Source organism: Hevea brasiliensis, chromosome 6 (genome assembly GCF_030052815.1).
Source record: "Hevea brasiliensis isolate MT/VB/25A 57/8 chromosome 6, ASM3005281v1, whole genome shotgun sequence".
Classification (NCBI taxonomy): Eukaryota; Viridiplantae; Streptophyta; class Magnoliopsida; order Malpighiales; family Euphorbiaceae; genus Hevea; species Hevea brasiliensis.
Genome location: NC_079498.1, coordinates 3,977,178 through 4,030,842, shown reverse-complemented (window position 1 = coordinate 4,030,842; position 53,665 = coordinate 3,977,178). Strand labels below are relative to the sequence as shown.

The 53,665-nt window shown below is 28.9% G+C and overlaps 6 protein-coding genes across 10 annotated transcripts; 3 read left to right on the top strand and 3 right to left on the bottom strand.

Annotated features, from left to right (window-relative positions):
* Positions 1-815: 815 nt before the first annotated feature.
* On the top strand, positions 816-6,398 carry LOC110647532 (uncharacterized). Its single transcript, XM_021801422.2, has 8 exons — positions 816-1,384; positions 2,988-3,488; positions 3,805-3,967; positions 4,146-4,443; positions 4,731-4,803; positions 4,881-4,971; positions 5,303-5,382; positions 5,861-6,398. Exons 1-8 carry the CDS (start codon positions 1,304-1,306, stop codon positions 6,107-6,109), a joined length of 1,536 nt encoding a protein of 511 aa, XP_021657114.2. The 5' UTR covers positions 816-1,303; the 3' UTR covers positions 6,110-6,398.
* A 377-nt stretch (positions 6,399-6,775) lies between these two features.
* LOC110647534 (uncharacterized) lies at positions 6,776-10,091 on the top strand. 3 transcript variants are annotated; one of them, XM_021801423.2, is made up of 5 exons: positions 6,776-6,965; positions 7,192-7,426; positions 8,290-8,465; positions 8,680-8,971; positions 9,768-10,091. In XM_021801423.2, exons 1-5 carry the CDS (start codon positions 6,902-6,904, stop codon positions 9,832-9,834), a joined length of 834 nt encoding a protein of 277 aa, XP_021657115.2. In that variant the 5' UTR covers positions 6,776-6,901; the 3' UTR covers positions 9,835-10,091. The 3 variants fall into 3 exon arrangements, with proteins under 3 accessions (XP_021657115.2, XP_021657117.2, XP_021657116.2); XM_021801425.2 differs by having other exon boundaries at positions 6,794-6,984; positions 7,174-7,426; XM_021801424.2 differs by having other exon boundaries at positions 6,803-6,984.
* Positions 10,092-13,909: 3,818 nt separating this feature from the next.
* On the top strand, positions 13,910-20,623 carry LOC110647537 (4-hydroxy-3-methylbut-2-en-1-yl diphosphate synthase (ferredoxin), chloroplastic). The gene is made up of 20 exons (XM_021801430.2): positions 13,910-14,075; positions 14,219-14,452; positions 15,175-15,332; positions 15,639-15,745; positions 15,829-15,929; positions 16,012-16,088; positions 16,711-16,830; positions 16,936-17,166; positions 17,376-17,492; positions 17,584-17,658; positions 17,748-17,825; positions 17,944-18,003; positions 18,094-18,156; positions 18,318-18,462; positions 18,581-18,719; positions 19,379-19,456; positions 19,541-19,700; positions 19,797-19,895; positions 20,007-20,111; positions 20,279-20,623. The coding sequence occupies exons 2-20, from the start codon at positions 14,245-14,247 to the stop codon at positions 20,378-20,380; spliced, it is 2,223 nt and encodes a 740-aa protein (XP_021657122.2). The 5' UTR covers positions 13,910-14,075; positions 14,219-14,244; the 3' UTR covers positions 20,381-20,623.
* Positions 20,624-22,645: 2,022 nt separating this feature from the next.
* LOC110647531 (alpha carbonic anhydrase 8-like) lies at positions 22,646-23,662 on the bottom strand. The gene has a single exon (XM_021801421.2). It carries the CDS (start codon positions 23,418-23,420, stop codon positions 22,887-22,889), a length of 534 nt encoding a protein of 177 aa, XP_021657113.1. The 5' UTR covers positions 23,421-23,662; the 3' UTR covers positions 22,646-22,886.
* A 4,575-nt stretch (positions 23,663-28,237) lies between these two features.
* On the bottom strand, positions 28,238-32,565 carry LOC110647538 (protein disulfide isomerase-like 1-4). Its single transcript, XM_021801431.2, has 12 exons — positions 31,844-32,565; positions 31,550-31,679; positions 30,697-30,862; positions 30,490-30,608; positions 30,301-30,381; positions 29,984-30,070; positions 29,808-29,882; positions 29,544-29,612; positions 29,374-29,454; positions 29,151-29,285; positions 28,793-28,849; positions 28,238-28,692 (listed from the first exon to the last, which is right to left on the bottom strand). The coding sequence occupies exons 1-12, from the start codon at positions 32,413-32,415 to the stop codon at positions 28,525-28,527; spliced, it is 1,740 nt and encodes a 579-aa protein (XP_021657123.2). The 5' UTR covers positions 32,416-32,565; the 3' UTR covers positions 28,238-28,524.
* A 1,614-nt stretch (positions 32,566-34,179) lies between these two features.
* LOC110647530 (probable serine/threonine-protein kinase PBL28) lies at positions 34,180-41,024 on the bottom strand. 3 transcript variants are annotated; one of them, XM_058148253.1, is made up of 10 exons: positions 40,835-41,024; positions 39,392-39,533; positions 38,931-39,066; positions 37,599-37,954; positions 36,358-36,593; positions 36,066-36,192; positions 35,914-35,985; positions 35,647-35,824; positions 34,733-34,865; positions 34,180-34,545 (listed from the first exon to the last, which is right to left on the bottom strand). In XM_058148253.1, the coding sequence occupies exons 2-10, from the start codon at positions 39,474-39,476 to the stop codon at positions 34,306-34,308; spliced, it is 1,563 nt and encodes a 520-aa protein (XP_058004236.1). In that variant the 5' UTR covers positions 39,477-39,533; positions 40,835-41,024; the 3' UTR covers positions 34,180-34,305. The 3 variants fall into 3 exon arrangements, with proteins under 3 accessions (XP_058004236.1, XP_058004238.1, XP_058004237.1); XM_058148255.1 differs by lacking the exon at positions 40,835-41,024 and adding an exon at positions 40,402-40,688; XM_058148254.1 differs by lacking the exon at positions 40,835-41,024 and adding an exon at positions 39,859-40,387.
* Positions 41,025-53,665: the final 12,641 nt, after the last annotated feature.

Sequence of the window (53,665 nt, the reverse complement as noted above, 5' to 3'; positions counted from 1 at the left end):
TATTTATTAAATATATAAATTTCATATATTTATATTTTAAATTTATAATATATTGAATCTTGTAATTCTTATATAACATTAGTGTATTCTTATTAATCTTATTACTCTTAAATTATTCTACAATGTTAATATTATTTTCATTAAAGTGGTTTTCTAAATGAGGCAAATCTAAATTAATAAAAGAGAGCAATAATTTATATCAATAGAACTAATCTCATCCCCACGTTGCATGTGCAAAGCGAGAATCAGAGAATGTGTGGCTCAACACTGCCCATGCAAGCTTCTTTCTTGGGTCGGTGCGAGGGAAGAAAATCAAAAATAGATTGATAAATTAATTTATTTTTTATTAAAAAAATTTAGTAATACCTTTAATTTTAAAAATTAATTTAAATTACACATCAAAATTTTATATTTTTTTATTTAAATAAAAAATTGAAAAAAAAATTTTTTGGCTATAAAATTTTAGAACATAAGATAAATAAATAAAATTATGCATCTAAAATAATTACAAATATTTATATTTTGCATGAATTTTTAGGATTTTTTTAGAAGATTAATTTTTTATTTAAATAAAAGAATTTAATTTTTTACTTAAAAATTTTATTTTTAAAAAATAAAAATAAAATATAATTATATAAGAATTAAATTAAAATTTTTTTTGGTTCAGATAATTTTTTTTTTAAACCAAGTTATTATCTTTGAAATCAGAAATGAAAAAAAAAAAATAAATCTAAAGAAAACGATGTTTTGTATACCCATTTATTAATAAAAAATTAAAATTAAAATTAAAATTAAAATTTGTTGAAGGAAGACGAGTAAGGCAGAAGTTAAAGAAAAGAAAATGGAGCAAAAAAGTCCAAAGCTTTGGACTCCACATGGAAGAAGGCGAAAGACTAGTTATGAGAAATCGAATCATACTCAGGAAAAGTGGATTCAATAGTACGCACGCACTGGACTCTGGTTAGTGTTCGAAGGAGAGAAAGGAGTGGAAGCAGTAGGCCAGGCCTCCCCACCTAGCCACCTCCACTTCCTTTTGCCATAAATGAGAGAATTTAGAACCATCATCACCTCTCCTCTCATCTCCCATTATTATTCCTCTATTCCCACACTTCCCAAAAAAAACACAAAAGAAAACTTACCATCATAACTCTTTATTTCTCTGCCTTCCTTTCCCCTCTCTCTCTCTCTCTCTTCTGTTTTCTGCATTTTCTCTAAAAGGGTTGGACTTTTTTTTCTTTTTTTTTTTTAATCGTGTTTCGGTGGGATTTGGTGTTTTGGGTTTAGCTGTCTTTGTTATGCTAGAATGGGAACTTCGGAGAAGCCTGTGAATGCGGTGCATGATCTGGGATCAAGCCAAGAAACTGTTGTTAGTCCTGTACATAAGGTATTCTTCTTTTTTTTCCTTGTTCTGCTCTTATGTTTCTGATATTATATTGAAGGTTTTTCACTGGGAATTCTGTAAGAATCTCTCACTATATATAAGCAAATTGCAATCGTTCTGAGATATGGATTAAGTCTTTCATGGGTAAACTTCAAACTCTGGTTCTCCATATTGAAAATTTAGCTTCCATATTTTCCCCCTCCAAGTAGTGGACCTTGATTCAGTATCTTCTATTTTCTGTTATCTTTTTATCAATTTTCAATCGTACGTTTCTGAGAAAACTATTCAAGCCATCATGTGTCCTATTGGATTCGTCGGATTAGTACATCTTGTTTTAGCTTATGCTTGTTAACTAAATTTGCTGATGAGGTTTAGAGAATCTTTTTTTTTTTTTCTGTTTTCTTCAAGGGCAATCAAAATTAGACCTTGATATGAGATATGTTCACATTAGACCTTAATATGAGATATGTTAAGTACCCAGTATATATCTTTACATACATGACTTTGTAACTTGGAACCGTGAGTCTCTGCTCTGAATTTACCAATCTATCTAAGCCACGATCCTAGTGCTGAACTTAACACAAGTCGCAAACCCCGAACTTCCATTCCCTGGTTTTATTGTCTCATAGCTTCACTAAATTGTAACATCTATATGTGAGCCAATGAATTCCCAATTTTGTGCTACCGGCAGAAAAAGCACAAATTTTGTGCAACAAGAATTAGTTAGATTTTTTTCACAAGTATGTATATTAGGAGTAATTCAATGTTTAGGCATCTGCAAGCCACATCCGTTGATTAGAAGGAGCATTCTAAAACCCTTTGGGAGGGTTTAATCAATCTTTTTGAGTCCTTAACAGCTTCAAATGAATCTATGACCAAGTTTGAGGATTTTTGGTAAATCTGTCATTTAATGATTTAAAATTCAATAAAAAAAAAGGAATTAAACGATTCACATAACCTTATTTTAATTTATGATAAAAAGGGTTTTTTTTTTCTTTTTTCTTTTTTTTTTGGGTGTGTGTGTGTGCGCGAGGAATATTGTTTGCTGGAAACATGAGCTCTCCTTTGAATTTATTCTTAGTTGAAAAATCATGTCGTTATTGTTTTCCAACTTCACTTTAATCTCTGTACTCCCTTTTGCAAAATTTTCTTTGCTGAAACTCCTTTATCATGTATATTAGTTATTAAAAGCATACTTCTATTATTTGTAGACACATGACTTGTTATTCAACGTGGAGTGTATGTCATTTTCTTAATCTTTTTTGGAGTCTCTTTGTGAAACTAATTCTAATAAAATCAATTTGATTCTGTGGCATATTGGATTAGTGGTACAGATCTTGAGAAAAAACATCAATCTGTGTGATTGCTACTAAGGCCTTCAGCCTTCTTTGGCCATTTTGACTGGCTTTTCTCACCTGTATTCAGATATTGTGTGTGCATGCTCATGTGCATATGTTATTTAAAAGACTACATTTAACTGCAATACTTAGAAGATCTTAGGCTTTTTGGCTGGCCTGATTTGCTGATTACAAGAAGAAAAAAGAAGTGCAGTTTCTACGACTTTTTGCATATTCTGCAACTCAATATTCTGTACTTTCTTTTCCAGGGTGAAGGATTGATGGGAATAGTTGAAGAAGGTAATCATTCCCATCAGTGGAAGCGGAAAAATCTCTTTTTAGAGATACCCTCAAGAACATTGGAAGACTCCTTACAGGATTCTGTTGTAATAAAGATTCCCCCATCACCTAGTCCTACCCCTAGGAAAGTAAATTTCCTCTTGACGCCTAATTCTAGTGATGCAAGAGCCTGTGGATCCCCAGGCCCCTCCTCATCTAGAGGAAAATCATCCTTAAGAAGTCTCTTACCTAAACTAAGCTTCAAGTCTCGAATTTCAACATTAGATGTTGAGAAGGCAGCCAGTCTACTACCTCCAGATTCTTTGTGTACCATGCCAAAGGAGAAACCATCAATCTCGAGGTCATTATCACTTACAAAGATTTTCACCCCTCGGATGAAGAGAACATCATCACTGCCAGTAACTCCAATTGCAAATTCTAACCCAGAATCTACACGTGGAGGAAGCACTGGTGGTGCACTCAATTCAAGTGTAAGTTATTATTGACCACATGAATAATCTGGTATAGTTGACTAGTTCAATGACCATTCAAAATCAGACTATGCAAAACATTAAAAATATAGCTTGGTAGATTGATAATGTTAATTCCTCAGTCATTTATGCCTAGGAGTGAGTGAGTTAATTTACTACTATTTTCTGAAGATAGCACATTTACTGACTGGTCCGTCAACTCTGTTCCTGTATCCATCTGAAGTTTTACTTATTTAAGCATCTGTTCTGCAATTTGATTCCCTGCAAAGTTCTAAATTCACCTTCTAGGTTTTCAAGTTGATAGTTTCTTTTTCAGGGAAAAGGAGCACAGCGACAGATATCTCGCTCACTTTCAGTCCCTGTCAACAATAAAGAAAGAAGTATACGAAGGATGGATTCCTTTTTTCGTGTCATTCCTTCGACTCCTCGAGTGAAGGAAGGAGATGCAATAACAAATGCTTCTCCAGGGAATGATACAGGTACTTTTGTTTATTTGGCCGTTGATAATATTGTCAAAACTCTCGACTTTCATTGTTTCTCGCAGTTCCCAAATTCCTATGTTCCTTAGCAAACTTGAGAGAAATTAGTTTTTCCCTTCCATTTTTACGGAACTGGTTACTTGCTGCAACCAACAAATGTCTTAAAGTCTTGTTTCAGAAACTGATGACACTGATGGTGAAGATATACCTGAAGAAGAGGCAGTTTGTAGAATTTGTCTGGTTGAACTGTGTGAAGGAGGTGAGACCCTTAAGATGGAATGTAGCTGCAAAGGTGAACTTGCTCTGGCCCATCAAGAATGTGCTGTAAAATGGTTTAGCATCAAAGGTAACAAGACATGTGATGTGTGCAAGCAAGAGGTTCAGAATCTGCCTGTTACTCTGTTACGAATCCAGAGTATACGTGCTCGAACTTCTGGAGCAAGTAGAGTTCATCAAGCAGATGCTAATGGATACAGGCAAGTAAAAATTTGGCACTGCTTTATGCCTAAGAAATGAAGTTGCCAATTTGATGGCTAGGAATTAGAAGGGAGAAGAGAGAGAAGAGATGGGGGGAGGAATGGATATCTGTGTTCTGTACCTTCCACTCCTCTTCCTACTTGTTTTAAGCTTTCAGTTTTCTACTGTGAGGATGTCATAACCATTTCTACTTACTAATTTTATGGTAAACTCAAAGTATGGTCGCAGACTAAAGTTAATATTTTAACCTAGTTTGCTTGAGACTTACCAGTTCTTATGTAATCAGGATTTGGCAGGAAGTTCCTGTGCTTGTCATCATTAGCATGCTTGCCTACTTTTGTTTTCTTGAGCAGCTGCTGGTAAGATAAGCAGTTCCAAATCCAGTTTCATGAAATCGCCATTTTACTTCTTTCCTAATATATCTTTCTTATTGCAGGTTGGAAATATGGGTACTAGTGCAATTGCTATATCCCTTCCATTTTCTTGTGTACTGGGTCTACTTTCATCCATGATTTCATCAACCATGGGTAAGGCAGTTGTTCTCTCAAAAGAAAATTATAAGATGAGTTGAGTTCCGTGTGAGGATAGTATGCATGGAAACCACCGACAACAAATTACAATGCAAGGAGTGGACAACAGGAGTGTAAAATTACAAGTTTGGATTTGCTAGGTTGGATATTTGTTTAACTATAAGCTTTGTAGATCAGCATTTACAGTAGAGATCAACTCTTGCCCACATTAGTTTTGACAGATGTACTTACTCATGAAACAAAAGTTTTGGTTGACAATAAATATTGATCGAATTGCTTGGTTATGAAGAAAATTTATGCTCCTCACTACTTGAGCTTTTCTATGCAGTGAAGAGAAGATTTGTTTGGGTTTATGCATCAATTCAATTTGCTTTGGTGGTTCTCTTTGCACATATTTTTTACTCATTGGTAAGTAGATCTGTACTTAACATTGGCTTAGAAAGAAACAATTAAAAGATACAGAACTTAAACAGCATCTAGGAAAAGGTGCATCAATGACTTATTATGGTACTATACCTCCAAAGCACCATGCAATTGGTGCCAGTTCTTTTGAGCCTTGGTAAGGATCATGGTTCATGGAACAAGCATATATAATATACACCCAGTGCAGTGCTCCTTCACTCACAAAAATATGAGTCCTCCATGAAATAAGGAGACTGGACTCTACATAAATGTGAGTGGGGGTGCATGTGAAACGAGTGCACTAAATAATCATATGTTGAAATTAAATACTTGGTCACTATTAGCAGGAATTAGGATTTTCTTCTGTCTTGAGCTCTGACCTTGTTTGAATTCAAGTTGAAATGGTCCTTGAATTCCTTTTCCTTTAAATGATTTCTAATTAAGGAAACTACTTCCCATCCTGAAATTCCTTTTTGCTCTGCAGGTCAACTTGCAAGCAGTTATATGCATCCTTCTAGCAACATTTGCTGGATTTGGAGTAGCAATGAGTGGGAGTTCTATACTGGTTGAGATCTTGAGATGGAGGAGAAGATGGAATGCTCAATCAGATCAATTGTACGGTTCCTATGTGATGACGGGACCAGGCCAATTCCCAAGAACCGTAAATTCTTCCGAAAGAGGTTCTCATCATCGCCGCAGAAATGAAGCAGAGAACACAGAAACTTTCAGTTGAAGTTAAAAATCAATTTATAGTTTAGTTTAGCTAAATGGAAAGTATTGTGGCTAAATTGTGCCTTCTTCATCTAGGTGATGCACAATTGGCTTTGTAATATACTCAAAAGTAGGATAATTTTTTGTTCAACCAAATTATGCTAGAATATCAAAAACCCACAGGTCTTATCTTTGAAACAAACTTATGATCATAAGACTTATGATCGTAAGCTGAGTATTGTATGTTTCAGATGTTACTTCTCTGGATTGGAAATAGGATAAACAAGTGAATACAACTTCATATTTTCTTCTGTGACTTGCCTGTTCTGTTTCTCTATTTTTGTTTTTTTTAATCAGAGTTCTATTTCTGTTGCTTTGTTGCTAGATTTGATGAATTTCTTCTAAATATTTTACATGATAACTGAGTAAATTTTTTTAATTTTGTTTTGCACTTTGATCAATTACTTTGTAATTTTTAAATCCTCATATTATTAAAATGATAGAGACTAAATAGTATAAATAATTAAAATTATAAGGACTGAATAGCATAAATATTAGTTGACTAAGGTGATTTTTTTTTTATCAGCAAGATTAAAGAGTTTAATTTTACAGAATAAAGGATGTGTAATTGAGTTTTAAGAAAATAAATGCTACATAGTTAATTTTGATAAATTATAAGGACTTGACAGTAAGTTGCACTAAATCCTCCCAGCTCCCATTGTCTAGGGCATTTGTTGTACAAACTGGTCAGTGGACGCTACGTCCCCTTATAACGAGAAGAAGAGCAGAAGCTGAAACGAGACAGAGTAGTAGCATGAATATTCCTGCAAGAATTGCAGAAAAACTTCCGCTTCTTTCTGCTCGTCCCTCTCTCCAAGGTGCTCTTTAAATACAATTGTCAGTCTCTCTCTCTCTCTCTCTCTCTCTCTCTCTTCTTTACTTTATGTTTCTGTTTAATTGCGTAAACGAAGGATAAATACTGAAACTAAAAGCTTGTTTGCTTTTGGCTCATCTCCTGTCCCTTTGCTTTCGTACTTTCTATTTCAATTTATCTTGTTTTCGAGTTGGGAACTCATTTTCTGCCAGTTTACTATGATAATTTAGGTTTTCCGAACATTGGGTTTGTGCCATTTTTGAACCAGAAAAGGAAATTTGGAGTTGGGTTTCCAAAGAAAATGGTTTGGAGTTTGGATAATTGCGATGTCGACGTTGAGAACAAGTTAGGGGTGGTTCGGCCTGCCACCGAACTGTATTCTGAGGAGGCAGTTGAAGCCCTCAAAACTGGAAAAGTTATTGCAGTGCCCACGGATACACTCTATGGATTTGCCTGTGACGCCTGGTATGCCATGTTTTTTTTTCTTTACCGGGTTTTATTTCTTCAATTTGCTGTTTTTTTTCCCTTAGAAATGACTGCTATTTTTTTTTCCCGGTATAATTCTTCAGTTTGGACACTGTTTTATTAAGAGGAAGAAATTGGTAATTTACTTTTCTTCAAATGAAGGGATAATTTGATAATGAGGAACATTGTGTGATAAATGGACGACAAAATCAATCGTTCATGGAAATGGTGGGTGTTCAACTTATTTGGGCTTATGCCCTACTCCATTTTGGTAATCCTTACTATAAAGTTTTGGTGAATCTCAACTCCAAGGTTGCTCTAGATGTTAAATAACCAGTCCATATCATGCCATTCATGGGCTGATTCCTATCCTATTGCAAGGGTAGTTTTAAAGGCTGCCATGTCTAGAATTTTTGGTTGTATAGGCTGTGGTGCCTGGATGGAATGGAATTCCTCTCATGGTATGCAAGCAAATAGGATATTCAAATTTTTTCTTCTATTCAGGTTGTCCAGCATCAAAGCACGCTCGCAACTGGGACTAGATTTTCTTGTTTATCAACAAAACTTGTTAACCTCATGGAACAAAATAATGCTTTGCAGTAAATCTTAAATGAGACATCTGGTTCTCAATTTCACCTTTTCTTTACTATTTCTCTCTTTCTTCAGTGTTGAAGAGAGAATGCTAATGATGAGATATAAAGATGTCTATGAAAATTTCAAGTCTTGTTATACAGTATGATAATACAAAGATGAATATTTCTTTGCACTAGAACACAGTTCGGGAATATTTTGGGTGGTCTCAGTTTTCTAGCTGCAATCTTCACTTTTAGATGTTGCTAACTTTTTGTTTCTTCTTATGCTAGCTCTTTGGAAGCAATTAATAGGATTTACGAGATCAAAGGACGTAAACATACAAGCCCTCTAGCAATTTGTGTTGGGGATGCATCAGACATAAAGCAATTTGCAGTCACTGACCACCTGCCTCATGGCTTACTTGATTCTCTACTCCCAGGACCTGTTACTGTTGTATTAAGGAGAGGTTTGTAACTAATTTCTTTTTTCTATGCTAAAAAAGAAAGAAATTGTTTCACTCAAGGATAAGGTTTAGTTTAATAGATTCTGTCTGAATAATGCTGCAAATCAATGATTTTGTCACCCTAATCTTTACTTTATTTTATTGTATGCTATGTGTGCTTGTAGTTCACTGTCTTGAATGTTTATGTAACTTATGCTAAAATTTGGGATTTTTTTAGGGGAGTCGAGTGCACTTGAGAAGTCCTTGAATCCTGGTTTGGACAGTGTGGGAGTCCGTGTGCCTGATTGTAACTTCATCAGGGTAATCGCACATGGTTTGGGAAGAGCAGTGGCTCTCACAAGTGCAAACCTTAGTGGACAGCCAAGTAGCGTCTGCATCAAGGATTTTGAGGCACTGTGGGAACATTGTGCATATGTCTACGATGGCGGTGTGCTTCCATCTGGTCGTGCTGGATCAACAGTTGTGGATCTTAGCAGGCTAGGAAAGTACAAGATTCTTAGACCTGGAAGGTAAACTTCTTATTGAATAGACTACTCAGTCTTACTATGTGATATCTTATTAAAAGCTCAGAAATTGTCAGTGTTATAGTTTGTCATTTTGGTCTCAAATTTTGTGTGTTATAGTTTTCATTGTAAGATTAAACATCATTCAAATTTTGTAATTTACTTAAATAATAGCAATCTTGTTATATTTGCTAACGTCAAAGTGTTGTTTTTCAAGAGCAGATGGGACAGCTATGACACCTACTCTGATCTTACAATATCTATATGCTCAACATATATGGCCCTCTCCATGGGGAAAGGAGAAAGAAAAAAAAAATTCTTGATTACTGTTAATCTGTTTTGAATTTACACATGTACAATAAAAAATTGATCCTAGACTTCTTATCTTATGCATTTGACTTTATGAATAACATTACAGGATAGCTGATGAAATGTTGCTCATGAGAAATTTGTTTGATATCATAGATGCTATGAAACCATACTATGTTACTAATAGAATTAGATTTATTTGGATGTCTATGCTATTGGTCTTTCTCATACTTAGTCCAGAGGACATTTCCAGTGAACGAGCTTTGCAAGGGGAAGGACATCTATCATTTGTAGTCTTTCCCCTACTCTTCTGCGAAGAGATTGTTTCTATGATTTGAACCTGTTAAATTACTGTTGTGGTCTCTCTCTCTCTTGAAATGTGAAGCCATGCCACTGTCCTTTTTGTGTGCTTGTGTGTTTTACTTATTATCTTTTTAAATTTTTTGTTGAATTCTTCTAGTATCACAATACTGCTTTTGTCTTATATTTGCAGTGCAAAGGAAGAGACTGTGACAATCCTTGAAAAGCATTCTCTAGTTGAGGAAGTGACCACTAATTGAAGAAATGTTGGAGTGAAAGTTCTATAATATTTTACTGATTTGCTGCACGAGTGATTGCTTGTGCATGGCGAAAACTCTCAACTGTGCATCAATTATAATTTATTTGACTTGGATATAAGCTTAAGTTCTCGTGATGTGCCAGAGATTTTGATATTGTTAGTAGATAATTCTTGTAGAAGACACTTGACAAAAATGAAATTGTTATAACATATATATTATAATTAATTAATTAATTATATAAACGAGTTTGGGAACAAGTTCTCAATTGCATAAAATTCAAACTTAATTTAACCCATTATCATTCCTAATGAGATTATCAGGTATTTGCAATCCCTTCCTCATCAGAAGGACACAAGGACAGGCTTATTTGCAGTTTCCTGGTGAGATAATGGAGCTTGCTATATTGTCACAATTTTCCAAGGAATAAATCAGCATATAGTATTTTTAAAGATGTTCTGTGTTGGTTGGTCAAGAGTAGTATGTCTATTGATTTATTATTTTATCATATTCCAATAAGGTAGTCTGAATACTGTAGTCTTTTTATTACTAATTTCTCTGCCCAACTATCTTGGACTAATCTTATTATAGTTAGCCATTGTAGACCATCAGGCATTTTGGGTCAATATGGAGCTGCTGTTATTTTCTTAAACATTTCCTGACTGGAAAAATCATGCAATTAGACACACTTTGATTAACTGAATGGGATAGTGAAAATGACTCTTTTAAGTCATAATTATATGTAAATTAACAACAGGTTTCCAGCAGCCATCTATAGGAAATTTGAAGGAGAAAACTCTGACTTGAAAATATCTGCAGTCCTTGAACTTTTGTTGCTCCCAATTTTTCAATGGTTTTCTTTCTTTTATTTATGCCTCCATGGCTTGATGTTTAGTCCCTTAATTTTAGATTAAAAATTCACAAGACCCAACACATATATTCAAATATATAAACACCCTAAGATCTATATATTTATTTCATTAGTCATTTATATAATCACATAAATATAATCATGATCTGTATAGATTTATCGACAGTCTAAATATGTATCTTATTCATAAAATAATCAATGCTTCACAAATGAATAAAATGAGAGTCTTTTAAGGATGCTAATAACAAAAGTCAATGCATCACCACTTAATGTACACATTTCACACTTTCGTTTATTTTTTTTATCTCTAATAAAAATAAAATTTTAGCTATTTATGAGTCATGACACCTTTTTGCTCAATAGTTACATCACTATGTGATGTAATTCTTTTTAATAGTTATATCTTTTGACTAATATACATAACTTTTAAATTTTACTATTTTTTACCATATACATGACTTTTCATGTTATTTTTAGTTGTAATTTTACGTCGAATAGATTCGAATTAACCCACATAGATGATCTCATTATATTTTCAACGGTAACTATATTATTATATATTGAATTTACAATGAATCAAATTTAAAAAGAATTTTCAGTGATTTAAATCGTTTTAATAAAGTATTTTATTGCCTTCTAGGAACAGTGGCATCAGGGCCTGTCCCTCTGTGTTTGTGGTGTGTGTGTGTATATATACGTGGTAGAGATATCCTTTGAATCCTTAGTCCATTAAATACAAGGTCAAAATGTGAATGCCCATTAGAATAATAAGAATTCAATGTAGCCAATGCATTATGCATTAGTTGTAAATGCATTAGATATGTAATTTGGCAGAAAGACCAGCTGTTTATTATTTATTTATTGAGTTATATATAAGGAGGAATGGTGTAAGAATTTGACTGAAATTTTGAAGGCTGCGCAAGTAAATGACTGAGCACTGAAAATTACTGTCCAAAAATTATTGGGGATAAAAGAGATAATTAAAGTAGGTGCATTTAATATAAATTTAATATTATAAATTAAATATTTATATAAAAATTTATGTAAAATTAATTAAATTATATATATAATTAAGATAATGAATATATAAATATCAATAAAAATAATTAATTTAAAATTTATTAAATTTTCTTTATATAAGATGGAATTTATTGTTGTTGTACTCATTAATGTAATAAATAATAATACAATAACTAATCTAATGGCCAAAATTTTTAAATTTTAATTGGGAGTAATTTAGATATGAACATGATAAACTCTCGCATTTAATCCTCTGAAAAAATATTATAATAAAAATTTAAAATGTTGATATTTATTTATTAACTCAGTTAAATAAAAATTTTTAATAAATTAATATTCTAAAAATTTAAAATTTATTTTTTATTAGTCAAATTAAAATTAAAAGAAATTAGAAGTATAATTTTTTTAATTTTTTTTAAGTAATAAAAATATATTTTAAAAAAATTTAAATTATGAGTGAAATATATTAAAAAATACTAAAATTTAAATTTATATATTATGTCAATTATTGACATCTTAGATTTAAATGCAACATAATTTGCTTTTGTGGTTAACACTTTGTCTAAATTTTGTGTCCATCATTATGGCAATATCTGAAAAAGTGATTATATTTATTTAAATGAAATAGTAACTAATTAAAATTTAAAATTGAGTTTTTATTAGGATGCAATTTAATTAATAGTCTCATTTGGAGGCTGCAGTTGTGTGTAATTTATAAAGAATACATCAACATGTGGTATACAAATCTAGACAAATTAATTTATATGATATGGCTGCTATAGAGCTCTTGATTCTATTAAAATTATTTTGATTTTGGTAGCAATTTATTCTTATTATTGAATTAAATATATGTATTTTTAATTATTTGACAGAAAAAAAAATTATTTGAGTGGGGGCAGTGTATGTGTGTAATGTCCAACTGGCTCTGTGGGCCGACGGTTCGGCGTCCTACATCGATTGTGGAGTGTATATGTGTTAGATTTATATAGAAATAAGAATTTTATTAAAATTTTAATAATTTTAATAGTAATTCATTTTAAGACAATGTGTGTATGTGTCTTTAATTATTTGACAAAAAAAAAATTATATATTTTTTATCAAATAATAATAAGAACAAATCACATGAGTTCCATCAAATTGGGGTTGGGCTTTCCAAGATCCATGTGATTTTGCCAAGAAGCATCAATTTTTCAAACGTGAATTCCGTGGGAGATATTAATTTTCACGATAACGATGTTCGTCAAATCCCTTTTATTTATTTTTTAAATATTCTATTTTTTTATTTACACTAAATAAAATTAGGAAAAATAAAAAAAATAAAAATAAAATGGTAAAAAAGAGTGGATGGGTGGCGGAGCCAGCCAAGGGAGACCCCGGTTGTAGACGACGTGGGTTGTTAATATTATTATCCTTTGACTGTCTAATAGTCGGTATTCCACTATTCTTTCCGGCTTATATTTTAATTATAAAATATTAAAATAATAAAATAATTTTAATATATTTTTTAATTTTAATTCATTGAGATAAAATATATTTATAATTTATTAAAAAAATAATTTAATAAATAAAAAAATTTAAATAATTTAATTATTTTATATTAAAATTAAATATTCGAATCAAATTAATAAAAATTAAATTAATTAAATTAATATATTTTAAAAATTAAATTAAATTAAAATAAGTAAAAAATTAAATTGAATTAAATTATTTTATTTTAATTTAATTTAATTTAAATAATTAATTTATGAGTTTAAATAAATTTTTTAATTTAAATTTAATTTTAAATTATTTAATTTAATTTAAATTTAAATTTAATATAATAAAAATTAAATAATTTATATACATAAAATTATATATAATTTATAATTTTTTATAAAAATAAATTAATTTAAAAATTAATAATATAATTTAATTTAATTTTTATTTTTTAAAATAAATTTAATTAAAATTTTAAAATATAAAATAAAATAAAATTATTTTAAAAATTAAATTAAAATTATTTAATCCAATTTATTTGATTCAAATCAAATAATATCAACCGCTACTTTACATCACAATAAAAGCGGCGGATGTAATATTTAAATAAAATTTTAATAAAAATAAAAATAATATACCAGTAGTAAATTAAATAAAAGATGCTCAAATGATACTTTTGTCGTCTTCTCACTAGCTCATTGTCTTCACCCAAGCCAGCCTTCAAATACAAATCCGCCCAAAAAAATTTTTCTCAGATTCATCACCAGGCACACGCCCCCTTCTCTCTCTCAATCTCTTTATTACTACCACTACTTCTTCATTTCGCTCTCCAGATCCTTCGTCTTCACTATCACTCTTCAATTCTCTTTCTTTCCAGGTAAATTACTATCTTTTCCTCTGCTTTCTTGTTTCTTCAATTTATTCATTTCTGTTTTTATGGAGCTTTGTTGTGTTTGGATTGTATTTGTTTGTATGCGTGCATTGATTGATTGAATTTTGTGTGTTTTGATTGGAACGTAGGTGAGAGAGTTTGATTGTAGGTGGAAATGGCGACTGGAGCTGTGCCGGCGTCGTTTACTGGTCTTAAGACCAGGGACTCCAGCTTAGGATTTGGCAAGAGCATGGATTTTGTGAGAGTTTGTGATTTGAAGAGGATCAAATCTGGTAGGAAAAAAATTTCTATGATTCGAAACTCGAATCCTGGTCCTGAGATGGTTGAACTTCAGCCCGCGTCAGAAGGGAGCCCTTTGTTAGGTATACTATCATCTACAATACAATTTCTATATTTTTTTGTATGCTAAGGGCTTTGGCAACTTTGTGGCTGAGAAAATAAAGTTAAAAGAGTATAATATTTTGAGTTAACTTTTTTCTTTTTCTTCTTAATTGCCGCGCTTTGGGTAAAAGCAATCTGTTTTTAGTTATTGATGTCAAAGCAGCTGAAAAGCTAATGTTTCTTCAAAAGCAACCGAATAAAAAAAAAAAGAATTTGGCTACTGTTGCTCAAAGTATTTGACCGTGACGCTTGTGCAAAAATTAGTTTTAGCGGCAATCCTATATAGAGCTCATATGACTGAAATGATGAATCGAGACTTGTTGATGTTTAAATTGAATGTTCTTCCATTTTAGATACCTCTAGAGGGTACATCTTTGTTGAAATGAAAAACAGGTCCACACCCACCCAACCCCCCACCCCAAAAAGAATGCATCTTATCAACATCTTTAATTGGGTGTGTAATGCAAATAAAATCTCAGTTTAGTAAGACATTGCTATCAAACTCAATTGATGGGGGGTGTGGAATCGCATGTTCTTTATGGTCTCTCTCTATATGCACACACACGCATACACAAACACACAATGAAATCAAGATTTTTCCTCAAAGAAACCACAATATAAAGATATTTGATGTGAGCTTCTGTATCTTTCTGCCTTTTAGAGTGGAATTCTTTCCATCTAATGAATGATTCTTTGAATACAGTTCCTAGACAAAAGTATTGTGAATCTGTACACAAGACTGTCAGGAGGAAAACACGAACCGTAATGGTGGGAAATGTGGCTCTTGGTAGTGAGCATCCTATCAGGGTTCAAACTATGACTACAAGTGACACTAAGGATGTTGCTGGGACAGTTGAACAGGTGCTTTAACTTTCTTTACTTCAGCTTTCTGCATGGAAAGCATCAGTGTGCATGTGATAGCCATCATATTTCAAATCTGTTCAGACCAGTGGCATGTGATAATCATCTTTTTTCGGCATAGTAATTCTGAGTCAGTAGTGATGGTTCCAAACAGTTTAAAAACTATATAGATTTTTACTCATTGATCTCTTAGTAAAAGTCATATTTGTGTTATTCACAGAATCTTCTTGTTGATAAACTTGCTTAGCAACATGTTTTTTCATTTTCTTGGAGGTTTCATCAAATTAACAGCTGTTATTTTGGTAGGTAATGAGAATAGCAGACAAGGGGGCAGATTTGGTTCGGATAACAGTTCAAGGGAAAAGAGAAGCAGATGCTTGCTTTGAAATAAAAAATTCTCTTGTGCAGAAAAAGTGAGTGTGAATTATTGCAAGCATTACTTTTATTTATGGTCCGTGTGTCAATCTAACGTGTCACTAACTTTCTATTTGTGCAGTTACAATATACCTTTGGTCGCAGATATTCACTTTGCTCCATCTGTTGCATTGCGAGTAGCTGAATGTTTTGACAAAATTCGTGTAAATCCAGGAAATTTTGGTATGATGTTGTCTGTTAATTTAATTTTTCTTTGAGATTTTTAATACAACTATTTTGTATTTAACATGATTTTTCATTGCAGCTGATAGGCGGGCTCAGTTTGAGAAGCTCGAGTACACAGAAGATGACTATCAGAAAGAACTCGAGCATATCGAGCAGGTCAAACTACTACCCAAACAAAATGACCACGAATCACTCTTAAATGTTTTGAACTATAAGCATGATTCATTCCCTTCTCCTTCCCTCTACTGGTCTTTGCAAAATGCCTTAAAATTTATCATGTTAGGACCATAATTGGTCATGGAAAGAGTGGCAAACGAAAATTGTGTGCCAAGTATGCCAAAGGGAAGTTTTTATTAAAAAAAGATGATAACATATGGAAATTCAAGTTTCTGTTAAATCCTATGTATATGTTCCAGCCTTTGACATTTGTCATTAACTATCCAAACTCCTACTACATCCTCTACTTCTCTGCTCTTAAACCTGCAACTAGCCAATTGTAGGAGCACCAAAGTTTTGTGAAAGCATAATATTTTTTTCTGTAGTGAGTGGGAAAAGAAAAGAAAAGAATCCAAGCCTGGTTCTTTGTCAATCACTGTTGTATCTTCAAAGTTGCCTTCGTCTGCAGAAAGTTTTTTTTTTTTCCACCCATGAACTTTGCCTGTAAAGATGCAGCCAATCAGTTGCAAATATTCAGCACAATAGTTTTTGTAATTAACTTCCTTTTCCCTTGATATGTTGACTCTGAATCATTTCCCTCCTCTCAACTGCATCTTTCCAGGTTTTTACTCCATTGGTTGAAAAATGTAAGAAGTATGGAAGGGCAATGCGCATTGGAACAAACCATGGAAGTCTTTCAGATCGTATAATGAGCTACTATGGAGATTCACCTAGGGGAATGGTGAGTAGTTATTCTCTCTGTTGATCCTGAACAGGTTTCTTGTTTGTTTGATAAATAGTACTTCCAGGTTCATTGGTATCATAATTATTGTCTTGTCTCCAACAGGTTGAATCTGCATTTGAGTTTGCAAGAATATGCCGGAAATTGGACTTCCATAATTTTGTATTTTCAATGAAAGCTAGCAATCCAGTCATCATGGTCCAGGCATACCGTCTTCTTGTAGCAGAAATGTATGTTCAGGGCTGGGATTATCCATTACACTTGGGTGTCACTGAAGCTGGAGAAGGAGAAGATGGGCGTATGAAATCTGCAATTGGCATTGGGACTCTTCTTCAGGTACCCTTAAAATAAAATTGCACATTCAACATGTATGAAAATTAGAACCTTCATGCCATTATATTACTTATTCATATTAAAATCTCCATCCATGTGATCTTGCTTTGCTGTCCAAATTCTTTTCTTCATAATTAATATCAGATCTCAAGAAACAAAAAAAAGTTAATTACGTATAGCATGAAAATTGAGAGCTACCATTGGATGTGCAGGATGGTTTGGGTGATACAATCAGGGTATCACTGACAGAACCACCAGAGAAGGAGATTGATCCTTGCAGAAGGTTGGCCAACCTTGGTATGAGAGCTTCTACAGTTCAACAAGGAGTGGTATGGTTTTCCTATATATTACTGAGTTAGCATGCTTAAGTACTGTGTAGAACTTTGTTAACTAACTCTGATGGAATTTTTCCTCTGCCAGGCACCATTTGAAGAAAAGCACAGGCATTATTTTGATTTCCAGCGCCGATCCGGCCAATTGCCAGTACAAAAGGAGGTTGGGATATAGCTTATGAAATTTTTAATTCTGCTTATCTTTCTATTCAAGCTTTGTAGATGGATAGTTGATTCTTCATTTAATTACAGGGTGAAGAGGTGGATTATAGAGGTGTCCTGCACCGTGATGGCTCCGTTCTCATGTCAGTTTCCTTAGATCAGTTGAAGGTAATCACCCATTGTCAACTTTTTCTTGTGTATTTTTTCTTGTTTCCCAGTCTTTTGAAATAAGTTTGGGGCCAGTTTTGTGAAATAGGAACTTCATCAATCCTTTCTCTCCTTTCAGGCACCTGAACTCCTATACAAGTCACTTGCAGCAAAGCTTGTTGTTGGAATGCCTTTTAAGGTCCATTCTTCATTTTATTGCATAGAAAGACATTGAAGTTGATTTATGTTATAATTACTCTTTTTATTGACTCAAATATTTTTTATTTAGGACCTGGCAACAGTTGACTCAATCCTGTTGAGAGAGCTTCCACCTGTGGAGGATAATGATGCTGTAAGATCCTAACTATCTTGATTCTTTTTTTTTTTTTTGGAAAAAATAATTTTCTCCATTGGATAGATGTGCCCCATTTTGTGATACAAATTTATTGTATTCCTTTTAACTTCACTCAAATATTGAGAATGACCTGACATTACGCTTTATTTCATGATCAGCGGCTAGCTCTCAAAAGACTGATAGATATCAGCATGGGAGTAATTGTTCCTTTGTCAGAACAGCTGACAAAGCCATTACCCAATGCCATGGTTCTTGTAAATCTTAAGGAGTTGTCAACTGGTGCTCACAAGCTTTTGCCAGAAGGTGCCATTTTTTCACAATTCTCTGATTATTGGGTTCTTAATCAGCATTTCTACTTTTTCATGAGTTCCATTTTTGTGCTAAGCATATTGATAACACTGCATCATGAAATTACCTCCAGGTACACGCTTGGTTGTGTCTGCACGTGGTGATGAGCCTTATGAAGAACTGGAAATCCTCAAAGACATAGATGCTACAATGATTCTTCATGATCTACCATTTACAGAAGACAAAATTGGTAGAGTGCATGCAGCAAGGAGGTAATATGCAGACTCTGGATTTTAATATAGTCATTATTGAATCTGAGACAATATCAAGCAGCTAGTTCAGATATGGGCCTTGATTGCCCATAATTGACCACAGGTGCTTCAGGCATCCCTCGCCTGAAATGAATATTTATATGATGAAAGAAAGTATAAAATATTTGATTATTATGACAGAACAGAGGAGAAGAGCCTTTTCTCTGTCAAAACCATTCTGTTGCCAAATGCCTGAACTTATATGGTCTGACGCCCTTGAATTTAGTCAGAGGATTAACTAGGTTGGGGGCAATTTTGGTGCAACAGTATGGCTGCCTGTTTGTGACTGGAGGGTCTTGGATTTGAGTCATGAAAACAGCCTCTCTCTGTGGACAATATACAATCCTCCCCATCCTCACAAAGCAGGGAGCCTTATGCATTGGGGATGCTTTCTGTTAGCTAGATCACAGATTAGGTCCATATATAGTGCTTCAGTATTCATGGTAAAGCATGTGCTGAATCAGAAATTTTTACCTGAACGAAATGAGTCATCTCTGAATTCTGGTCCTTGATAGTGCTTTTGGTATCTTGTGCTATTCTTTAGGGCAACAGTATTTTTCAAAGCTTAATGCATACCTTTCCACGGTCCTGACAGTATAAAAACTCTCTGTTGATTGCAGGTTATTTGAGTTTCTATCAGACAATGCTCTGAACTTCCCTGTAATTCACCATATTCAATTTCCAAATGCAATTCACAGGTAATCAAAACACATGTATTCTATTATTGACTGAGATGCAAGAAATGAGTGGTTGTGGCTAATACTATTATTTTCTATTTCCAGGGATGACTTGGTCATTGGCGCTGGTACAAATGCTGGGGCTCTTTTAGTAGATGGTCTTGGAGATGGTATCCTGCTAGAAGCCCCAGACCAGGACTTTGATTTTCTGAGGAATACCTCTTTCAACTTGCTACAGGGTTGCAGAATGAGAAATACAAAGACGGTATGAAGCTTATCTTTGGAATAAACAGGATGTAACAACTAATTTAAGAGATGGTGGCTGTAGCTAATTTCTTAAGTTGCCAAAATCTAATTTCAGGAGTACGTCTCATGTCCATCCTGTGGGAGAACTTTGTTTGACCTTCAAGATATAAGTGCAGAAATTCGAGAAAAGACCTCTCACTTGCCTGGTGTCTCGGTAGATATCCAATGCTTCTGTACCTTGAGTGGATGATGCTGATTAGGCACCGCCTTATTCTAAGACTAACGTCATTTCTATTTTTCCTTTCCCCCCTTTTATAATTGTCAGATCGCAATTATGGGTTGCATTGTAAATGGGCCAGGGGAGATGGCTGATGCAGATTTTGGGTATGTTGGTGGTGCTCCTGGAAAGATTGACCTATATGTTGGAAAGGTATTGCATTCTTCCCTTCTTTGAAATTCATGTAGGTTTAATTAAATTATGTTGTTCTTTAATCCATATCAATTAAATTAAGGTTTTAGGTTAGTGTCAAACCTTCTATATGAAGGTCATATTTCATTGTTGTTGTTTCATTGATGGAAAGTTGGATTCTTTTTCAGACTGTGGTAAAGCGTGGAATTGCAATGGAGGGAGCTACCGATGCATTGATCCAGCTAATCAAAGATCATGGCCGCTGGGTCGATCCTCCTGCAGAAGAGTAATAATATCAAGTAATTCTAATTTGGATATAGGAAGAAAGTGGCAGTAAAAGGGACGTCACAGTTTACATATTCTATTATACATGTAATGCAAAAGCCAGAAGTTGAAATCTTAGAGAGTCTAGCTGCACCGTGTAGAAATCTTTCCTTGTATGTGAACGTCGGTGTAATTGGAATGTAATCTTCAATTAGCATGCAAATAACTTTGTAATTCTCTCACCAATAAGAAATTCAAGATTTCCTGAATGTTGCAAATTGTAGATCAACCAATGTACGTAGACATACCAATTAAATTGAATTCCAGCAGTATAGAATTTGAGCTTTTGCTCTGTTTCTGATTCTAATTCAAAGCACAATGTATTGGCAACTTGTTTTCATGTTCTTTCAGGTAATGGCAATAAAGAACTTCTTTAGCTTCTCTTGAATGCGATACCTTAAAACTTCAGCACCATTCTTGCAAAAGAGTCTAACCCATCTTCTCTTGATGGCCTATTTAACATTAGAAATCGAGCCTGAGCCATCTAGCCCAAAAGTTCCAAGTTAGGAGTTAACAATAGCCGGAAGATATCCAAACGGCTGAATCAATCTAATAAATCATTTATCAGCTGTAATTTGAATCAATTTGGAATTAAAAGTTATTTCAAATCAGCTATATATTTATTTCATATTTTGATAAAAGCTCTTGGTCTCACTATTTCCAAGCGATAGTATTGGTGCTCGTCCAAGAAGGGCTGCATATCTTTCAAACTCAAAGTGTTGTACATATAATTATATTATATTATTTTATAATTATGTTTTCTTAATTTTTAATTTTTATTAATCAATTTTAATAATAAAATAAATAATAACATAATAAATTAATAATTACATTAATTTCAATAACAAAATAAATTATATGATATATATCTTTATTAGTATATTTATTTTACATATTAATAATAATTAGATATAATTTTGTTAAATATTTATAATATATTATTTACAATTAGCTATCAATTATCTATGGTCAACTGTATTGAATAGAAAAATCCAAAAGCCCATAACTCTTATTAAAAACCATATCAAGTTCCACACTTCCACTTATTTCTCAATAGATAATTTTCATTGGATTGATATATGGAGTGGGCCATAAAAAAATTTCCCATACATCTCATCTCATCCTTATGAGGGACAAATCAAAAGTTTTAAATAATTATTTGGCTCTCAAGAAATTGAAAATTTCATGCCTTTTGGTGGCACAAATTTTAGTTTTACTTGTATTCTTTATTTTTGTGCACAATTGCAGAGCAGGAACCCACAAGAGATAGGGTTGAGGCAGTACTTCCCCGTTCAGTGGAGTGGGATAGTTTTATTTCGGAAATTTATTTTATTATTATATAATATAAATTTATTTATTAAAAATAAATTATAAATTAATTTTAAATATAATCTTAATAATATAAATTTTTTTAAATTATAATAGTTAGAAAGATTGTAAAATATTCTCTATGTACATAAAATAATATTTCTTTTCTCATAAAAAAATAAGCCCTTTTCTCGCATAAATATGAGAAATAAAACATATCTCATATTTATATACATTAGTAGCAGTGGAATAATAACTTTTTAATAAAAATAATAGTTTATTATTATCAGGCGGTGAAATTTTGAAAAGATGAGATTTTCTCCTATCTCGAATCGAATTCGGGACGATTGGCATTCCTACCAGCGTTCTACATTTGAGAGGCTAAGATTAAGAAAGGGTTCCAGCCCAAAACATGACATACAAGCATTCCATGTCCTTGGTGGAGAACAAATAATGTTTTTAGATGAAAAAAAAAAAAAGAAAAAAAGTAGATGAATTTATTAATACAACTAAACTCTTAATTAATTACGATTAAAAGATTTTTATCCCAAAAAAATTTAGCCACCTGGTTCTGGTAACTGATTGAATCTGCATAAAATGCACAGTGCCCGCGACATGAAGGCCTAAGTAAAGGTTTTCTTTTCTGCCATAGCATTTGTCTTGCTCTCAGAGAATGGCTCCTAGCTCACTATTTGGCTCTGCAATTTGCCAATTGCAACAAAAGAACAAACCTCTAAACTTCCGAACTTCAATTTTGTATTTGCGAGCTCTATCACTAATTACGAAATGTTGTATTCATCTTTATTCTCTTAATTAGCAAGTAATTTACCAAACACCTCAAAAATTCAATTATAATTGGTTGCTAGTGGTAGAAACTGAGATCTATGGTTAAGTATCAGATAAAGCAAAGTGCAAAAGAACACTTGAACATTAACTACTCACTAATCATGCATTATTATTACTGACTAATATCCACTACAATAACTATCACATAAAGGAGGATAAGGAAACAAGAAAATTATACTATGCGTGCAATGAACAATGAATAAAAGAAATCAACGATCCTCTCCACTCAAATCAATTGTATACCTTCGAAATGAATAATAAAATCTAGCAGCGATGATAATAATAATAACAAGTTTTAAAGTTTATAACCTCTTTTCTTTACAGAAGCTCTCCCCTGGCCGCGTAACCATACCGAGACCTTCTGATATTATCCTGTCTCTTCTTATAAACCAATCCACCCACTACAACCACACACAGCGCCAAAATCACTCCAAGCGCAATCCCCGCCTTCTTTCCGCCGCTCATTCCAGAATCTTCCTTAGCCTGATCACCGCCTGCTTCTACATTGTTGCTATGATTTATATCACTCGGTTCCATAGGAGCCGGCGCAGGAACTCCAGAGTTGTCAGGCGAGTGAGCGGGAGCGGAAGAGGGAGAAGCGCCAGGACCGAGCAGATCTGAAGGAGGAGGCGCTGGTGGCGAAACCACTGGTGAATCCACGGGAGCCACAAACGGAGATCCAGCGTCCGGGGAAGGAGAAGGAGAAGGAGAAGGAACAGAAAGAAACGGTGAATCGGCAGGTAGTTCAGGAGATGGACTCGGTGACGATTCGGATTCGGATGGAGTTGCAGAGAGCGCAACTTGTAGAGAAAGTAAGGCTAGAAGAGCGCAGGCGAAGAATCTAGTAGCCATGGAAGAGAATGTATTTGAAAAGAAAAGGAGAAGAAAGAAGACTGTGTTTGTGCGGTTGGAGATCTGAGAGGAATTGAAATAGAGACGGTTTGTGGAAAGAAGAAGAAAATGGGGCTAGATTGATGAGCGGAGAGAAAAGCGGTTGAGTTCGTAAAAAGCTTACGAGACAAGGGAGGGATTGCGCCAATTAAACGAGAAGAGTTTGATTCAAGCAAGGAGTTCTCCGTTTTCGTTCGTTGAGAAGATATACACATAAGCCTATCGTGGGAATATGTATATATCAATATTTATTTATTTATTTATTTGAATTTAGATTGAAATTTATTAAATTTGAATTTAACTAAATAATTTAGAATTGAGTTGAAATTAAATTAAATTAAATGGGTTTTATTTTGAATATTTAAAAAAAAATTGATAAATAGATTTAGAGTTTTTAAAGGTAAAGTATGGATTTAAATTTAATGAATATCATTGAGTTAAAATTTAATGAATATTAGAGAATTATTTTTTATTATAATAATAAAAGAAATTTTATTTTAATATTTGATAAACAATGAAATCCAAGATTTAGAGCTTCTAGAGTGTTATTTGTTTCATTTATACTTTAAATAACTAGCTTTTTTAACATGCATTGCATTGCACGTTTTTTGTGTTCATTGTATGTATTTATAATTTAATATTTTTAATATATAATTTTTTATTAATTTTTTATATGATATATTATTATTATAATTTACTAATTATTATTATAATAATATAATAATTTTTCATTTTTCATAATATGTATATTGTATGTGCACTTATATTTTTGGATAAATTTTAACAATTATCTCTGAACTTATCTAATATAACATTATAGTCCCTCAACTTAAAAATGTAACATAAAACCCTTTCAACTTTCAAATTTTACATAATAAAATCACTCTAACTTCTAATTGTTGATTTTTCAGTTAGACACTGACCTGAACAGTTCTAGCGTGAAACTTAGTCAATATTTCTCTTTTTTCTCTTAAATTATGTGTAAATTAAATCATTTTTCTCATTATAAATAGAATGATTTTTCAAGTGCTGAGAAAATAATTTTACAATTTGAATAAGAGATGAGAGAGGAATGTTGACTAAGAGTCATGCAGGAGCTGTTTACTTCAGCTTTCAACTAAAATATCAATAATTAAAAGTTATAGGAATTTTACTGTGTAAAATTTAAAAGTTTAGGGGGTTTTATGTTACGTTTTAAAGTTTAAGGACTGTAGTATTATAACTATGTAAGTTCAGGGATAGTTATTGAAATTTATTATATATTTTTAGATAAGTTAATGAAAATAAAAAATTATATAGGTAAAATTTATTATGAAAAATTGTATTATTATAATATAATATTATAATTGTAAGTATTTTATAAATATATAAATTTAACTATTTGTTATTTATTCATTCATATATTTTCGTTTTAAATTTTTTTAATAATAAAGTGTTAAGTTCATTATAACTAATTAGCTTTGGATATTATATAATTTTTATAAAATATATATAATTAGCATGAAAATATTGAAATGTATAAAAAAATTAGGAAGCATGCTTTGAATATAGAATTATTATTTTAATTTAATATATTTATATTTAATTTTTTATATGTATTCATTATTTGTCAAGTTTAGAATAAAATTATAATATTAAAAAAATTAAAAAATTATTTTTTTTAATATCTATACACATTAACATTTTTAAATTTTTAATAATGTACAATTTTAAAATAAAAAAAATCAGTATTGTAAATTCTAATTATCCTATTAATTATATTAATTTTATAATTAAACTCAAGCATTACGTATTATATTAATTATTAATTTTTAAATAATATTTTTTTCATTATATATATATATATATATAAAGCTTATTAATAAATGTAATAGTATTTACATAGGATTTATAAATTTAATTTTAATTAAGACTAATATATTAATATAATAATTAAGAATTTTAAAAATATAACTATAAATAAAAAATATAAATTTCTTTTTTATGTAATATTTTTTAGTAGAAACTTCAAAAACATTAATAAACGAATTTCTATGTTTGCCTAATAAAAATTAATTTCTTTCTTTTTTTTCTTTACATAAATTTAATATAATTTTATTAAAATATTCTTACATAAATAATGAAGAAATCTATTAGGATTCATTATAAAAGTAATTCATATAAAAAATAATAAAAATTTAATTAAGCAGAATTTTAATACAAGTAAGATTAAGAATTTTAGATTTATATAAACTATAAAATTATATAAATAATTAAATTTTAGGTTTTAAGAGATTTAAATTTATATAAATTTTAAAATTAAATTAAATAATAAAAATATAATTATAAATATTATAAATAATGAAGAACAATTTAAGTAAAATTAATATTTCTCTCTCTTCACATATTTATATATTATATAAATAAAAAAATTTATGAATATTAAATAAAAAAAGAAATCAATCAAGGTTGTTGAGAAGGAAAGCCACGTATTGCATGAGCACATTGAATGCGGGTGGAATTTCCTTTTCAAATAGGTGTCCATTTGAAAGTTTTAATTAATGCTCCATCCGTTACAATGCATTTATATTTTCTTAATACTTTTTCATATTTATAAAAATAATATTATTTAATTATTTCTTTTATTTTTATAAAAAATTTTAAAAAGTTGTTGAAATGGAAGGAAGGAAATAATATATACAAAAGATTTATGTATATTTCAATTAATATAATAGTAAGATAATTTAATGAAAGTGTTTCTTATTGTAGTCGACTCTTGCAATAGAATCTACATGACATTAATTTCATTTCATTTCCCATATTGAAGTTGACATTCACAAATTTTCTCATTAAATTATATTAATCAATTATATACGTTTACTTTATGGAAAATGTTTTTTTTTTCCATTTATTTATATTTCTTTAAATATCTTATTTGACTTTTTGTAATATATCATACTCCCTCTGTTCTCAAATAGTAGCTACATTTTGAGTTTTTATGGTAATTAAAGATATAATTGGATAAATTTATTTTCATAAAAAATACTAATAATTTATTTAATTATACTTTCTTGAAAATTTAAAAAAAATAAATAATAACTTAACAAACAACTGATTTAATTAAGAAGGAGATTATAATATTAGTTTTAAAAAATGATATAAATATTTATTATATTTTATAAAAATAAAAGGGTAAAATTAGAAAAAATATAATTAATTAATTTTAATTTTTTAAATGTGATAGATAATTTTAGATAAAATAAAAAGTCAAATGTGATTATTAATTGTGTACAAAGGGAATAATACTTTTAGAAAAATGAAATTACAGAATTGAAACTTCTACTCCTACTCTAAGTCTTGAATCTATGGTTTATAAGAGGTAAAAATAAGAGGGTATAATTAATATAAACTTAATTTTATAGAAAAATAAGTCTAATAATTATTAATTAAATATTTATATTAAAATTTATGTAAAATTAATTAGAATATACATAATAAATTAAAATATAAATATTTACTACTTTTATCTTATATTAATAATTGATTAAAGCAAGTGACTAAAGTATTCTTATAATACTTTCGAAATATAGAAATATGATAAGAAAAGATGACCACATTGGGAATAATAATAATAATAATAATAATAAATAAAGATAAAATTAAAAAAAATAATACTTAATTTTTTAAAATAAAAAAAAATTTAAAATATCACTTAAAATAGAATTACAGCAAGTAATTTAATAATATCTTAATTTATTTTTATATAAAATTAAATTTATAATGATGCAAAATAAAATAAACTAGCAGTAGTGAAGTTTCTTGAGCCGCAATCGGTGCCACTGTTTTTCTAAAACTTTAACTGCTAGCAATCAATGTGACCTACACTAAAATCCATACAAATTGCACATGGACTCACATGCCTCGTGTTTCCTCCGCATATTACAAAAATCAAATTCAGCATCATGGAATTGGAAGAGTTCATCAGACAATATAAAATCATAACCCAATCAAACAAACTATAAATAAATTTAATTAATATAACATAAAATACTCTCTCAAGGCCATGCCTTCCTCTTGTGTGTATCCACCACCCAGGATGCTCCCTGTCCTGCTTCTTAGTTCCTTCCAAAGTGCGAAAGCACCAACCAAATGGAATTTGGCAATAACTGTGTATTAAATAAAATTAGCATTAGCCGTCAAGTTGGTTGAGAAGCACTTTCTAGCCGATGGCTTTAATTTCTTTACCGATATTCCTCACCCAGCTATTTGAATCGCTGTCTCCCAGAACATTTAATTATGATTTTCTTAAGATTATGTTCACTGAAAGTTTTGTGATTGAATAGCAACTTGTTGCTTATTGCTGAACCGACCTAATTTTACTAAGAACCCATTTAATCCGGGAGCTGGGATCTACTTTTTCTACTATAATTTTCAATATCAACTTTTGAAAAGCTTACTAAAGATTTTATTGGACAATAGCTGTCTTTTAAGATAGGGGTGATATAATATTTTTATTAGTATTAAGAAAATAATTCATGAAAAATTATCCCTTTTAAATTGAGTTAAGAGATCGTTTTAACTATAATCAATAAAATAATACAATTATTTTAACTTTTAACCGCTAATTTAAAAGTTATTTTTTGCTGTTACTTTTACTTTAAATAGACAATTAATATCCAATAGCTCTTATTACTAAACAAGGGCAAAACCTACTCAACCATGACACTAGATCATGGATGCGTCACCTCTATGTAGCACAGAATGGGAAGCAAATTGGAATCCCTCCACGCAACACAAGATGGAAAGTGAGGCCGAGCCTTTTTATTACAATCTCTTTCATCAGAATATTCAAACAAAACAAAACTAGAAAGCTAATACATATATTTTACGTCTCCCTTCATACTTTATGAGGGTTTTCTTTTTTTTTGGGTGAGGGTGTTTAGCGGGGTTCAAATCAGCCCAATTTGGACATATTTCTCCCTCTATGCTCAAACTATTTTCATCTGAAACTATTGGTTTAGCCTAACTGATGTCTTGATGATATAAAACGATACATAAATTAGAAAACTAAGTAAAATCCTCTTCCTCACAATTCATCCTTCACATCATTGGTGCTGCTCTCCTGACTTCCTTTGGTATCAGAACTCTCGGGTTTTGGAGTCGAAGCTGGCTTTTGAAGCTTGAAGGGGATGGATGCATGTTTCTTGATGAACTTGTATAACGCTACCACAGTGCGATCAGTATCTACAGTAAGCTGTAAACAAACAAAAACCAAAAAATAGTTTATGAAAGGAACTCTACATGTTGTCAAAAGCAACATTAAAACAAATGTTAATTTTTTAAAAGCTACTTACCGGATCAAAGCTCTTGTTTCCAGCAGGGAAAAAGAGAATGGTGGGGAATCCATCAGCCTGCATAAGAAAAAGAAAAGATTCATTACAAACACCCATTTTCCATTTAGGTTTGATACTTTTGAACAAGAGCTTAACACTAAATGATACGACATTTGGGTGACAAAAACCATATTAGGTGCATTGGATATTAACTCATATGCCATAAATCTTTAATCATTCTAAACAGGAGTTGCTCCAAATATTTAGTCAATATATCATAATAACCCTGTTACATAAACCTAAATTATACATGGAACAGTTTAACGTGAAACCAAACAGACATGTCATATCTCACACCGTAAATCAACTTTGCGAGTACCTTTGCCCTAGGATGCTCATTCGTTGTTCCATCCATCTTGGCTATAACAAGAGATTCAATGCCCCGCAAATGTTTGCCAAGCTTGTTGTATGTTGGCTCTAGTGCTTGACAATGTCCACACCATGGTGCATAGATCTTTACACAGAAGGAAATGAGCTCCACATAATGAGAAGAAAAAAGAATTAATTGATTCACAGATTTATCTTCAAGGATGCTACAATACCTCAAGGAGAACATCTTTTGACTCATCCAGCACAATTTCATCAAAGTTATTCCCAACTACTATTTTGACATCACCATCATTCTATGTCAATTAAATACCAAAAATAAGTTAGAAATGAAATGAAACAAAGTAAACAAATTAGCTGGTAAAACTATACTTTAATAACTCACAGTCTCAGGAACTGGGTCCGACTTGAAGAAAGGTTTAAGCCTGTCTTCCAGAAATTCCTCTCCAAAAGTCTTATGGATGATAGAATGAAAAAATATTACATTATTAGCTATAGCATTGGCATGCAAGAAAGAAAGAAAGAAATAAAGAAAGACAGAAGAATAAAAGCAGTAAACCTTTACCCACCAATATTAACTATATATATATATATATATATATATATATATAGAGAGAGAGAGAGAGAGAGAGAGAGAGAGAGATTCAACCTTTATCTTTTCCAAGGTAAGTTCCCCGTCAAGTACAAATTTCTGACCATCATTATTTCCTGTGTAAGCAAGAACCTAGATAGAAATGGATATCACCAATAGATTCAACCGTTCTGTAAAATCACTAGAAATCAAAATAACATATTTCCATTAGAAAGAAGGATGGAAGAAATTACTGTGGGAGCATTTCCAGTGATACCAAAATAATCTGCAACAGGCTTTCCAACATCTTCATTGTCCAATTCAACATATACAAAGACAAGCTGCATTTAACCATGAAATCAATATAACTTGCTACCCAAAAAAATTATTATATCCAGCTTCAAAGGAAGAATACCACAAGTCTCAATTGTAAGCAGCAAAAGTTTAAGGTTGATCAAATTAAGATAAGTGCCCAAAGATTTTATTTCTATAAGAATTTCAGGTATTAATTCCAACAAAGTAAACCAATGGTATTAACTATATAGCTTTTCAATAAATGATCACAAGTTACCTTTCCCTTGAAAAATTTAGCTGCTTCTTGAAATATTGGCAAAACTTTCCCTGAATCATTTGAAGTTGCAAATAACAACAGCTGAGAACAAAAAAACACAGAATAATCATCGTCATCAACTAGTTTTTATTGTTAGAATGCACAATACTTGTATTAAGATTTTGTTTTAAAGGGACAAAACACAAGTACCTGTTTCTTAATTGGACTCTCAAAAATAGAAGGGGCACTTTCTCTAGTGAAAGTGGTCACCAAAGGAAGCTTGTTAGCGAACACAAACTCAACTATCTCAGACTTGGAAAAGTTACCATCTGCACAATAAGCAACTAGACATGAAAATAATGCCCCATAACAAATCCAATTTGAGAATTCAACCAAAGGTAATAATGAAGAACCAACCAAAGTAATTCAGTTTCTCGGCCTCGTTCTTAATCAGGACTAAAGCAGGGCGTTTCACTTTGGGGTCAAGATGGAAAAGCTTTGCCACATCCGGATTTACAGTTTGGTAGAAATTGACATCATCTTCTAGTCTTGATGCAGCAGCGAGCTCTTCAGTTTCAGGACCCTGTTGTTCATCAAATGGGCCAAATTAAGTAGGAAGGAAACATAGTTAGAGTGAAACAATGAATTAGAGAATATAGCCATCTAAAAATCTAATCATCCAAGAACCAGCATGTAGAGCCAGGCTTTTCAATTTCCATACTATATACAGACCTCAGAAGAGATTGTTTAAATTAATGGGCAAGGCAAGAGCAAGATCAATAATTTTCTGCAAATTTTAAGGTAACACATTCTACACAATAGTTTGTATCTCCAAACATTCAACAGATCCAGTAAGTATCTTAGAAAAAAAACCAGAACATCCATGTAAATCAGCTCATTTCAATGCCAAGGAGCAATTAATGGGAAACCCTTCAATGTTTAAGCTTAAGAAAAGGAAATTTTTCCTTCATCAAATTTCAAGAACGAAATGTATTCATTTTGTAGATGAAGATTTATTAATCAATCTCAACGTGTAAGGAAAACCTTTTTCCTTGCCACTATTTTCACATTAAATGGACAAAACAGGTTGTTAGCCTGAGCCTTCAAAATACAACGGCCACTGGCAATTTGATAATCATAATGCTCTAAGAATCTAATGAAGCATCAATATGCCAAAATTATCATAATTTGACAGCCGAAAATTTATCTAAACAGATAGAACATCAAGAATAACAAAGAAAATATTACAAGGCACCAAGTGCAAACATACCACCAAAGAATTGATGTAGCCCAGAACAACTTTACTATCAGATGTCAAAACGCGTTCAGCATCATCCAATGTAGTAATGTTGTATATACCAGGTCCTATTTTCTTCTTGATCCAAGTCACAATAGCGTCCCTGAATTGTTTTTTTTTTTTTTAAGAAAAATTAAGAGAAATGAAACCAGAATTGTTCATGAAATTGAATAATACTACACTTGAAAACTTCATTTCAATTTCCAGATCACTAATAAAACAAAGCTAGCCACCAAAACCTAAGAGCAAAATGGACCAAACACTTACTTGGTCCTCTGCCCAGGATAAGGCTTGTGGACTCCGTCAACGAAGAAGTAAACAGTAGGAAACCCTTGAACATCATACTCCTGCGCCAACTCACTGTCCTCAGTAGCATCTACTTTCGCCAACGCCACGTCCTCCCCCTTCAGCTCCGTAGCTGCCGCCGCATACTCAGGAGCCAGCGCCTGACAGTGGCCGCACCACGGCGCGTAAAACTCAACCATAACGAACTTATGGTTTTCAATAAAATCGCTGAAATTCCTTTCCTTCAAAACGACGACGTCCTTGTCGTCAATTTCAGGCTCCTTATATGGATCGGATTCGGAATCGTCAAAATCAGAGTAGTTTTCGAAGTCGTCGCTATCAATGTCGTCTCCTTCGAACTGGTCCGAGTCGGGGTAGTGGTGGTCGTGAGGGACGGCGTCGTTTTTATCACTTGCATCCTCGAGGAAGCTAAGATCTTCGTCGTCGTCGTCGTTTTCTACCTTGCCGTTTTCAGTTTTGGAGAGGGAAGGAGAGAGTATAGAGAAGAGGAGGAGAGTTGTGAGAGAAAGAAGGATAATGAAGCGAGCAGACATTGTTGCTACTGTGAAATTTGCTAGACAGGGAGAGAGTGAGATCTGAACATAGCGGCTATAGAAGAAGGGGAAGTGAGAACTCAACGGAGAAGTCAAAGGACCTTGAAGTCAGCACTGCAACGACGCCGTTTGTTTGCGACCTTCTTTTACAGGAAAATGTAACTGTGAGCGCTTTTGACGATTAAACAACCGGAAATCAATTTTAAATACTAGTGCGCTCCACGATGTATTTGTAATTTTATTTTTTAAATATAATTTCAAATTTTTTTACTAATTTTAAACTATATATTTTAAAATTTTAAACTTAAATAAAATTTTAAAAAATATTTAAAAGAATATTTATAAATGTTTAAAAATAAAAATAAACATTAATTAAATATTTCTAATATTCCCCCTATAAAACTATTATAATATTAATAAAATCTTTTTATGATTATAAAAATTATCTCACATTATAATTATGATAATTTTGCCTTAATTCAAATTAACTCTATCAAATTTTATAATTCTTGTTACTATATATATATATATTTTTTAAATAAATATTTTTATAAATTATAGTAATTAAGAAATCCTAAAATCTCATTATTCATCAATTATAAACGGGGAAGTTAGAACCTAGAGCGTGTAAATAGTAGCCTGTAATTCGGTAGCATGCAAAATGAATGAGTTGCCCTTGTTTCATTAGCCGACTTCCACGTTTATATGATGAGTTCTCTGTTCAATTAACCTTATCTATAATTTCTTTAAAAAAAAAAAAAAAAAAACTTTTACAGTGAATTAATACTCAATTTCATTCATGTACTTATTAGAATTGAAAAGAGATTTCCTCATTTTTTAGACTCGAGGCTGCTACAATGGTCGATCCATACATAAAATATTATCAGGTAGAGAGTTTCATTGAGGCGGCAAATCAGTTAAAAGATAACACAGCTGTATCAATTTGTCCCTCGGTAATCATGTGGTGACCCGCTCTCACTGCAGGAGTAGCTTTAGCAGTCCACCAACAGTCGATGGATTTCAGACTAGGACCTCCAATCCTAACCCTCAAAGCCAATATTTTTTTTGAGGTTACAGGTCCGCGACTTCCCTTGCCTATATTTTTTCATTGACTATAGGTCGTTCACCTTGGATACTTATGCAGTTATTTGTATGATTGAACGTGAGATGCACTTAATTCTTCGGATTTTCATGGGTAATAGAGATATTTAATTTAATTTATTTTTAACTTTTTACCTATATTAGCTCAAAAATTTTAATTTAATTTCAATTTGGTCTAAAATAAAAAAAATTGATAAAATTTAAAAATAAATAGTCAAAAATAAGAAATTATTTTTTTTGCCTAAATTAAGAAATAAAAGTTTTAGCTAATCTTTAAATTAAATAAAGTTTAAATAGAAACTTATGAATTAGTTTAGATAAAAAAGATAAAAATGGACTTTATTGAAATAGTACATGATGAAATTGAATATTTGACCGTTTTATTATTATTATTATTATTATTATTATTATTATTATTATTGTTAGATAATTTTATGATTTTCATTCCACTGAAAGCCTTTAAAAAAAGCCAGCATTTCAAGGCAAGAGGATAATTAGGCCCAATGCAAAACCCAATTCAAGAAAAGGGAGGAAAGACTCTAGATTTGGAGGATGAACAAATTATAAACTTGAGGGTTAGGCCTCTCCATATAACTGGAAAAGAAAATTATGGTTAGATGACAGTTGAAATATTGTAGTAAGGACCTATAGTTCAAAGGCATATAAATTTCCAATTTCAAACCTATAATTTCTTTGATAATTTATTTTCAATGAAGTCTCAAGTCTATGTTTCTAACAATCCAATAAAAGAATGATTGCAGTTGCAGTACAAAGAATGCATGAGATAGGTCATTTAAAGAGTTCACTTCCAAGTGTAACAGAGCCTATCTCTTCCCCAAACTCAGGCTGCAAAAATCCCATTTCTCTTCTGTGAATCTGTTCAATCTCTTGAACAACTCTCACCATTGATGGCCTCTTTCTACTAATATCTACACAGTGCAATGCCAACTCCATCATCTGTCCTGCAGCTTGCATTGTGTGCACTCCAAGTATCTTATCAATGAAGTCACCGAGCCGGCATTCCCTAGCCTTGAGGTAGGAGGAGAAAAGAAACAGAGGAGGAAGAAGAATCATAAGCATAAGCTACATAACATAACTAAGCTTCTTCCACTTGACCTTTCAAGATGGCTCTAAGTCAAGTAACTGTGAATTCATTTATACCGAAAGATCTCATGCTGATGGTTATGCTTTAAATGTAAGAATGAACTGCATTTACCTCCTCTACTAAATTGTGCCCTGAGTTTGACTGATACTTGCCATGTGCTTCACGGCCACTAACTAACTCCAACAAGAAGACCCCAAAACTGTACACGTCACTTCGCTCCGAAAAATTGTTTGATAAATTTAACCTTTAGCAGAAGTATTAGTTAGATCAGAAACAGCATTCAAGTTTAATTGAGAAACATATCAAAGAAATCCATACTTGAAAAAGAAAATGTCATATGATAGGTTGTCCATTTGCATCAACAGAAAGGAACACTTAATGGAGCATGTGAACTAACAGCAAGTCTAAGAAACTAAATGAACAAAACCTGATGAACTACTGAAGTGCAGATTGTCTGAATGTAGATCATACTTGGTAAATTTGGCTAAGCAGTGTATAACAAGCCTGATTTCTTGAGGCTTCAGAATTTAGGTGAACATGTGTGATTCTACAAATCAACTAGAAGTTTCATTTAATGCTGGCATAGATTGCTCATTTCTTGAGAAAAGTCAATTCTGAAGATTCAAAAAAGTTAACCTATGCCTGATAAAAGCTTGTATAATGTTTATAACAGTAGCAAATGTATCACTGCCTTCTATATAAATCAGTATTTGATACAATAATATCGGTCCCTTCTCCACGTTGTTAGTGTTGTCAGAGTCAGAAAAAGCATGCTGTGATTAACCACAGGCACAAACTAAACATATGTTAAGGCTGTGTAAATTTGTATTCTCACTCCCTTTCATGCTCATGTGAACATGCATATGCAATAAATCCATTAAAAAGGGTGTTCAAGCAAAACACAACGGCAGCTTGCATCTTAATTTGAACAATTTTCACGCCAATTCCCTCCCAGTGAATCATGTGATTTGGATTATGGTGGAAAAAAGTCCACATATTACAGGTTTCAAATAGAAATTACATACTCTGGATCACGAAAGTAGTCAGTGGCCGAAGATGGTCCAGCACTGTGACCCTCCATTACCAAGTTAAGAAGTCCATAGTCAGAAACCTTGGCAGTAAAGTTATCTCCCAAAAGAACATTGCTAGTTCTAAAGTGCATGTGCAGGAAAGGAGGGACCAAACTGTGAAGATATTGAAGGCCTGATCCAAAATAAAGTTTTAATGAAACAATCAAATTATTGTAATGCATGAAAAAAACAAGATGGAAGAACACTAACTGCTGGAAATACCTTTTGCAGCACCCAGAGCAATTGACAGTCTTTGCCTCATGTCTAACTTTCCAATTGGTAAACCTTCACTATCTGGGAACAAAGTAACATGAAAAAGAAAAACTTTTTGCTTACAAAGGAAAAATAAAGGAGGAGAGGGCAAGTTTGTTTACCATTGAGGTAATTCCCTACATTCCCATTAGAGATGTAGTCATACACAAGTAATTGCTGATGCCTATCTTCACAATAACCAATAAGTTCAACAAGATGTTTGTGGTGAACTGAAGCCATGCGTTTCACCTGCATTGCATAAATTTTGAAAGCATTAAATCAAGTCAGGGTCAAATAATTGACATATTTTCAGCAGGAAATAAAAATATATATTTTTTATTATCATTTACAGTAAGAAAATAGTGTTTCATACATGTATAAATTGCATTAAGTTTTAACAGAATTTAGCTATACCTCAGCAACAAAATTCAGAACTGGTTTATGTAGGCATCTCTTGATAGCTACAATTGATCCATCTAGAAGCAGTCCTTTATAAACTAAACCAAAAACACCTTCACCTATGATATTACTGTGACTGAAATTACATGTAGCATGCTCTAGCTCCACGATTGATAATTGCCTTAAAAGTTGAGTATTAAAAGGAGACTGGGCAGCAGCAGAGGGGGGAATGTAGCTTCTTGCCAATTCAACTGTTGTTAGAGAGAGAGAGAGAGAGAGAGAGAGAGAGAGAAAGCTTATTAACATAACTTTCCAAGTCTTGAGAACACAAAAATGATTTGATATCAAAGCACCTGAATACCACATGCAGGCCACATACCCAAGCATAAACCTTCATGACTTCTTAGAATTTACACATGAAACCACATGCACATGCAAGGGTTCAATAGCTAGTACAAGGTTGGCCTTAGCAACACATTTACAACATTGTTTATAGTAAAAGAAAATCAGTGCGGAATGCAGTAAAAAATATCAGATGCACTAGCTTGAAAGACTTAACAGAACATTTACAATGTTGTCTATGGTGGAAGATAACTAGGACAACAAATAATCTGAAATTCTTTCACAATTCTCATATTTCAATTGTTACATCCCTTCCGGGAATAAATGTCACTTTCATAAACTTATGTTTCTCAATTTTACAGATATAAATTTATGCATGATCATACACCATAGTTATCAGATAATATCCAACCATTTTTCAGCAGTACTCTAACCACAGTCAGCAAATTGTTAGTCATCTGACTTCTTATCTTGCAACTTATTAGCTGGAAGTTAAACTGTCCTCTACATGATGAAGCCCTTTTATTTGCTGACCTATTTGGATAATCACACTATGACTGGAAACTCTGTCAACGCAGATATGCATATGCAAATAAAACGTTCAATAACTAATTATTTACACAGGAACAGAAGTATCAGTTTTAAGAAATTACTGGGTCAACTATTTTTTTGCCCCTTCTTAAAGATTTTCATAGATTGAACTGTCTAGAAACTTTGTTTCGAGAAATGCACATTATTACATTATGTCCTCTGCATGAAGTGGCTCACCAATTGGATGTTGAGCATCACCCAACAGGACTGCAACAAATAGTCATTAAATGATACATTCTGCTTATTTCACACCCTGTACTCCAAAACAAAAGAAATTTACAATATATCTTGTGCTGTACCATAAGGCAGCACACTCTACTTACCTGGAGGAGATGGTATAGAAGATGCTGTCTCAGATGCTTGCCTTAGGAATTTCTTAGCATGCATCAAGCACACGTATACAACTACTACAATGACAATCACAAGCAAAGCTGCACCAACACCACCAATTATGAAAGCAACTTTATGTTTACTAGGTTTCTTGGCATCTGCTTCTTGCAAGGGTGTTAGTGTTGGAACACCATTGTCCCCATCAACTGCAGCTGCTATTCTTCTATTACTTGATTTACAGACTTTTTCTTGCAATTCAATTGGAAATTTTGAGGAAATGAATTTCAAAGCAACAGGTGATGATTTGATAAATCCAGTCTGCAGAAAAGGAGGATGTCTTCTGGGAGACCTGTGAAATATGAGAGTCAGGGGTATCATAAGAAGTCTTTTTTTAGATTAAGGGGAAGTGATAAGAATAAACAGCCTAATATAATGATAAAGCATTCTTTTTCATCTCCAAGCATCTGAAGAAGATGATTAAAATAAGAATTGATAGCAATAAATACTCATTTACTTTTGTAATGGACCATGGAACAATTAGTCAGACTAAGTTAACACATTCAACATGGAGACAAATGTTAAGCATGTAAAGGCTACATGTAGAAGCTAATATATAACTACAAACACTTATAAGGCACCAGGCATAAAACACAATGACGATTGCACATGATTAACAAATATAGAACCTAATGTCCTATAAAGAACTTGTCCATAGAGAAAAACATTTGTATCTTAACTCATAAAGATTCTTAATCAGCCAATTGTTAACAAAGATAGAACCTAAGGGCCTATACATGGCTAAAAAAGATGGATATGAACCTGGATTGTTTGAGCTTTTGCATGCACAGGGAAATGCATTTCAGCATACTTTCTGCAGTGGTATTGATTGCATTATATCAATGGATGTGTTTTATCATATTTACTTCTGTATAGCATCACTCCTGCTATTGCTTTCAAAGTCATTGCAATAAAGGACAACAACTCAACTCAACTCAACTCAACTCAATTAAGCCTTTATCCCAAGAATTTGGGGTTGGCTATATGGATTCTCTTTCTCCATTCTAAACGATTTTGGGTTAAATCCTAGGAAATGTGTAATGCTTCTAAGTTATGTTGTACTATTCTCCTTCAAGTCAGTTTAGGTCTACCCCTTCTTTTCTTTCTATCCCCTAACCTAATGTGCTCTACTTGTCAAACTGGAGCCTCCGTATGTCTACGCTTCACATGACCAAACCACTCAACATCCAAGCAAATAAATTACAGTTTAAAAATATAACAACAAAAACTTAAAGCCAAAAAGAGAGAGAGAGCGAGAGATAGCTTACAAATAAACAACACCTGGGTCATTCAGTTTATAACAGTTGGCACTTGCCCACTGTCTTAGGCATGAGTATCTCCCAATCTTGCCAATGGAATGTTGAAGACGGGAATTTGTGCTCTTACAAGCAACTAATGCTTCAGCTACATGAAATTATCAAAAATCAGTTTCCTTCAATGTAAAGCACAATAGCATTTCAACATAACCATATTTCAGAATCAATGTATGCAATTCAAACAATCAAAAATTTCAATATGGTTATCTCAAAATCTACAATCATACTAATAGCCCCTAAGGCAAGTTAGATCTGATTATTCTGCAAGCTTCAACATGAAAATCAGTCCTCAAATACATTGTATCATTTCCTTCAATTTGGCCACTTGATTGAATCAGGATTACTGCCAGAATTGTAGTAGTAGCAAATATCTGAATACATATGAATTTAAAAGGAAAAGGACGGAGGCTTACCAGATAGTTTGTGGCTTGTACTATTGGGTTCTAGGAGTTGAATCAGTATAAGCAGTGGCAGTTGTTGCCACCAGAACAAATGCATTGTCAACAAGCATCACTCCATTGAAGCCCCCAACAGCTGATCAACATTAACAATATCCTGGGTGCAATTGCAAATGTGAGACCCATAACCCAAATGTCATGTAATAACTTCAATAACTTACATTAAAAGCTACTTGCTTATTTGAATTACACAAGCAATAAGTTTTAAACTATTGAGGGAAAAAAGTATAATAAACTCAATATAGGAGTTAAACCTATTGAAAAGGAAAAATTAGTCCACATCAAAATTAGCCAAACAGCGTACCACTTAAATGGACCCAAATACACATCAAATTTTATCTCTTGTACTTTTCTGTAAAGATAAAGAACCTTATGAACATCAAAATATGAGTTTGAGACATGGTAGACATGTTAGAACTTACAGATGACACAAACGAAGAAATTTCACTGTAAGCAATTTGTATATTTGAAAGAAAGACTCATGTAGCCCAAATTTGAATGTGACTTAGCCTGTAATTCAAACTTAGTAACAACTGGATATTATAAAGCTAACAAGAAATACAAAACAATTTACATCCCAAAAGCCTGAAAGAATCATATAACTATCTTTGCTTGACTTGAATTCCAGCTAAGCAAGGAGAAAAAGAGGAGTTACAGAAGAGGCCTAAAATGCTGTCCTTATTGAAGTGGACAAGGATACCCCTTATTCTGTGCTTAGGATCTAAAACCCATGCATAAATCTCTCATTTTCCAGAAAAACCAAATTACAAATCCCAAAAGATTCCTAGATGGGAATCTCAAAAAGTATAAAACGTGCAATACAAGAAAAATGCTTGCCATACAACTAAACCACTAGAATTATGAGCAGCCATAATGATATTATGAATTCTCAGAACGGTTAAACTACCACAACTTCAAACAGAATACAAGAAAGCACAGAGGAAAAAGAATTCTGTTAGGTGTACATTTAGCATTGCAAGCTCCAAGACCCCCAGTTTATGCTAACTTTCAAGGGAAGTCCCATGTTCCCAATCGAATTTCCGTACAGAATGAAGTGATTTCTAGCGAAATTCAAATTCAATGGGATATGAGGAGAGAATCCAGGCAAAATGTTGCATAAATGATCCTCAACATTATATGCATCAAAAAGTCGAGAACTTTTTGCTTTTCCAGCTAAAATAGGGAATTACAAATCCCAGAACGGATATGGGACAAAGCAAGTGTCTCTAAAAAGTAATGGGTTAAAATGACTTGACATGTTTTCTCCTGCAATACAATTCCAATATGTATACTATATATGTATTCATTTCAACGTATGATGAGCATAAGAGACACATATCTGAGCAAACCCAGAAAAAAAAAATGGTCTAACATAGTGTAGAGAGAGAGTGAGAGTACCATTAAAGCTGTCCATGCCTCCATGCCCTGCTGCAAGAAATGAAGCTGGAAGAGAATCCATTCAAGTAAAGAACAAAACAGCTTTTTGTTAACTGGCTGAAGGGTCCTTTTACGTTTCCTGGAGCCTAGAGGACTATTTATTTTTGGTTCAAAGTTCAATTCCACCACCCCTGCATAAATTTAATTTAAAAATTAAAATTTATAGAGTCTTGATGTTCTTGCTTAAATTGAAATTAGTGGATAAAAAAATTGAAAATCGACTAAATTCATTATTTTTGTCATTTATTAAAAATTAATGTGTTTAACTTTTTTTATTTTATAATTAAAATATATTAAAATTGAATTTTAGTAATTTAATTAACCCATTTAAAAAATAAAAAAGCCTCGACTGCACTCAAGAACAGAGACTTCCTAAAATAAAAAGCAGCCAAAGACAAACAGACACATTGAATATCACATGATTTTACCCTTGCGTTGGGACCGCTTATGTTCTTCTGACTCTGCGAGCCAAAACAACAGTACGTTCTTCAAAATGGAGTTGAATTCATGGGCACTCTCTCAGATCCCAGGGACAGGTCACTTATAGTTGTGTAATTATCCTATTGCCCTTGCAGCAGCTTAATCCTGTTCCTAAACAAGCTTACTTCAAAAGCGGCGTGCAATAATAGAAAAATCAAATTAAAAATATTATTAACTAAGTCAAACTAACTAAAATGGTAATTGAATGGAATCAAGTTAAAAAATTAATAAAAATTAATTATAAATTAGAAAATCAGCTGGTTTGGTTTATTATTTTTTAATAAAAGTAATTAAATTGAATAAAAAATTAATTTTTTTTTAAATATTAATCGAATCAAATTAAAAAATTAAATGTCTAATTTTTCAATTAATATCATTTTTGCTTACCATGAATCTAGAGAAGCAAGTGGACGTACATGTCTTTAGAGGAGTGATCTAGCCAATGACCCATTGAATTAAAAGAATCGTACTCAATACTTTGAATTATTTCAAGCTTTAGAAAATCAGGATGAATTATGGGATTAGTATATATATATATATATGGGATTAGTAGCATGGCATCCTTATAATAACTTGAAATTTCAGGTTTTAAATATCCATATATATATGTGCTATCCCGGTAATATTCTCGATGATAATTTAAGATAATTTAACTTATTTCAATGACTTCCCTCCGATCTTTGAGGTTATCTGAACTTAATTCGAGCTGGTTCCTCAAAATATCCTTTTCAACTTTATCGTGCTTGGTCTTGTCTTAATTTCCTGTGTTCAGTCGTATCTGAATTTCTTATGTTCAATCTATTCAAGTTATGAATACGAATCTCTTATAATTTAATTCAGACTTAAAGGATATAACCCTTTTGAGAATTCGTATGGATTTTGGGATGTATCATATCATTGATCAAATGATTTTTAAGAAAAATGAATTCTTATTTTGAAAAAATTACAATTTTTCATTTTTTAAACCTTGATAATATTATTGAAATGTGAAAATATTCGTACATACATAACATAAATATATATCATTAGTTAAATATTTTAATTAAATAATTAAAAAAAAATTTATAAAAAATATTCTTGATATACAAATTATCTTTTACAAGCAGTAATATAAACACAATTGAATTAATGAATTAAGATTAAAATGTAGTAAATAGAGACATCTCTAATATTATGTTAAAAAAAAAAAAAACTCACCAATAACACAGCTAAAAGCCTAAGCTAGAAGTTGGTGTTTGAATATATGATTAAAAGCTTGAGATAAATTCATGTCAAATCTGTGAAGGGATAATTTTCAAAAGATCAACACAATACTCGACAAAGAAATGAATGTTGTCTGCTCTGGATTGGAGCTACAATTCATTACAAGAGCGATGAGTGCCTATGCTGAGTAATTTTATGATGCAACCATTTTATATTCACCTTCATCCCCTCATTAATACTTGTACTATGATTGTGCATCAAAAGAAATTACGTCATATAGAAATTTAAGAGGACAGAACCTCACTCTTTAATATCAGACTGAGAAAAATTATAATGGTCAAGATACGAATGACAAAATTTATTAATTTATGGAACGGTCGAGAAAAAAATAAAATAACTAAGATAATATTTATATAAATTGTTGTCTCTCTTATAGATGGTAACCGATAAGATATTTGAAAATTACTCTATTCGAGTTTAAATTTGAACTCAATTAATATTTATATTATTTAAATATGTTTCAAGTCCTATTAAAATTTATTATCAACTATCTGAATCTATCATAAACTCAATTATTATTACCTGAATAATACCCATATTTATTTAATTTTATATTTTTATTTAATAATATACATAAAAATATTTAATTAATAATTTATATTTAAAAAATTAATAATTATATACAGTATTTAAATTCTATTTATATAAAATATAATATACATAAAATATGTAAATATTATTATAAAAATATATATTTTATATTTAATAAATTATTAATAAAAACAATTTTAAATAATAAATACCTAATAAATTAAATTTAAATTTATCATAAATATTATTTTTTAAATTTATCCAAAACTTTATTATAAATTACTCAAGCTTGTCTTATTGGAATTTTTTAATGTAATGTAATGTTTTTTCTTTTCAAATAATGTAATGGGTATTTTATTTATTTCATGGTGGGTTTGTAAAAGAGGTGGTGCGTTGTCTGCGTACTAGCAAAGACCCACATAAATGAAGTGTTTATCTGGGTGACTACTGTTGATTAGGGCAAGGAATGAATTTGCGAAATGTCCTAATCAGGAAGTTGTAGGGCACACTTCGTTGGGTCAGTGTCTAATCAGATGGGGAACGGACAGAGAGACAGAAAAGGACCATTGCAATAGTTGGAAGGGACAGTCACATGATAGAGAGCGTATAGTGGCCCTTTCTGTCAGCTCCCTCACATGCAAGGACGTCTTCCCATTAGTAGCCTCAGTTTCCATTTTCAATTTTAATTAAAAGATTACATATGTTTAAAAATAAAAGAAGAAAAATTTTTAAAAATATATAAAATTCCTTTAAAATACATATATATTTTAATTAAACAAATTTACATGAACTTACTGACACGTAAGCATAACTCTAATATAATAATATTAATTAACAAGTTAAATTCTTTTTAAAAAGTGTTATATCAGAATTTTTAATGAAAATTTAACCCATTCTAGAATATACATAGATTACGATTAGAAATAAAGATGACGATTAGTAAAAATACTCTATCTAAATTTGAAATTAATTAATATTTTTAATATTTAAACTCATCTTAAATTCAATTAAATTTACCATAAACTATCCAAACTCAATTAGTTTTATATGTTTTAATTAATTATTTATATTTTAAAATTTTATTTATATAAAATATTTAAAGTATATTTATTTATAATATAATATATACAAATTTATAAATATTATTATAAAATATATATTTCATATTTAATTAATTATTTATATAAACAATAATGGATACTAATACCTAAAATCAAACTCAGCACAGTATTATTTATTAAATTCAAATCCAACTAATAAAATTCAATCAAATTAAAGCTCTATTTGTTTTAAGGAATTTTTTTTTGGCATTTTTTTTAGTAGTTAAGGCATTTAAAAAAATAGGTAAAAAAATATTTTCTAATCAAAAGAAAAATTTAATCATTTTTAAAAAAAATAAAAAATTATTTTCCATTTTATAAACTATAATAATCTTATTAAAATGTGATAGTATTTTTATATATACATAAGATAAAAAGATATACTATTAATTTAATATTATAATTAAATAATAAAAAATATTTTTATGAAAAATATTAATTTTGTATGAAGCAAAATACTTGAAAACACATGATCTATTGTGATCCTAATTACAACAAATATATTTTAATAGCCATCCATTAACTTATATAATTGTAATATCATAACCTTTCAACTTAAACATGTAATATAAAACATTTTCAACTTTTAAATTTTACACAATAAAATTCCTTTAATCTCCAATTACCAGTTTTCAGTTAAACGCTAATATGGATAGTTTCAGCGTGGCGTTTAGTCAGCATTGTTTTTTCCTCTCTCCATATATAAATTGATTTCCTATTCTCTTTATAGATAAAATAATTGTTAATGTGTAGAAAGAATAATTTTACACTTTGTATAAAAGATGAGAGATAAATGTTGATTAAAAGTCACGCTGGACCTGTTCGTGTTAACATCTAACAGGAAAATCAACAATTGAAAATTAGAGAGATTTGATTATGCTAAAATTTGAAAGTTGAGGGGTTTTATATTATATTATAAAGTTAAACTATAATATTACAGTCATATAAATTCAAAGACAATTGTTAAAATTTATCCAATTACAACACTTTCTTATCTTCCCTTTTACACAAATTAGACTTCCTACCATCTATTTATTCTCAATCCAGTTGTTGAAATTTATCCAAATACAACACTTTTCTTATCTTCCCTTTTGTACAAATTAGACTTCCTGCCATCTATTTATTCTCAATCACTAAAATGGCCCAATTGAAGTTGAAATTTCAGATTCTTCTAATTCTGCTCATTCTATCTTCACCAAATTATTAGGATTCCTTTTTGTTTTTGACAAAAACTTATATATTCACTAAAAGATTATAGTTATTTTTGTTATTTGAAGTTTTAAAAATAAAAATAAAGACTTGACACTTTCAAGATATACATTTATAATATTTAAAAATAAAAATAAAATACTTCCATTAAAAGAAAAGATAATTCAATTGAGAGGTATAAAACCTTCTTATAATATTGAATTTTAGGAAATTTATTTTGTAGTCCCTAATTTATGTTGTCATTTTAAGAAATTTATTTTGTAGTATTTAATTTATGTTATTCCACATTGGTTTGAGATCAAATATTTGAGTCATATATATGACTTAGGCAAATCTCCTTCCTTTAAACTAACATTTAGAATGTACTTAAATTCAACTCATTTTTTTCTATATGTGTGAGGGAGTGAGAAGTATTGTATCGCATTGATTTGGAACGAGGTATTTGAGTAATAAATACAACTAGCATAATACCCATGCTATGCATAGGTAATTTATAATTTTTATTTTTTTAATTTAATTTTAATTATATTTTAAATAAAATAAATTATTACTACTAAATTAATTTTAAATTAAAATTTATCTCTTTTTTAATTTAGTTTGAACAAATTTTTATCTGTCATAATAATAAATTTTTAATTAATTTATATTATAATTAATTAAAATACCTATTTAATTCTTTTTATACATTTATTAAAAGTAATTTTCATGATTATTTTATTTAAAATGTAATTAAAGCATTTTATTTAAAAAATAATTTAAATTTCATAAAATTTTTATATTTTATCTCGTAATTTATGTAAATCGATATTTATTTTTTATAAATTATAGAAAATACATTACATTAATGAGAAAATAATATTATTTAAAAAATGTATAAATATAATATTTTTTGTTATTAATATAATAAAAAATTATCAAATTGCCAATGATGAATTGAATTATTTAATTTCAGTAACAATAAAAATACATAATATTATTATAAGTTAAAAATAACATTCTATTATATTATTTTCAAAATTACTACATCTAAATTAATTTTTTTTAATTAATCTCAATTCTTTTATAAATAATTATTTGCTAAAAATAGTTATCACTTTGCATAAATTTTGTAATATAAAATAAATACATTTCATAAAAGTTATAATTTTAAAATGTCATAATTTTATATTATTAAAATAAATTTTATAAATACATACGATTTTTTAAAATGCAGATTTCATGATTATAATATTGTAACTTTAATTATTCTTAATTATTTTTATTTGTAGCTGAATTTTCAATGTTATTATATTTACAATTTATCTTTAAAATTCTACTTTTATATAAAAATATAGTTAAGCGATAATTTATGCACTAAGATATAGATATTTAATTAAAATTTAAAAATAATTTTCATGAAAATTAATTATAAATAAAATATAGATAATAAAAATATTAATTATAATTTTATTCGATATATAATTATAATGAAATAAGATATTCAAAGTTTAAGAAATATTAAATAAGAAAATTTAAAAAATTAATAATTAAATAAATATTAATTAGATATATTTAAATAAATAAAATTTGATAATGATAACTAATAACTTTGACAGAAATAATAAAATATTTTTAATAGTATTTAATGTGTATCAAAAATTTCATATGATACTATATATTGATAAATAAATGAAAATCATTTAAATAAAAAAATAATTTATAACTAAATATTATTGAATTGAAAAATAGTGAAAAAAATATTTAAATTTAATTTTTTAAAAATAAAATGTTTCTTATTTACTTGGCCATTTCAATTAAATGGCCATAAGTTGGCCATAATGATGATGATGACGACGATAATAATGATGATGATAATAATAATAATAATAATAATAATTAATTTTAAAAAAATAAAAACTATTAAATTATTAATATAAAAAATAATATATACTAATTATAAATAAGTCAAATCTCTATATTTTATTTTTATAACTTTTATGTATATACTTTTATCTCTCAAATTTTTTAATAAAGATTTTATAATAAAAAATATAACAATGTAATAAAAATATTTGTTAAATATATGAAATAATTTAATATTGAATTATATGATAGTTGATTGTTAGATCACAGATTAATGATTAATTTTTTTTAAACTAATGACCATCAATGATCTATTATTATTATTATTATTATTATTATTATTATTATTATTATTATTATTATAGAGGGTAACATTTGGTAAATAATGTTTTTACAAAAATAAATTTATAAAAAAATAATATAAATAATTTTAAATATTATATTTAATCATAAAATATCTTAATTTTTAAAAATTAAAATAAAAAAATAATAATTTAAATCATAAATATTAAAGTAATATTATAAGTAATAATAATAATTATAAAAGAAATAAAAAAATAATAATTGGTATTTATAAAATAATATAAATAATTTGTAAATATTACATTTAATTACTAAATGTTTTAATTTTTTTAAAAAATAATCATTTGAATCATAAATGATAAGATAATATTATAAATAATAATGATAATTAAAAGAAAAATAAAAAATTAAATAATAATTAATATAAAAGGAGAGTATTTATGATTAATTATGAAATTATAAATTAATAGTCAATATTTCTTAAATTAATTGCAATCAATTGCTTTATTATTATTATTATTATTATTATTATTATTATTATTATTATTACTAAACGTAACTTATGATAAATAATATTTTATATAAATAAATTTATAAAAAAATAATATAAAAAATTTTTAAATATTATATTTAATTATAAAATGCCTTAATTTTTTAAAAATCATATTTTAAAGAAAATAATATTTTAACTAATAAATGTTAAAGTATTATTATAAAAAATAATAATAATTAAAAGAAGAATTAAAAATTAAATAATGATTAGCATTTACATAATAATATAAATAATTTATAAATATTGTATTTAACTACAGAATATCTTAATTTTTTAAAAATTAAATTTAAAAAATAATAATTTAAATCATAAATTTTAATATAGTATTTAAAATAATAATGATAATTAAAAGATAAATAAAAAATTAAATAGTAATTGATATAAAAGATAATATTTATAGAAAAGTAACAGGTGATAAATTTTTTAAGAAAAGTATTACATGTCATTTTTCTCTGAATACATTCATACTTTATATATATATAAAAGTATTATATTTAAAAAATTAAATTATATAATAATTATATACTACAACTTTTAAGAAATATAGAAAAATAGTCATCAATAAATTTAATTAAAAATTATCAATAAGTATAAATATAATACATTTAAATATTACATCACTTGTTTTATAAAAATATAAACCACTTTTTTATTAGAAAGTGAAAATACAATATATATAAAATTGATATATATTTTTATTAGGTAAAATTAATAAATTAGTTCAATTAATTATTAATTTTTCCTTTTCTTTAATTAAATTGAACCTTTCAGGTATTTATAATAATAACAATAATAACAACAACAATAATAATAGCTATTTATTATAATATTAAAGTATAATAATTAAATAATTTATAATTCATATATGCATAATTAGGAAATTAATAATTTAATCATAATTATTGAAATTATGTAATTAATTAATAAAAAATAAAACTTCATATATATATATATATATATATATAATTTCTAAACAATAATAAAATAATATAATATGATTAATACTAATATTAGTTATTTATTAATTATACTATAAAGAATATAAAAAATAATAAAAATTGAATATTAACATAAATTTCTTATTTTTCATTACTATGAAAATAAAATTTTATTTCATTTTTTCATAATTTATTTTATATATATAACACTCAATGTATAATTAAAAATATATTTTTATTAAATATGTGTTAAAGTAAAATAAAATCAGAGTAAATTAAAATTTATTAAATATATAAAAAATATAGAGAGGGTAAATTATTTAAATATATGTGATAGGAGACAAAATATTTAACTCTATGTGATAATTTTTATAATATAATTCTAAATCATTTTATTAATTTTAATATGTATAATTCTTAAATTTTTATAATTAAATGAAATAATAAAAAATTTAAAAATCTTTAAGTGAGAAATTTATAAATTTTTAAAATATATTTGCTATTTTTAATTAGTTAGCAATAAAAATTATGATAATAATGGTAATAGTAAAGATATTTAAAATAAAAGTGTTACATGTTATTTATCTATAAATACATTCCTACTATATATATATATATATAAGAGGAATATATTTAGAAAATTAAATTATATAACAATTGTATATTATAACTTTTAGGAAATATAGCAAAATAATAATAAATAAATTTAATTAAAAATTATCAGTTGGTATAAATATAATAGATTTAAAATCTTACCTCATCTTGAATTTATTTTGTAAAAATATGGACCAATTTTTTATCAGAAAGTGAAAATGTAATACATATAAAATCAGTATATATTTTTTTTAGGTAAAATTAATAAATTAGTTCAATTAATTCTTAATTTTTCTTTTATATAATTAAATCAAACTTTAAATTTTTATAATTAAATGAAATAATAAAAAAATTAAAAATCTTTAAGTGAGAAATTTATAAATTTTTAAAATATATTTGCTATTTTTAATTAGTTAGCAATAAAAATTATGATAATAATGGTAATAGTAAAGATATTTAAAATAAAAGTGTTACATGTTATTTATCTATAAATACATTCCTACTATATATATATATATAAGAGGAATATATTTAGAAAATTAAATTATATAACAATTGTATATTATAACTTTTAGGAAATATAGCAAAATAATAATAAATAAATTTAATTAAAAATTATCAGTTGGTATAAATATAATAGATTTAAAATCTTACCTCATCTTGAATTTATTTTGTAAAAATATGGACCAATTTTTTATCAGAAAGTGAAAATGTAATATATATAAAATCAGTATATATTTTTTTTAGGTAAAATTAATAAATTAGTTCAATTAATTCTTAATTTTTCTTTTATATAATTAAATCAAACTTTTTAAGTATCTATAATAATAATAATAATAACAACAACAATAATAATAGCTATTTATTATAGTATTAAAGTGTAATAATCAAATAATTTATAACTTATATATGCATAATTAAGAAATTAATAGCTTAATCATAATTTAAAAAAATTATACAATTAATTAACAAAAAATAAAACTTCAAGTGGGGCAGTGTGGATATATATATATATATATATATATATAAAACATTCAATATATATTAAATATATATTTTTATTAAATATGTGTTAAAATAAAATAAAATCAAGGTAAATTAAAATTTATTAAATATATAAAAAAGAGAGAGAGGATAAATTATTAACTCTATATGATAATTTTTATAGTATAATTCTAAATTATTTTATTAATTTTAAAATATATAATTCTTAAATTTTTATAGTTAAATGAATAATAAAAAATTTAAGAATCCTTAAATGGAAAATTTATAATTTTTTGAAATATATCTATTATTTTTAATTAGTTAGCAATAAAAATTATGATAATAATAGTAATAGTAAAGATATTTAAAAGAAAATTAGAATTAAATACTTTATATAAAAAATAATAATTAATTACATTAATTATTATAATCGTAAAATATAATATTTTTTATATAGTAAATGCCATATGTCAGTACTAAAATTTAGAATGCCACATGGTAATAGTAAAAGAAAACCTCCTTACTTTATATATATATATATATATATATATATATAATTGGTATATGTGGCAATGCAATAAATTCAATTTAATTATTTCATTTGACATAAATGTATTAGTTTTATAATCTTATGTGGCGGTTCAGGAGAAAACTTGACTGCTTTAAATGTTGTTACGTGACATAAATATGAAGGTTTTTAAATCCTATGTGGCAGCACAAGAGGAAAATCAGTTGCTTTATATATATAAATATTTGTTTTATAAAAATATAGACCAATTATTTATTAGAAAATGAAATTTCAACACATAAAATCTAAAATTAATAAATTAGTTCAATTAATTTTTAATTTTTTTTCTAATTACATTAAACTTTTTAGGTATTTATAATAATAACAATAATTATAATAGCTATTTATTATAGTATTAAAGTATAATAATTAAATAATTTATAATTTATATATGCATAATTAATAAATTAATAACTTAATTATAATTTAAAAAAATTGTACAATTAATTAATAAAAAATAAAATTTTAAGTGGGGGCAGGTGTACATATATATATATGTGTGTATGTATGTATATAATTTTTTTAAATAATAATAAAATAATATAATATAATTAATACTGATATTAGTTATTTATTAATTATACTATAAAGAATATCAAAAAAATAATGAAAATTGAATATTAACATAATTTTTTTTATTACTATGAAAGTAAAATCTTATTTCATTTTTTCATAATATATATATATATATATATATATATATATATATATATATATATATATATATAACATTCAATATATAATTAAAAATATGTTTTTATTAAATATGTGTTAAAATAAAATAAAATCAAGGTAAATTAAAATTTATTAAATATATAAAAATAAGAGAGAGGATAAATTATTTAATTTCATGCGATAATTTTTATAGTATAATTCTAAATTATTTTATTAATTTTAAGATATATAATTCTTAAATTTTTATAATTAAATGAAATAATAAAAAATTTAAGAATCCTTAAATGAAAATTTTATAAAATTTCAAAATATATCTACTATTTTTAATTAGTTAGCCACAAAAATTATGGTAATAGTAAAAATATTTAAAAATAAATTATAATTAAATAAAAAATAAAACTAAATACTTAATTTAAAAAATAATAATTACTTACATTAATTATTATAATTATAAAATATAATAATTTTTATATAGTAAATATCACGTGCCAGCACTAAAATTTAGAATGTTACATGGTAATAGTAAGAAAATCTACTTACTTTATATATATATCTGATATATAAATATATAGTAATATAATTAGTATATGTGGCAATGCAATAAATTCAATTTAATATTGTCATTTAACATAAATGTATTGGTTGTATAATCTTTTGTGACAGTTCAGGAAAAAATTTGACTGCTTTAAATATTATCACATGGCATAAATATGAAGGTTGTGAAATCTTACGTGACAGCACTAGAAAAAAAACTGTCTGCTTTATATATATATATATATATATATATTTGGGCAAATCTCTTCTCACATCCCTATTTTTCTAGGACATTCCTTTCCAAAGAGAACATCAAGCTGAACTTGGCTCCTAATTTCCTATAATGATGAGAGTAATCCAGTAATTATTTGAACAATTTGAATTTCTCACTGACAGGGATAGCAATTAATAAAATACTTATGAAAATTATTATATTTAAATTCAATTAAAATTTACTCTGAATTATTTATATAAACATATTTAAATAATGAATACTCAACACATAAAATTTAAAAATTTAAATCTGTATCTCATTAATTCGATCAAATTAAGTATCCGTAAATACTCAATCTCTTACCATCCCATCTGCTAAGACTACTCTGTTTCTTTTTCTCCCTCTCTCCCTTTCGATTCACCAGATACCCTACTTGGTTGCATAATGCCCCATGTACAGAACACTCGAGTTGGGCATTACTGATTCATTTGCAAATTGCAAATCTATAAGAATTGCCTCTGACGAGTTTCTGAGTCTCGCTTGGGTGCTATTTTGCTTATAGTGTGATGATAATTACTGGCTTTTGTTTAATTAATTTGATAATGAAAGATTAAGGAGGCTTTAATTTGTATTAAACCCTCAATATATAAACTTCTAAATAAAGTTATTATTTTTTTCATTGATCTTTATTATTTCACTACGTGATGATATTTATCATATTAAAATTAAATTATAAATATTAAAATATAATCCAAGAGTATTAATATAATCTAACTATAAAAGCATTTATCCAATATTCTTGGAGAGAAGAAATTTGATGTATTCGAATTAATTACAGGAAGGGGAATTGAATTTGAGTTTCCAATTTAATATATATATATATATATATATATATATATATATATATATTATTGAGCTATTGATGGATTCCAATTAAATCAAAGAAAATAGCAATAATTTGGATACTTCATTTGTGTGTTTCTTTACGATTATTCTTGTTAAGA

Bases quoted from the DNA above. Each gene is read 5' to 3' on its own strand.
- LOC110647532 (XM_021801422.2), top strand. From the start codon at position 1,304: ATGGGAACTTCGGAGAAGCCTGTGAATGCGGTGCATGATCTGGGATCA. The intron at 3,489-3,804 runs GTAAGTTATTAT...TTTCTTTTTCAG, and splicing joins GTGGTGCACTCAATTCAAGT to GGAAAAGGAGCACAGCGACA. The intron at 4,804-4,880 runs GTAAGATAAGCA...TTCTTATTGCAG, and splicing joins GTTTTCTTGAGCAGCTGCTG to GTTGGAAATATGGGTACTAG.
- LOC110647534 (XM_021801423.2), top strand. From the start codon at position 6,902: ATGAATATTCCTGCAAGAATTGCAGAAAAACTTCCGCTTCTTTCTGCT. The intron at 8,466-8,679 runs GTTTGTAACTAA...GGATTTTTTTAG, and splicing joins TACTGTTGTATTAAGGAGAG to GGGAGTCGAGTGCACTTGAG. The intron at 8,972-9,767 runs GTAAACTTCTTA...TTATATTTGCAG, and splicing joins AAGATTCTTAGACCTGGAAG to TGCAAAGGAAGAGACTGTGA.
- LOC110647537 (XM_021801430.2), top strand. From the start codon at position 14,245: ATGGCGACTGGAGCTGTGCCGGCGTCGTTTACTGGTCTTAAGACCAGG. The intron at 17,167-17,375 runs GTACCCTTAAAA...TTGGATGTGCAG, and splicing joins GCATTGGGACTCTTCTTCAG to GATGGTTTGGGTGATACAAT. The intron at 19,457-19,540 runs GTAATCAAAACA...TTCTATTTCCAG, and splicing joins TTTCCAAATGCAATTCACAG to GGATGACTTGGTCATTGGCG.
- LOC110647531 (XM_021801421.2), bottom strand. From the start codon at position 23,420: ATGGCTACTAGATTCTTCGCCTGCGCTCTTCTAGCCTTACTTTCTCTA.
- LOC110647538 (XM_021801431.2), bottom strand. From the start codon at position 32,415: ATGTCTGCTCGCTTCATTATCCTTCTTTCTCTCACAACTCTCCTCCTC. The intron at 30,071-30,300 runs GTAACTTGTGAT...GGTTAAATGCAG, and splicing joins CTAAATTTTTCAAGGGAAAG to CTTGTCTTTGTATATGTTGA. The intron at 29,455-29,543 runs GTGAGTTATTAA...TAATTGACATAG, and splicing joins CGGACCCAGTTCCTGAGACT to AATGATGGTGATGTCAAAAT.
- LOC110647530 (XM_058148253.1), bottom strand. From the start codon at position 39,476: ATGCATTTGTTCTGGTGGCAACAACTGCCACTGCTTATACTGATTCAA. The intron at 37,955-38,930 runs GTAAGCTATCTC...CATATTTCACAG, and splicing joins GACCCAGGTGTTGTTTATTT to GTCTCCCAGAAGACATCCTC. The intron at 34,866-35,646 runs GTATGTAATTTC...CTTCTGCTAAAG, and splicing joins GACTACTTTCGTGATCCAGA to GTTAAATTTATCAAACAATT.